Below are 51,982 nucleotides of genomic sequence, written 5' to 3'. Positions count from 1 at the left end.
GCTCATCATCAAGGTTATTTGAGATTTTTTGCTTATATGAGTTTTTCAGTACTTCCATTTGGAGATTAGTTACTAGTTCGAACTTGATACAAATTCATATTTTTTGAGAATTGATTGGGTTGTCTTCCTATCTATTAACAGAATTTTGGTTTACACGATTTATTTGTAACGACCTGTTTAGTCGTTTTGAGCAGCAAATTTTATTTCTGGAAAAACAGGCTGAGGCGACGGACTCCACGACGGACCGTCATGGGCACGACGGACCGTCGCAGGGTCTCATTTCAAAACACTTAGAAAATCTGAAATTGGGTACTGAAAATCGACTCTCTGAACTTCGTGACGGAATGGCAGGACGGACCGTCACAGGCGTGACGGACCGTCATAGATTGTTTAGTGGAAATTGACTCTCTGACCCTCGCGACGACCTGCAGGACGGACCGTCGCAGGCACGACGGCCCGTCACAGGTTGCGCAAATCCCAGGCAGAATCGGAATTCCTTACATATTTTAAGGGACGTTTTTGACTATTCTTGCCTTAATTATAAAGTTCGTGGATTTATATTAATAAGTCTAACTACTTGGGGGTTAAAAGAAGTAACCTTAAGTTAATTAGTGGGGTATTATTGCCATCTTTTATTCTTAATTACATACTAATTAGGATAAAAGAAAGAGGGTTTGAATAAGAAAAATAGAAAGAACAAAGAGAGACAGAAAAAGAAAGAGAACGAGTAGAGAGAGAGAGAAACGAAGAGGATAGCAAGGATTTTGAGAAGATAGCTTGTTGATCGCAATTCTTCGGTGGAGGTAGGTTATGGTTTTCATGCTTTCATAGTAAACTCTTAATAGAGAATGATATGTATTGGTAGTATTGTAAACCCTACTATATGCTTAATTGTATGTTTGCATGAATATGATTATGTGATTGTGATAAGATAAGCATGATGAAAATATTGAATCCCAAATCTTGAAAAGAAACTTTAATATACATTATTAATGATGATGCCTTGGTATAGAAGAAGGCTTGATGAATTAAAGTAATGGGATTGATGATGCCTTGGTATAGAAGAAGGCTTGATGAATTAAAGTAATGGGATTGAGGATGCCTTAGTATAGAGAAGGCTTGATGATTTACAGAATGATATTAGTGGATCGGAGTGTCACGTTCCGACACATAGATTTAGTGGATCGGAGTGTCACGTTCCGACACATAGATTTAGTGGATCAGAGTGTCACGTTCCGACACATAGTATTAGTGGATCGGAGTGTCACGTTTCGACACATAGAATTAGGGGATCGGAGTGTCACGTATCGACACATGTAGGGGATCGGAGTGTCACGTTCCGACACATGTAGGGGATCGGAGTGTCACGTACCGACACATGTAGGGGATCGGAGTGTCACGTACCGCCACATGTAGGGGATCGGAGTGTCATGTTCCGACACATGTAGGGGATCAGAGTGTCACGTTCCGACACATAGTAGTAGGGGATCGGAGTGTCACGTACCGACACAAGAGGAGGAAAGATAATGAATCTTGAAAGATGATAATATACTCAACTTAATATACTTAATTCCCAAATGAGTATGGTGTTGAGGCTTGAGCCCTCATGGATGAACTTGATGGTACTTATTGATGATTATAGTACTTGTTGTTGCTACGTGTTGAGTTTTATAGTTGATTTACGATAATATTTGATATATACTGTTCCCTACTTTGAGTTGACCGATGATATCTACTCAGTACCCGTGGTTTGTACTAACCCCTACTTTTATGTTTTTCTTCTTGTTATTTGTGGAGTGCAGCAAACGTGCCGTCATCTTCGACTCAACAGTAACTCAAGCCAGTCTTCGTCACACCGAATCTTCAGGGTGAGCTAACGCTTCTAGCTTGGACTGGATCTTCTCCTTCATGTCTTGATGCCTTGAATCTCCGGCATGGACTAGCTTCTTATGTATTTTTAGCTTTTAGAAACTCTTAGAATTAGTAGTTTAAAGTAGATGTTCTTGTGATGATGACTTCCAGGTTTTGGGAATAATAGATGTTGAATATTGATAGTTATTGAATTGGTTTTTATTAATGAGTTTAAGTCTTCCGCATTACTTTCTGTTGCTATTACATTGAAATGTTAAGGTTTAGATTGGTTGGTTCGCTCACATAGGAGGGTAAGTGTGGGTGCCAGTTGCGGCCCGGATTTGGGTCGTGACATTATTGCGATAAATGCTTGTCAAAAAGCATTTCTAACTAATCGTGTAGGGTACTTTGGTTTGTGATTAGGAATTTTAGTTTTTTATTGGATAACATGGAGTTTCGAATTTAGAGATTTATTCAAACTATTCAATACTTGATTTATAATAATGAGGTCAATTTTTAATTTGTTACGTTATGTGTTGTTCTCTTATTTGTCGGTGCAGTTGTTATACTTGCCCGATTCCCCCTTCATATATGGGTTACCTGATGCAATAGAGGGGCATCCTCCTATTTCGTCTCTTATACATGCTACTACTATGGTAGCGGCAAGAATTTTTCTTATAGCCCGACTTCTTCCTCTTTTCATAGTTATACCTTACATAATGTATTTGATCTCAATTTTAGAATTAATAACAGTATTATCGTGAGCTATTTAAGTTCTTGCTCAAAAAGACATTAAGAGAGGTTTAGCCTTATTCCACAATGTCTCAATTGAATTATATGATGTTAGCTTTAGGTATGGGGTCTTATCAAAGCGCTTTATTTCATTTGATTACTCATGCTTATTCCAAAAAATAATTATTTTTAGGATCCAAAAAATCCATTATTCATCCAATGAAAATTATTGTTGGATATTCTCCAGCTCAAAGCCAGAATATGGGCCTTATGGGAGGTTTAAGAAAACATGTACCAATTATCAAAATCACATTTTTATTAGGTACACTTTCTCTTTGTGGTACCCCACACCTTGCTTGTTTTTGATCCAAAGATGAAATTATTAATGACACTTGGTTGTATTCGTCAATTTTCACAGTAATAGCATGGGTCACAGCTGAATTAACCGCGTTTTATATGTTCCAAATCTATTTACATACTTTTGAAGGGCATTTAAACGCTCATTTTCAAAATTATGGTGGGAAACACAAAAGCCTTTCTATTCCATGTCTCTATACGGTAAAAACGGAGTGAAGAAAAACTCTTGTTTATTAACAATGAATAATAATGAAAGTACTTATTTTTTGTCAAAAACTAAATATCAAATTGATAAAAATAGAAGAAAGATGACATGATCTTTGATGACTATTTCTCATTTTGTGCATAAAGCGATTTCTTTCTATCCGTATGAACTGGACAATACTATGCTATTCTCAATATTTGTATTAGGGATCTTTACTTTGGTTGTTGGAGCTATAGGAATTCCTTTCAACCAGGAAAGAGTTAATTTGGATACCTTATATATCGAAATGGTTAGCTCCATCTATAAATTTTTTACATTCAAAGTCGAATAATTCATTGGATTGGAATGAATTTTTAAAGGATGCAATTATTTCAGTCAGTATAGTTTATTTATGAACATTCTATCCCTATAATATTAATATTTACCAAAAATCCCTTATTTTTAAGAATTCCGGATACTTTATAAAACAGAAATGATACTTAAATATAAATGAATATAAATGACTGAATTTATTTTTTATGTAACTGTTATAGCTCAAATCAAGGGTAACGTATTTCCCTTAAATTGATTTATTTTAATATTGTAACTAATTGACCGTGTTAATTGCTTCAGAAATTACTACATTAAATAATCATTTAATGTAATGATTTTCCTTCCCTTTATTTATGTTAATTTTGAAACCAAATCACCGTGAAAACTGCTTCCAAATTACTACATTCAATTTTATTCAATTTAAATTTTTTAAAATAGTCATTCAAAATCAGGAAAAAAAATACTATTCTGCTTTAAAAAAACTCTGAAAAGACAATTCTAATTTTTCAAATATGAATATTTCGATCTTGTTGCGACATTCTGGAATATGGGAAAGTGATGTTATGTACGAGCGATACAAAAGTGATGGAATAGTGGTTGGTGAAAATATTTCGTTCATGAATCTTATTTCAACAATTGCGGCTGAGTTGGATATTGACGATTCGAAAAAAAAATATAGATATTAAATATGTTGTTGAAGGAAATTCGTCTCCATTGTGTATTTGAAATGATATGGGTTTAAAATTGTATGTAGAAATTAAGAAACATGAGGCTGGGTTCGGAACTTATCCTTTATGCATTGATACTTCAGATAAAGGTGTTGAAGTATTGAGCGCATATAATAATATTAATGTTTTAAATTGTACTAAAAATTGCATAATGCTGATACTAAATATAAATAAACAGGTTAACATGACACTTACAAATACTATTTGAAACTATATATAAACGAAATATTAAATTTAAATATATTTCTTTGATACATTAAATTTCATGTCCAACACATAAAAAGATACTCAAATTCACAATTTAAATTAGATACTTAAATTTTTATATACTTATCAATAATTCATATAAATACGATACTTAAATAACAGATGTATGACAGTATGATACACATATACTATTATTTGATACCTTAATATATACGAAATATAAGTAAAAATAAAACAAAGAATCCTTCCATCATGAGCACCAAAAAATGATACTTAATAAAATTAATTGAACATACTAACAAATTTATTCAAAAATCATGATAAGATTAAAAAGATACTTAATACAATTCATCTTATACTAAAATATAAATAAACAGGTTAACATGATACTTATAAAATACTGATTGAAACTATATATATAAACGAAATATTAAATTTAAAATATATTTCTTTGATACATTAACTTTCATGTCCAAAACGTGAAAATATACTCAAATTCACAATTTAAATTAGATACTTTAATTTTTATACACATATACTATTATTTGATACCTTAATATATATGAAATATAAGTTAAAAGAAAACAAAGAATCAATCTATCACGTGATACTTACAAAATACTATTTGAATCTATATATAAACGAAAAAATTAAATTTAAATATATTTCTTTGATACATTAAATTTCATGTCCAACAAATAAAAATATACTCAAATTCACAATTTAAATTTGATACTTAAATTTTAGTTACAATGTATCATCTCACCAAAGCTCCGGCGACAAATACTTATCAAACGACGACAAATACTTATCAGAGGGCATCGTTAACAAATGAGTTGTTGTGGTATTTGTAATGTTGGTCGAACAATAGGAGGTGCCGCCTTTCTACCCCTCTTTTTTAGGGTTTTCGGATCTTTAGATGTAGATACATCTTTGTTTTTTGAAGAATTTTTCTTGGTAGAGCTTGATTTTTCATGACTATAAAGAACCCAGATCTACATAGAATTTGATTATGAAAATCAACAATAAAAATTTTTGAACTATAATCACAGAAAATATAACAAAAGGGAAAAAATTGAAGAATAACAATGTGGATGATGATATACCATCACTAAAAATACAAAAAAAAGAGAAAAAATTGAAAAATCGTAATAAGGATGATGATATACCTGATTTAGGACTCAAATTCACAAGAGTATTGATAATAATCCTTAGAATATTTCGAATTTCAAATTTGATTCACAAATTTTAATTGAAATTAGTGGGAAAAAATTAGGAGAAGTTTTTTTTTTTTTTTGGGGGGGGGGGGGAGGGGGGGTAGGCGGAAATCTTGGGAGTAGGTAATTTTGGAAAGGTGATTTTTTGGGGGAAAAGAGTCATGCATTGAGAAGGTAATTTCTGATTTACCTTGGTAAGGTAAATATTGCCTTTTTAATATTTTAATGTATAAAATTTAATTAGTATCATTTGGGATAAAAAAAAAGGATTTTTGTAATTTAATACATCAGTAGGGAATTAATGAAATTAAATAAATTAAAGTAGTGTATTTTAGTAATTTTTTCCATATCAAATTGATAAAAATAGAAGAAAGATGACATGATCTTTGATGACTATTTCTCATTTTGAGCATAAATCGATTTCTTTCTATCCGTATGAACCGGACAATACTATGTTATTCTCAATATTTGTATTAGGGATCTTTACTTTGGTTGTTGGAGTTATATGAATTCCTTTCAACCAGGAAAGAGTTAATTTGGATATCTTATATATCGAAATGGTTAGCTCCATCTATAAATTTTTTGCATCTAAAGTCGAATAATTCATTGGATTGGAATGAATTTTTAAAGGATGCAATTATTTCAGTCAGTATAGTTTATTTATGAATATTTATAGCATCATTTTTATATAAACCCATTTATTCTTCTTTAAAAATTTTGGAGTTCATTAACTCTTCTGTTAAAAATGGTCCTAGGAGAATTATGTGGAACAAAAATTTTAAATGTCATATGTGATTGGTCATATAATCGTGCTTACATAGATGCTTTTTATACAAGATTTTTTGCTGGTGGAATAAAAGGATTAGTTGAAGTTAATCATTTTTTTGATGGACGTGTAATTGATGGGATGACTAATGGGGTTGGGATTATTAGTTTCATTGTAGATAAGGTATCAAATATATAGGGGCCAGACACATCTCTTCTTATATGTTCTTGTATTTAGCTTATATTTTCGTCATTTTATTAGTTTATTACTTTTTTTTCAATTTTTTTAATCAAATTCTTGATTATCATTTTTTTTATCAAGCAGCTGCAATTTAAAATTTTCTAGATTCTCATATTATTATTCAAATAAGAATCGTGATAATCATAAATTGAATTATTACTAGTATTAATATTGTTATAGACTGTGTCTATAAGGTGAGTGTAATTTATCCTTTATTTTGTCCTTTTCATTCACTCGAATTTCTTATGTTTCATCGATTTTGTTCGGATCCCGCCTTTCTGTCGAAAAAAGGGAAGGAGAAGGATAAAAATCTTTTTTAGCGAATCCCTCGTGTTCCTATTTAGTCCCCTTCATTGCGGAAGCAACTTCTGTTTCTACATCTCTTTCTTCCTCACTTTCCATCCTTTCTTCTGTTTTTGAGGCTTCTTTCAATTTCTTAGTAAGAATGGGTGAAGGTATTTTGCCAAAATAGTAGACGTGTAATAAATAAGAGAATACTAGAGATTCAAGCCATAGAATTTCTCAATTCTAATATAAGGTACTAATTAGATCGAATTACTTATTCGATCTAATAGAATGATTTTTCCATATCCAGACTATTACTAATGCAGGCCATTTCATGAATAAAATGTGACCAGTTAACCAACCAACAAAACCACTTGTAACAAATAAGATCTTGTTATATATTGCATCGAAAGAGATAATTGTTGAGTAATTTGACTAACATTGAACCTCGTAAAATGAAATCTATATATAAATGTAAATGAGGATCATAGAGGAGGTGATATGGCACCTCTCTATGACCTCCATTCATTTTTTCTTGTTTTTTTTCTTTTACTTGATATTTTTTTCTTTATTTTTTTAATTACTCTTTTTTATATATATTTATACCTCTTTAATTATATAAATTCTATTCTTAAATTAGTATTAATAATATTCATAACCCTCAAATCTTTCATATTCATAACCTCTTAAACCTTTCATATTCATAACTTCTAATTATTTAATGTGAAAGGTTATATTAACACTATAAAATTACACTAAAATTGTGTCTTATTTTATAGTCATCTTGTAACGACCTATTTAGTCGTTTTGAGCAGCAGATTTTATTTCTGGAAAAACAGGCTGAGATGACGGAACCCACGACGGACCGTCATGGGCACGACGGACCATCGAGGGGTCTCGTTTCAAAACACTTAGAAATTCTGAAAAATGGGTACTGAAATCGACTCTCTGAACTTCGTAACAGAATGGCAGTACAGACCGTCACAGGCGTGATGGACCATCACAGACTATTCAGAGAATTGAGTCTCTGAACTCTGTGACGGAGCAGCAGGACGGCCCGTCGCAGGCACGACGGCCCGTCACAGGCTGGGTCGGATTTCTGTTAAGTAATTTAAGGGGCGTTTTGGACTATTCCTGCTGTAATTATAAAGTTAGTGGGTTAATGTTAATAAGTCTAACTACTTGGGGGTTAAAACAGGTAACCTTGAGTTAATTAGTGGGTTATTATTGCCATTTTTTATGCTTAATTATATGCTAATTAGGGTAAAAGAAAGAGGATTTGAATAAGAAAATAGAAAGAACAAAGAGAGAGAGAGGATCGAACGAGAAGAGGAAAATGAAAAGGCTTGGGAAATTGCTTGCTTGATCACGAATCTTCGGTGGAGGTAGGTTATGGTTTTTATACTATTCGTAGTTAACTCTTAATAGCGAATGATATGTGTTGGGTGTATTGTAAGTCTTCTATATGCTTAATTGTATGCTTGCATGAATGTGATTATATAATTGTGAAGAAATAAGCATGATGAAGCTATTAAATCCTAAATCTTGAAAACCCCTTGTTAATGATGATGCCTTGGTATAAAAGAAGGCTTAATGAATTAAAGTAATGAGATTGATGATGTCTTGATATAAAAGAAGGCTTGATGAACTAAAGTAATGAGATTGATGATGCCTTGGTATAGAAGAAGGCTTGAGGAATTAATGGAATGAAATTAGGGGATCAGGTGTCACGAACCGACACGTAGAATTAGGGGATCGGGTGTCACGAACCGACACGTAGACTTAGGGGATCGGGTGTCACGAACCGACACGTAGAATTAGGGGATCAGGTTCACAAACCGACACGTAGAATTAGGGGATCGGGTGTCACAAACCGACACGTAGAATTAGGGAATCGGGTGTCACGAACTGACACGTAGAACTAGGGTATCGGAGTGTCACATTCCGACACATAATAGTAAGGGAGCGGAGTGTCACGTACCGACACAAGAATAAAGGTGATGAATCTTGAAAGATGTTAATATGCTCAATCTAATGAACCTAATTTCCAAATGAGTATGATATGGAGGCTTGAGTCCTCATGAATGTACTTGACGTTAATTATCAAAGATTCTTGTACATGGTGTTGCTACAGATTGAGTATTGTAGTGGATTTATGATATTATCTGATATATACTGTTTTATATTTTGAGTTGGCCGATGATATCTACTCAGTACCCGTGTTTTGTACTGACCCCTACTTGTATGTTTCTTTCCTTGTTATTTGTGGAGTGCAGCAAACGTGCCGTCGTCTTCAACTCAACCGCAACTCTAGCCAGTCTTCATTACTTCGGATTTCAGGGTGAGCTAATGCTTCTAGCTTGGACTGGATCTTCCTCTTCATGTCTTAATGCCTTGAAGTTCTGGCATGGACTAGCTTTTTATGTATTTTAGCTTCTTAGATACTGTTAGATTAGTAATTTGAGGATAGATGTTCTTGTGATGATGACTTCCAGATTTTGGGGATAATAATAAATGTTTGAGTTTTAGAAGTTATTTGATTTATTTTGTTAATGAGTTTTTAAGTCTTCCGCAATGTATTTAGTTCATTATGTTTGAAATGATGGGGTTTAGATTGGTTGGTTCGCTCACATAGGAGGATAAGTGTGGGTGCCAGTTGCGGCCCGATTTGGGTCGTGACAAACTTGGTATCAGAGCATTAGGTTCGTTGGTCTCATCGCACAAGAACGAGTCTAGTAAAGTCTTAAGGAACGGTAGGGGGACGCCTTTACTTTTCTTTGAGAGGCTATAAAACTTTAGGAAAATTCCATTCTTTCTTTCTTTCTTTCGTGCTATTACTTGGGTCCAATTGGTATCTAGGTGATACAAATTAGTATCTGACCATCTTCACTCTATTTCGCAGATGGTTAGAACTAGAGCAACAACCGCGCCAACATCAACATCGGCAAGGCAAGAAGCGTCTGACCCAGCCACTGGGGCTGTAGCTCGAGGAAGAGTAGCGGCAAGAGGCTGTGGTAGAGGTCGTGGGAGGACGTCCTCTAGAGGAAGGGGACGAGCACCTATCCCATCTGATACTAGGGCGGTGACTCCTCCACCAACTGAAGAAGTAGTAAGAGAAGGGGAGGATGGGGAAAATGAACAAGTACAGAATGAGGAATTACCACCCCAACCTACCCCAGAGATGATCAATCAGGTTCTTGCTTATCTTAGCGGGTTATCTGATCAAGGCCAAGCGCCTCCAGTGTTTTCTGCACTAGCACCTCAGGCTCCGGAGGTACAACATGCGGCTACTGTGGCTCCCCGCATGGATGCCTCATTGGAAATAGGCATATTTCCTCATCTGACTACAGGGCCTGTAATGACAAATGATCAGCATGAACTTTTCAGTAAGTTCTTGAAATTGAAACCTCCAGTCTTCAAGGGTGCTGAATTGGAGGATGCTTATGATTTTCTGGTTGACTGTCACGAGCTACTACACAAGATGGGTATAGTAGAACGGTTTGGTGTGGAGTTTGTGACTTATCAGTTTCAAGGGAACGCCAAAATATGGTGGCGGTCACATGTTGAGTGTCAACCAACAGAGGCGCCACCTATGACTTGGGCATCATTCTCTAGCTTATTTATGGAGAAGTATATTCCCCGGACTTTGAGGGATAGGAAAAGAGATGAGTTCTTAAGCCTAGAGAAAGGTAGGATGTCGGTTACTGCATATGAGGCTAAGTTTCGTGCATTATCCAGGTATGCCACCCAACTTTGTTTCAGTCCACAAGAGCGGATTCGCCACTTTGTGAAGGGGTTGAGATCAGAATTGCGGATTTCAGCCTTACAGGTAGCGGCTACTGCAAAATCCTTTCAAGAAGTGGTAGACTTCGTGATAGAGGTGGAAGGAGTGAAGCCCGATGACTTCACCATGGCATCGACATCAAAAAGGTTTCGAAAGGGAGGTGAGTTTAATGGTTCTTACTCTAGAGGACAGGGTTCAGGAGGTTACTCAGTCCGACCAATTCAGTACAGACTGTAGTTGGAGGTCCACCTCAGACCGGTCAGCACTTCTCTAAGAGACCTATGCTTGACTCCAGAGAGTGTTATGGATGTGGGGAGACTGGACATATTAGGAGGAATTGTCCAAACCAGAGTTATAGACCTCCAATAGTTAGAGGTAGAGGTGGTCATGGCAGAGGCCGTTATTTTGGGGGACGTGGTGGCCGAGGTAATGGTGGTCACCAAAACGGCCGGAGTGACGGGCAAACTAGAGCCACTACAGCACCACATGGTAGGGGCAATGGGCAGACAGGTGATAGGGCCCATTGTTACGCTTTCCCTGGGCGGTCAGAAGCTGAGACATCAGATGTTGTTATCACAGGTAATCTTTTGATTTGTGATTGTATGGCTTCTGTATTATTTGACCCTGGCTCTACATTTTCATATGTATATTCCGCATTTGCTAATGTTCTTAATTTACATTGTGAATTGCTTGACATGCCTATTCGTGTTTCTACTCCGGTGGGTGAGTCTGTGATAGTTGAAAAGGTGTATAGGTCTTGTCTTGTAACTTTTATGGGGAGCAATACTCATGTAGACTTGGTTATCTTAGAAATGGTCGACTTCGATGTAATTCTGGGTATGACTTGGCTTTCTCCAAATTTTGCAATCTTGGATTGTAATGCTAAAACTGTGATGTTAGCCAAGCCTGGGACAGATCCGTTAGTGTGGGAGGGTGACTACACTTATAATCCGGTTCGTATCATCTCCTTTCTTCGTGCTAAGAAAATGGTTAGTAAGGGTTGTTTAGCGTTCTTGGCACATCTCAGGGATGATACTACCCAAGTACCTCCAATTGAGTCGGTCTCGATAGTTCGTGAGTTTTTAGATGTGTTTCCCGCAGACCTTCCTGGCATGCCACCGGATAGAGATATTGACTTCTGCATCGATCTTGAACTGGGTACTCGCCCCATTTCTATACCTCCTTATAGAATGGCTCCCGCGGAGTTAAGAGAGTTAAAGGCACAACTTCAAGAGTTGCTAAGCAAAGACTTTATTAGACCAAGTGCATCTCCTTGGGGTGCTCTGGTATTATTTGTGAAGAAAAAGGATGTGCATAGACTAGAGGCAGTTGCACAAGGTAACTATTAAGAACAAGTATCCTATTCCTCGCATTGATGACTTGTTCGATCAGTTACAAGGTGCTTGTGTTAAGATTGACTTGAGATCCGGTTATCATCAATTGAAGATACGGGCAACGGATGTGCCAAAGACTGCTTTTCAAACTAGGTATGGGCATTACGAATTTGTAATAATGTCTTTTGGTCTTACGAATGCCCCTGCTGCTTTTATGAGCTTGATGAACGGGATTTTTAAGTCATACCTGGATCTCTTAGTGATCGTATTCATTGATGATATATTGGTATACTCAAAGAGCAAGAAGGAACATGAAGAGCATTTGAGAATGGTATTGGAAATGTTGAGGGAGAAAAAGCTTTATGCCAAATTCTCCAAGTGTGAGTTTTGGCTAGATGTAGTGTCCTTCTTGGGGCATGTGGTTTCGAAGGATGGGGTGATGGTAGATCCTTCTAAGATTGAGACAGTGAAGAATTGGGTAAGACCTACTAATGTGTCAGAAATAAGGAGCTTTGTTGGTTTAGCTAGATATTACCGCCGATTTGTCAAGGGATTCTCTTCCATTGCTTCCCAATTGACGAACTTGACAAAAAAAATGTTCCATTTGTATGGTCGGACGAGTGTGAAGAAAGCTTTCAGAAGCTCAAGACTTTGTTGACTACCGCACCAATCCTTACCTTGCTAGTGGAAGGTAAGAATTTCATTGTCTATTGTGATGCATCCTATTCGGGTTTGGATGCAGTGCTAATGCAAGAGAAGAATGTAATTGCTTATGCTTCGAGGCAATTAAAGGTGCATGAACGTAACTATCCGACCCATGATTTGGAACTGGCTGCGGTAGTGTTTGCATTAAAGCAATGGAGACATTATTTATATGGGGTTAAGTGTGAAGTATACACGGAGCATCGTAGCCTACAGTATGTCTTTACTCAAAAAGATTTGAATTTGAGACAAAGGAGATGGATGGAACTACTGAAGGACTACGATATCACTATCTTGTATCATCCGGGAAAGGCTAATGTTGTGGCAGACGCCTTAAGTAGAAAGGCAGGGAGCATGGGAAGTCTGTCTCACTTGCAAGTTTCTAGACGTCCATTGGCTAGAGAGGTTCAGACTCTGGCTAACGACTTGATGAGGATAGAAGTAAATGAGAAGGGAGGATTGTTGGCCAGTGTGGAGGCGAGATCTTCTTTTCTTGACAAGATCAAGGGGAAACAGTTTGATGATGAGAAGCTAAGCCGAATTCGGGATAAAGTATTGCGAGGAGAGGCTAAGGAAGCACAAATGGATGAGGAAGGTGTTATGAGAATTAAGGGAAGGGTATGTGTGCCCCGTGTTGATGATTTGATCCACACTATTCTTACAGAGGCTCATAGCTCCGGATATTCTATACATCCTGGTGCAACCAAGATGTATCGTGACCTAAAGCAACACTTTTGGTGGAGTAGAATGAAGCGTGACATTGTGGAGTCTATTGCCAAATGTCCGAATTGTCAGCAAGTAAAGTATGAACACCAGATGCCTGGAGGAACACTTCAAAGAATGCCCATTCCTGAATGGAAGTGGGAGATAATTGCAATGGATTTCGTGGTTGGTCTTCCAAAGACAATGGGTAAGTATGACTCTATTTGGGTGATTGTTGATAGGTTAACTAAGTCTGCTCATTTCATTCCGGTCAAGGTGACTTACAACGCAGAGAAGTTAGCCAAAATCTATATCTCAAAAATTGTTCGATTGCATGGAGTTCCACTTTCCATCATATTAGATAGAGGTATGCAGTTTACTTCTAAGTTTTGGAAAACATTGCATGCGGAATTGGGTACTAGGTTGGACCTTAGTACTGCGTTCCATCCTTAGACCGATGGTCAGTCTGAGCGAACAATTCAAGTGTTGGAAGATATGCTTCGTGCATGTGTGATAGAATTTGGAGGACATTGGGATAGCTTCTTACCCTTAGCAGAGTTCTCCTACAACAATAGCTATCACTCAAGCATTGATATGGCCCCATTTGAGGCACTATACGGGGAAGATGTAGGTCTCCCATTGGGTGGTTTGATGCATTTGAGGTTAGACCTTGGGGTACTGACCTTCAGAGAGAATCGTTAGATAAAGTGAAATCTATTCAAGAAAAGCTATTAGCGGCTCAAAGTAGACAGAAAGAGTATGCAGATCGAAAGGTTAGAGACTTGGAGTTCATGGAGGGTGAACAAGTCTTGTTGAAGGTTTCACCCATGAAAGGGGTGATGCGTTTTGGAAAAAGGGGTAAATTGAGCCCAAGGTATATTGGTCCCTTCGAGGTTCTGAAGCGCATAGGGGAGGTGGCTTATGAGTTAGCCTTGCCTCCAGGACTGTCCGGAGTGCATCCGATATTCCATGTGTCTATGTTGAAAAGATACCATGGGGATAGAAACTATATTATTCGTTGGGATTCAGTCTTTCTTGATGAAAATTTGACTTATGAGGAGAAGCCTGTTGCCATTCAAGATAGAGAAATTCGCAAGCTGAGGTCAAGAGAGATTGCATCCATCAAAGTTCAATGGAAGAATCGACCCGTCGAAGAAGCCACTTGGGAGAAAGAGGCTGATATGCGAGAAAGATACCCACACCTGTTTACAGATTCAGGTACTCCTGTTCGCCCTTGTTTTCCTTATTGTGATCGTTCGGGGACGAACGATGGGTAAATTGGTATCTATTGTAATGACCTGTTTAGTCGTTTTGAGCAGCAGATTTTATTTCTGGAAAAAACAGGCTGAGATGACGGAACCCACGACGGACCGTCATGGGCACGACGGACCGTCGAGGGGTCTCGTTTCAAAACACTTAGCAATTCTGAAAAATGGGTACTGAAATCGACTCTCTAAACTTCGTAACAGAATGGCAGGACGGACCGTCACAGGCGTGACGGACCGTCACAGACTCTTCAGAGAATTGAGTCTCTGAACTCTGTGACGGAGCAGCAGGACGGCCCGTCGCAGGCACGACGGCCCGTCACAGGCTGCGTAATTCCAGGCTGGGTCGGATTTCCGTTAAGTAATTTAAGGGGCGTTTTGGACTATTCCTGCTGTAATTATAAAGTTAGTGGGTTAATGTTAATAAGTCTAACTACTTGGGGGTTAAAAGAGGTAACCTTGAGTTAATTAGTGGGTTATTATTGTCATCTTTTATACTTAATTATATGCTAATTTGGGTAAAAGAAAGAGGATTTGAATAAGAAAATAGAAAGAACAAAGAGAGAGAGAGGATCGAACGAGAAGAGTAAAACGAAAAGGCTTGGGAAATTGCTTGCTTGATCACGAATCTTCGGTGGAGGTAGGTTATGGTTTTTATACTATTCGTAGTTAACTCTTAATAGCGAATGATATGTGTTGGGTGTATTGTAAGTCTTCTATATGCTTAATTGTATGCTTACATGAATGTGATTATATAATTGTGATGAAATAAGCATGATGAAGCTATTGAATCCTAAATCTTGAAAACCCCTTGTTAATGATGATGTCTTGATATAAAAGAAGGCTTAATGAACTAAAGTAATGAGATTGATGATGCCTTGGTATAAAAGAAGGCTTGATGAACTAAAGTAATGAGATTGATGATGCCTTGGTATAGAAGAAGGCTTGAGGAATTAATGGAATGAAATTAGGGGATCGGGTGTCACGAACCGACACGTAGAATTAGGGGATCGGGTGTCACGAACCGACACGTAGAATTAGGGGATCGAGTGTCACGAACCAACACATAGAATTAGGGGATTGGGTGTTACGAACCGACACGTAGAATTAGGGGATCGGATGTCACGAACCGACACGTAGAATTAGGGGATCGGGTGTTACGAACCGACACGTAGAATTAGGGGATCGGGTGTCACGAACCGACACGTAGAATAAGGGGATCGGGTGTCACAAACCGACACGTAGAATTAGGGGATCGGGTGTCACGAACCAACACGTAGAACTAGGGGATCGGAGTGTCACGTTCCGACACATAGTAGTAAGGGAGCGGAGTGTCACGTACCGACACAAGAATAAAGGTGATGAATCTTGAAAGATGTTAATATGCTCAATCTAATTAACCTAATTCCCAAATGAGTATGATATGGAGGCTTGAGTCCTCATGAATGTACTTGACGTTAATTATCAAAGATTCTTGTACATGGTGTTGCTACAGATTGAGTATTGTAGTGGATTTATGATATTATCTAATATATACTGTTTTCTATTTTGAGTTGGCCGATGATATCTACTCAGTACCCGTGTTTTGTACTGACCCCTACTTTTATATTTCTTTCCTTGTTATCTGTGGAGTGCAGCAAACGTGCCGTCGTCTTCAACTCAACCGCAACTCTAGCCAGTCTTCATTACTCCGGATTTCAGGGTGAGCTAATGCTTCTAGCTTGGACTGGATCTTCCTCTTCATGTCTTGATGCCTTGAAGTTCCGGCATGGACTAGCTTTTTATGTATTTTAGCTTCTTAGATACTCTTAGATTAGTAATTTGAGGATAGATGTTCTTGTGATGATGACTTCAAGATTTTGGGGATGATAATAAATGTTTGAGTTTTAGAAGTTATTTGATTTATTTTGTTAATAAGTTTTTAAGTCTTCCGCAATGTATTTAGTTCATTATGTTTGAAATGATGGGGTTTAGATTGGTTGGTTCGCTCATATAGGAGGATAAGTGTGGGTGCCAGTCGCGGCCCGATTTGGGTCGTGACACATCTTTGGGTAGAGAATTAGTGGAAGGAATGTTACAATATTTGTAAGCTTTGAGGTGCATTATTTTTTTAAATATTATTTCATATATTACTTTTAATTAGTAAGTAAGGCTAATATGTCATCATATTTTTATTTCTTCTAGATAAATTATTTTGTTTTGTTATCTTTGAGATTTATTTTATGACTAATAATGTGTTTGTTATTATTTTTCTTGACTCTTGTATATAGGATGAAATAATAACATCAAGCAATGAAGATTAATGGATTTTGAGTTATATATATTGATTATTTGTCCAAAATGATTATGTAGCAGAATTTATGATTAAATGTAATTTTTTCTTATCCTTTATGAGATGTAATATTTTAATTTGTTAACTTTGAGATTCATTTTAGGACTAATAATTTATTTGTTATTATTTTTCTTGACTCTTATATATAGGATGAAATTAAAACATTAAGAGATGGAGATTAATGGATTTTGAGCTATATAGTGATTATTCTTTATTTTTTTAGGTCCTTAAGAAGTAATGTTTCTATTATATTATTTCTTTTTGAATTATTTATGTTTTGTCAAAAATGATTATATGTGTTTAAATGTAATTTTCTCCTTATTCTTTATCTCTTTTTTTTAATTATTTTGGTACATAATTTTTTAACTTATTTAATCAGATTTGCCGATTAAAGAAGATATATCTATAATGAAAATGGTTAGACATTCTTGCATAATTTGAGTTTACAAGAAAAAATAATTTGATATGTCTAATATAAATACAAGTCTTTCTTTGTTGAATCATATATTAATATTATTTGTTTATGTTCATGAAGATAGAAATCTGAGTTTTTTTAAAAAAAACATCTAATTTATTCTCCTTAGACTTCTATATGATTTGTTTAGGTAAATTCATCTCTCACTTTTTTTATTGATGATATTAGTTTATTGTGTTTGTGACTTATAATATTTTAAAACATAGAAGTAGAAAACGATATGCTACTTAAAAAAATATGTGAACATATACTTTCATAATCCGGTGAAACAATTTTATTAACAAAAATGATAAATCATAAAAATGTAAAGTTAATTTATTATTTTTAAAATACACATGGTTTTATCAAAAATAAATTATTTATTAATATGTAAAATTACAATTCTTAAATTTTTCATTTTTGTTGGTTTTCTTAGAATATTTCAAGTTGTTTATTAATAAGTCTTTATATTTTCATGTTTGTTATTTTTCGGGAGTTCTAAAGTTACTTCAAAATTAAGATTAATTTATAATTTTAAAAATTTAGTTGCCTTCCTACCTATCTATTTACTTATAATAAAATATTTGTCTCAATAACTCTAATTTGTTTATTTTTCATTTTCTATAATTAATGTTCTTTATTAGTGTAATAATGTACAAATATTACTCTTATTATGTTACAAAAGTTCAAAGTCATATTACCTCTTAATTACTATGACTTTTTATTCTTAGGAATTTATTATGTTAAATGTAATATTTATTTAAAATGTGAAAAATATTTTTTAATATTTTGTGTTTAAGCCAAATAAAATTAAAAGAAATAGGAATTGTGTATGTGTCATTTTTTTTATTATGTTATTTTTAAATATTATATTTTTTTCCAATATAAGTTGTCCCAAAAATAATTACATATCTAAACCTAAGTATAATGATGATGATGATGATGATAATAATAATAACAACATTAATAATAATAATAATAATAATAATAATAATAATAATAATAAGTATGTAATTTAACTAATTAAGATTTTTAAACTTTTCTTTTATTTAAAATTTAATTATTAAAAAGTCATTAATACAAATATTAAATTAATCTAATATTGTACAATAAAAATAATTAAAACATGTGATGATTGGGTCATGACGAGGACAAGTAATAGTAATTGTGGATAATGATTTATAATAGTGTTGGTTAACTATGTAGTCATGAATACTGACTATTAATAGTAATCTGAGTTATACATTGCCGAAAAATTATACTAAGAATATAATTTATAAAATTACAAATAAGCATAAAAGAACGATTAGATGTAAAGTTTACATAAATATATATAAATTATACTAACAAAATCTCAAATAAAAAAGAAAAAAATGATCACAAGTTTACATTTAAGTAGTTCTAATATCACCCAATTCTTATTACCTTCCCTTTTTCTCTATAAAATTTATTTTAATATTTAACTTTTCGAAGTTCACATATATTGATTTCTTAATAAATTTCATATTTAATATAAATATTTTTCATAGTTTCTCTTCTATAAAATTATATGATTAAAAAAAATTCTTTTTATTAAAGTAATAATTGATATTAATATGTAATTTTATTTTAATCTTTTTCATAACCGCGCGAAGCGCGGCTAAGTACACTAGTGATTGAATAATTAAAAAATGAGATTATCCAAGAATATACATTGAATGCTGAGATTACGCATTGAATTTCTGGTAGTAGATCCATAATTAAAAAAGTGTTTGTGATTGTTCTAGAAGAAATGAAACAAAAGATATGGTGGAGCTAGGACAATTATTGTATGAGGTCCATCCAATGCAAGCTCCAGAGGCGCATAACAGATCGATATGAACATTATGAGTTGTCCCATAATAAAATCAGTTGTTGTCGATACCTTCTTTGCAAAAAGCTCATAGCATTGGTTTTGTGATTTGAGAAATAGTCTGTTTTGGGAAGAAGATAAAAGATGAAAGGGAGGTTCTGTGATTTGAGAAAGAATGTGTTTTGGAAAGAAGATGAATATAAAAGGAGTTGGGTAGGGGTGGAGTAGAATAGGTTGACATTTTCTTTTCTTTTTTTAAAAAAAAAAAACATTAGATATAAACTGTGTTTGAAATAACGTTAAACAAAATTAATTTTTTTCATAATTTTTGGAGCCCAATGCCATATGTTATTTTTTAATTAACCGTTTTGCAATGTTACACAACTGTATATTTATGTTGATTATAAAAAAAATGCCTAATATAACAATATTTGAATAGATAACTAGTCTTAGTTGAGGTGTTGGTGAATTATGTGGACAACTTTAAGGGACTGTCGAGTGCCGATGGCTTAAGCCTAAATAAAAATAAAGCAAAAATTGCATTTATCATAAAACAAACGAATAATAGACTAAAAATACAATTGCCACTTCAATACCACTCGGAATCACATTTTAAAAAGAAGCAAATGTAATAGGGAGCGAAGCTAGTAAAAATCTTGTTACAAATCTCTCAGACACACAGTTCTACTTGATATTTTGTGGAAAAATCTTGATCAAATCTACAACAAGCATAGCAGGAATGTTGAATGGGGGCATAAAGAATTGGTACAGCAACAGTTTTTGCAGACCTTAGCCAGTTGATCCTATGCACAATCCTACGAACATATCAATTCAAAAGCGCGTTTGATGGGAGAATTCAACGAAATATCTCGGGAGTCTGATGTCATGAAGTGAAAAGGTGCCAATGATGCTCTGAGGGTAGAGCTTCTTTAATTTTTTCAAGTCTTTTTAGAATATCCAAAAATGAGGGCCTCTTGTTCATATCTGGTGCCCAACATTCCTCTACCAACCTGCAAAAAAATTGATTGTCTTTAGCAAAGCATGAACAAAACGCTGCCCACCATCTTTTTGCATTGGCAAATAGACAAGAAATAAACTTTGCAGTGCATATATAAAACCTAAAGTCGCAAGAGGAAGAAAAAAAAGCACATATCATGTTTCAATTTTTTCTGCAACTAGGATGCCTGCAGGCTACCGCTCACTGAAAGAGGACCTTCACAGCAAGTAATCTCACTTTTGGAAATCCCAGATACCCCTACCTGAATCTTTTCCAAGCTATAATACCTAAAAATGCTTTTATAGCTCATCTTCTAACTGTGCCACATTTGTCCATGTTGAAAACCCACACCATCAATAGCTAAAGATATTGTATGATGCTTGAAAAAAAGGGAGCATCAAGATCCAGTTTGGACTTACTCTTTCAATTCTGGGGTAAAACCTTTTGCCCTGAACATAGGCCTGTGTCCTTCTGCCACATACTTGGCTGCTTCATATGGTTCATAGTGGGATAATGGTGGATCACCCTCTAGCATCTGCACCAATAGAAAATTCATTGACGCATTATTTGTTTCATATCATGTTATTCCCAATCCTAACAGGCAGAGCCTAGAAGCCAGAATTACCTCATATAAGATCATGGCGAAAGAGAAAACATCAACCTTCTTGTCATACTTCCGGTGCTTGAATACTTCAGGTGCCATATAGCGGTCTATTTTTTATTACAGAAAAAGATATCACAAACTATTAATTACATTTGAAAGAATAAGTTAATTAATTGAGGGAGGATTATGGCATTGTCACTTACAGCTCCCTGTCTCCCCAGTCATCTTATAAACATCATGGGAGTTCTGAACCCTGATTAGTTTGCTTAATCCGAAATCTCCAACTTTCAAATGGTCTGCATTGGAATTGACAAGAAGAACATTCCTAGAAACATTGACACATTCAGCACTAAAGTTAATTTGGAGCCCGTTTGGATTGGCTTAAAAAGTCGGTCAAACCTACTTTTAAGTCGAACTGTTTGACAAATATAAAAAATTACTTAAATAAGTCAAAAATGTCTTAAAATAACTTACGAAGTGTTTGGCAAGGGAAAAATTGACTTAAAATAAGTCAGAAACCAAAAAGTAGGTCTCCCCCTACTTTTTCTTTTTTACTTAAAAGCTACTTTTTTAAATCAATCCAAACGGGCTCCTAATCATAACAATAGCAGAGCCATGAAGAGAGAAAAACAGACCTGGGCTTTAGATCTCTGTGGATTATAACATTTGGCTCATTGTGAAGATAAGTCATGCCTCTGCCCACAACAACATCAAACATTGCATAAGTAACTATGCAATGCAATTTAAAACTAAAATAAAACTAGGCACTGGGATGTTGAGTAAATTGCCAGATAACTACAGTATCTCATAAAATGGTATGCTGAGGAAAAAATGACAGAAACTATGCCACGTATAAGAAAGATCTACAGAGAGTTATAGTAACTTGTTCGCGTTATGCAGACTATCTTCTGGATGCACATATTTTATATTTTTTCTAGAGCTAATTCAACAGACCAGCTACTGTGAATAAGATGAGTTTTGGACAGAAAGTAAACAGCAACAGACTCGAGCACATTTAGTCCATCAATGATGCTTACCAACATCAGTCGGTGTAAATATGCAACTCAAAACACAGCTTACAAGAGTTTCAAGAATCAGCGGAAATCAAGAGAATTTTGAGTTTTTTCAAGCAAATGAAGTTTGAAAAGCTAACAATTATTCATACTACCTTGCTATATCCATAGCAAAATTGACTGCTGTAGATGGAGTAAGAGCACCTTTTTCCTTGAGGTGCTGATGCAGATCGCCCTACAACAAATATATGCACCAAATCAGCACAGGTACATCACAAGATAAAGAGAAACAATTCATTTTTCAATCAACATATAGAGAGTAAACAAAACCACATACCCCTCGCAAGTATTCAGTTATTAACATTAAGGGTTTTTTCTCAGTAACAGCTCCAAGAAATTGCACTATATTTGGATGACGGAGCTTCACCAGCAAATTTACCTCATGCCTGAAATCCTGACTGCATGAGAAGAATTAAATCAGGCAGAATCAGTATCATATTAAAATATAAAAAATTAATTACTGCAGCAAGGTTTAACTAATAGCCTACTTTTATAATTCTATAAATGTGCATCAAGCTTAAAGAGACAATTGTGAATTGAGAATGCTGACAGCCTTGGGTGATATGTGAAGCTTCTTAATCCACTTAATTTCCAGGACCTCTTACAATATTAGCAGAAAAGATTCTTAACAAATCGAATATGATTTATTGATAATTAGAGGATGTGACATGCTTGCAAAAGCAGCTTCTTGTTATAGTTTTGGTCAATGATGTGGAAGACTTTAAAAGTCAAAATATAACAGAGGAGACTAAAGATAGGCTCCTGTCCTCCATCTCTCCCTTCACACCCACCCACCCAAAAAAAAAACTGTGAAACTTGACAACAGCAGCAGACAGCACAAGATGTCAGAATTATATATACAGGATATTGTACTGCTAACCCCACAACAGAACTTACATCACCAATCGATCATCTGACAGGTTTGGGAGGATGCGTTTAACAGCTACGGGTGTTCCACGCCAGCAAGCTTTTAAGATCTCACCAAAAGACCCCTATCAATATCAGCTTCCATATTAGATACAAAAATCGCAAACCTTACTGGCAATTTTTTTATCAATAATGCAAAGTAGATTAAGCAATTAATCGAGCACAACAGTATCAAAACTAAATAGTTAAAAAGATTAATGGATTGAAGCAAAATGGACAGCCAGTTACCAGAGACTGTCCGTCCCTCTTCTATCTTGTAAGTACGTTTAGGATTATAGTAACCGCATAAAAAGGAAATAGAATTATCTCATACAGTCTTTAAACTATAGAAAAAATATAAAAATACCAAACGGAAGCGCCAATCAAAGAACGACAGCTCCAAGCACAAAAATTGTGCAGCTTTCCTGATTATGAGACACTTTCTATTTTGGAATGAAATAAAATGTTAAACACAGTGCTAAACAGATTAACTCCTCTACAACTATCCACAAATTTTAAAATTTAAGAAACTAGATTAGTTGAGATTTTTCATTTATCAATAACCATAGAACAAGTGTTAGCTTAACCATCATAAATTCGCTTCAATAGCTTATACTTGGGAGAAACCTCTTCACAGAAGACTATCAGTCACGCACTAATACAACACAGATTGAAAGATTTTAATGAAAAAACACAAAAAAATGTTACAACTACAAGAGTACCTATCTTTGTATACTACAGTTGCCAATTCATTTGAAAAGATACTAGAAAGGATAGCTTAAACAGACTTTAATTAACCTCCAACAAGCTAAATAGCAGCATTTCTAGTATAGCAAAACATACCTTTCCAATGATTGCAGAATTTGAGAAGTCCAGCTCAGTAGGATCAATCTCCCAATCACATTTCTTTGGTAGAGGTGGGGCAACAGGCCTTGGTTCAAAATGGCTTCCATTTTGTCCCTATATCATATTAAAACATTAAAGGCTCTTAAAGACTAATCCTAAGAAATCAAAGACACCATTCACATATTCAGGAAAATCAAGTAATTCTCAATAATTATGTAAAGAAAAATCTTGAAGTGGCACAACATGACATAAGGTAAAACAGTTGTTCAGTGACTTAGGAAGAGTGAATTGAACATCCTGCGTCCAAAGCTGTTAGCTTGTTTTCTTGTTATAGTACCAACAATCATTAGTTCTTGGCTCACTATTAAGGTGATAGCTCCAATCAGTTATTTGCTAAAAGTAAAAGATTTTTTCCCAACTCAGGTAAATGATCTCCTAATCATGTCATCAATCTAGAAGCCTGATAAATATGCTAGCTAGTTAATAAGGAGCCCAGAATTCCATTTATTTACGATGTGGGACATTTCATTCACTGATTAGTTAAAAAACAGCTTTGCTAGCTCATCAAGACCTGGATGGCTGTACAGAAACAGAGCTAGAAGCCTGATAAATCTGCTAGCTAATATATCTTTCTAACTATGAACAAGTTGATGCATTAAATGTTGATAAGTACAAGCTTTTGCAAATGGCAAACGACTGTTTTGATATATTGGATATATAAAAAGAAAAAGGAATATAACTCACATAAGATAGCCCACCATACGTCTTTAACAATTCAATCATGCCAGATTTCTTAGCGCCTTCTGCATCGGCTAGAGGCTGTCACAAACAATTGAAAACTAACATCAAAGCAGCAGACCAGTGAATTCACTCAAGAACCAATGATTGCATAGAAAGTCATATCACAACAAGCACATTGAAAAGATTAAAAACATGGACGAAAATATGCAAACTCGTATTTTCAATAATCTAAAATCCAGTTAATTCTTGTATCAAACAGTTAATCAACCTATGCCACATGAATTTCACACTGGTAACATCCCGCACACTTTTTGACTCGTGATGGATCACACGACATCATTTAATAGCTGAAGACTAAAAATCCAATTTCTGATGCCTAAAGTTTTCATTTCATAACAAGACAAGAGGTAACTTCAGTAAGGTTTAAGAGATCAAAAGCTATCACAATTTTGCTCCAAAATCAGGATAAGGTAAGCAAATTACCATGCTACTACCAGTTATCAGTTCCATACACAGACACACCTAACAAGCTTACGCACGTAACCTGTACTGTATGAAGATTTACTGGAAATAAGCAAATGTAAATTTTTTACCGTGTTTCTCCAACGATCCTGAGCGTTGACATCGGCACCATAGTCAATCAAGCACTTTGCAACATCGATCCAGCCATGTAACGCTGCAACGTGGAGTGGAGTTCGATTATCGTAATCTCTAGCTTGAACAAGCGTCCGATCTTCTTCTAGAAGCTTCCGTACGGCAGTCGCATCGTTATGATGAGCGTGCCAGAGTATTTGCGAAGTCTTGCTCACTCTTGACTTTTCCTTCTTCTTTTCCGTCGATACCACCGGTATTTCGACGGCGCCGGCGGCAGCCGATGAGCCGGAGCTCCCTTCACTTGCACTCATTTGGATCGTCGATCACTAGACTCGTGTGTTCCGTTTCTTTTGAATGTGTGTACACAGTTTAGTTTTGAGTCTTTCCTCTTCCTCTATATTTATATGAAAAAAAGAATTTATTTATTTTGTTAAAATGTGATTTAATGGATATTCTTCTATTACTTTGTCAATAGAATTAGATACTTTTCAAACATCTTTGCTAATGACTTCTTGATCAATTATTATATAGGAAAATCATTTTTCAAAAAAGATAAGATTCAAATTTGAAAAACTGTCATGCTTGTGTTAATTGATCAATTAACAATTATTAATTAAAATGAGATACTCTAGATTTAAATTCCTTATCTGCTTTCTCAATTTAAATTCGCACATAAAATTTGACGTGAAATAGAAATTAGTCTAACTTTTTATTTATCGAACCAAAAATATATATTTTTCAAATTCAATTTAACTAATACATTTTTTTTCCAAATAATTAAAGAGAAATGAAACCAATGTCAGAGATTATATTTTGTTTTGAGTTGTATGAAAAAAGTCAATTATTTCTATCTTGGTATATTGGTGGATTAAATTAATTATTTTCAACGGTATATAGCATCTTACCGACAATCCTTTTGACGGCTACATATATATGTTTCACTATTTAATCTGCAGCTCAGAAGAAGGTCCCTAATCATTTTATTTTATTTTTTGGCGATGTGTTCCCATTTTTTTTATTATAGATTATAGAGAGACACGTTCAATTTGCTTGAAATGAGGATCCCTCCAGATATTCAGAAATATGCAAATATGTGATCCTACAATTTTCATATAGTCAACCATAATCCATAATAGTAGGGCTTGATATAAGCTTCATTATTCAATTTTTGACCAACCTACCACATCCATGTTCTTTTGCCCGGATCATATGTAGATGCATGCAATTTTTCCAGATATATAGTGGATTCATTTCAATCTATTACTTTTCATATTGACTGTAAATTATGCCTAAAAATTACTAACAAACAAATAGTGGATATGAACTTAATATTATTTTATAATATGAAATAAAAAATATCAACTCTCAATCTGAAACAATACGACTGTAATCTATTTCTTTTTTTTAAAAAAAAAAACAACCTTTTACTAAATTGTAGCTAAGATCTATGTCAGCATGTTAAGAAATGAAAATAGCAAAAAATAAAGATGTTGAGACGAATGTGTAAGAAGAAATTCTAGACAAAGTGGAAGTGAACAAGATGAAGAAAGTGACGGTGAGATGGTTCGTGCTTGCGAAGAGGAGAATAATGAGGAGATGTGATAGGTTGACCAAAGTGGCCCCGAGGAGAAGTAAAAGTAGGTTGAGAAAAAGTAACAAAGCGAGGTAATTAGACAAGACAGGACAAACTTACACCTTACCGAAAAAATACGACTCTAGATAAAACAATGTGATATGGAGGGTGAGGATCATAGACTCATCAAAGTAGTAGGTAGACAGCTGTATAATTTTCCTTATAAATATTCTTCAATTGTATTAATACTTGGTTACTTCCTTTGTTTCAATTTTCATATTATTTGTTCTGCTACAGTTCTTGTTTCCAGTATTTTCATCACTTCTTTTATTAATATACCCTTCGCTTAGTTGCTTTGATATGATTTACTTGAGCCGATGATCTATTGAAGATAGGGGTAAGATATGCGTACATACCGCTCTCCCTAGACCCACTTCTGGTTTTACACGGGGTATGTTGATTATGTTTAGGGTAGGGATACAGTTGAGTTGAGAACCTTTTATACACATTAATCATTAAAATTATGTGGCACTATTATATACATGTAAGATCTATCGCAGACTAAAATAGCTGCACAGAGAAGAACTATATTACTGATTTACTGTGTCCAATATGTTTTTGCATACTAGACAAAGGAGATCGATCACCTGTACTCAGCTCAAACATAGCAACGTTACATAACGTTCTCTTGGTCTTCAAGTGAGCGCTTGCGTGCCCTTAAGTTTAGCTTGAGGCTTTCGGGCAACGGAGGTGTTCTGCCCCGGCGAAATAGAACTGCCAGTGCCCTCATCTTCCGGCATAGATCAAATACCTACAGAAAATTCAAGTTGCAATTAGGACGACGACTAGAAAATTAACTCACGCCTGAAAGTAGCTCTGTAGTTTTTCTTTTCTCTTACTGATGAAGCTTCTATTTCGGCAACACCTTCACAACCTTGACCACCTCCTTGAAGCAAGTCACAGTATTTTGCAGCCTCATTTTCATCCTCAAATACCTTCATACAGTTTAACATATTAGGTTGCAGAAGAATTTCGCTTAATCTCGTTTTCAGTTGAACAAGAAATTCCGAATTAATAACTTCATTTGATCTTAGCCAAAAGACTCAGAACAGTAAACCACCTACTTTATCTATGAATGAAAATCACAGTATGAACGATTAACACGCTCACTCTTCTGGCCAATTATTTCCTTTCACACAGTCTACCTGTAATATGTATCTATAAAGTAGTGTTACTAAAAAGGGCAATAATGTTCTTTCCAACATTAAAAAAAGAAGAACTAGAATAGGAAAGCTAACAAAATCTATCTGCCAAAAAACTGATTTAGCAGGAATGTCAAGTTAATGGAGAATAAAAACTGGAGCTGGCAAGATGATGGAAAACCAAAATTCTAGCATTTCTGGATGAAGATGCTAAGAACACTTTCTGATCAGGGCGGAGCCACTTAGGAGCAAGGGCTTCATCTGAACCCTCTTATGTGGAAAATTATATTGTATATACAAGATTAGAATTGCTTTTTATGTATATACAAATAGATATTGAATCCCCTTGGCTTCTTCGTGTGTTTACTTCTTCATATTTTGAACCCCATTAGTGAATCCTGGCTCCGCCACTGTTTCTGATATAAAACGAAGGTGTGATTTGCTTTTTGGAAAGGTGAATTTGGTATTCCAGGCATTCTATAAACGACGGACGAGCAGTCCTCCATTGGGATGGAATAAGTCTTGGGGAAAGTGAAAAGAAATAACATGTCTACATAGCAAAATGCATATTCCAATGGCAGGAGTGCCCACTTTCCGTATTCAATAACCACTCACCAGACCAAAAACTTTGACAAAGTAAACACCATTCCATCTCTTCCAAAGGTTTCAAATAAAGCCAGCAATTTAACTTCAGTAAAATTTTGTACAAGCAGTGTAAAATATAGAAGCACAATTATTTTTTGATTCCTTTTCTTTAGGTTGAAGGGAGTGCTGATCTTTGCATTCTATTCATCAGAGTTGCAAGCATATAAAGCTTTAGCTCTGAGATGGCTGTAACATTATCTATATACTCTTCCTTTCATAAGATCACAAAAATACACACATCAATAAATTGAAGAACAGAAACTGATTTCTCTAAATAGAATGATCAGTTGTTGAATACTTGAATTCACCTGTAAAACTATGGCGTCCACAACTTATTTGAATCATTTCATGTGGCATACTAGAGTCTACAACTTCCATACATGTGAAATATCAAGAACTCATGTAATGAGACAAATATTCTTATGGAACACAACTTTTCAGTCCTATTCTTTCCTTCCCCAGTTTCTTTCTCTAGCAATTTTGATCTTCCATGTGAATCTTGAATTGCATATGGACAATTTAGAAAGAGAACTGTCTCAATCATCAGTCAGTGGTCAGCATATGTAGGAGGATGTCTAAGCACCTAACAATCAACTAATTTGAAGCTCTAGTCTACAATGCTATTTCTTGAACACACTGGTGCAGATCAAGAAATTTTTTCAAAAAACTTTTTAAGATAAAGCTCATATTTGGTCATAGTCTCAGATATATCATACTCTAAGGATGTAATATATCTACACATAGTAACACTTCAAGCGTACAAAAATTCTTCTTTGGTTTAAGTATGTATCAGTACTAACTTGAGGCTTTTTCTTAAGGGTTACAGATGCTTCAGGATCTTCCGTGCCCCAGATCTTACAGAAATATGTAAGAAAACTCAAGTGTGTCATAAAATAGAAAACTGAAAGAGGAAATCAACACAAATACTTACAAGTACTCCCTCTGTGATATCCTCAACAAGCATCTGAAATCTCGTGTCAGCTTCTGGCTGCTTTGCACGATTTTTCCATTTTCCTCCTTTGGAGAACAACATCCCAAGCTCTCTTTCAACCTCACTGCAAGCGGAAAAGAATCTCAGCCAATACAATTAGAATACTCACTTAAGTTAAAAGAAATAAACACACCTTCGGTTTCTCCGAGTCTTCATTGTACACAACTGGTTCTCTCTCTGGGTCAGCACATATACAGATTTAGGTGTTTCTCTCCAAGGATTAGCCTCCAGCACTGCAGCAAAAGATCAACAAGTAATGACTTTTTGACACTTCGAAAGAGAAATGTTGAAAATGCAGAGTTGCAGGCACTACAGCTAGCTTCTTCCGCTCATGTTCTTTGGTTATGATATGGACCCTGGCTACTAATATAACCTTCTGTTTTATTCTATAATTTGTCTGCTCCAATACCTACATGATATGTTTTGCATGCAGCATGAAAGATTTCTAGCATTAATACGGCATCCTGAAATCACTAAACATTTTGGCACATATTCGTACTAGCAGACCTACAAGTACATTGTTAGGGAAAAGATCGAACTTTTCTGATGTACTTGAGCAAACTACTTCATCAAAAGTCCATCATAATGAAAAATTACAAACAGAAAAGATCATTTCTATGCAAAGAAGTTTACTGAATATAGTTTTTCAATGAAAAAAATTGTTTAACTAATATAATAATCTTATTAAGTATAATACTCCAAATTCCTATAATTATCAGATACTAAATTCTTTAAAAATTTATATGCTGAGCTTTTTGCAAACTTATTATAAAATCTATAACTTTATTGAACATCAGAAAATTGATAGCTATTGTGATAGAGTAATATTTTTGGCAGCTGCATAGTTAAGTAAAACAAAATGAAAAAAAAAAAGTAAGAGAAACTGGATTATAGTAGAGAAATGAAATTCACCATCATAGCTGCTGCTATCGAAACTCTGTTGAAGATGTCTACGCATGTCATAGGCACGAGAAGACACTTGTTCTACGAATTCGTTTGGAGTCTTTGGAATAGTTCCATCCATACGAAGCGCTCTTTCCACTTCATCATCTCTCCTCAAACTTTCCTCTTCTTCTTCTTCTTTCTCCTCATCTCCTCCGTTAGTACTCAATTTGCAACAAACAGAGATAGACCTCGTTCTACCACTACTTCCATTGAAAATTGAAATCCGGAATCGAGGAAAGCCTTTGAGCTTGGGTTGAGATGAGAAAGTGGCGATTCGCCGCCGGTGATTGTGGTGACGGATAAGCTTCCCGGAAGGAAGAACGATTGACGGAGAAACTGATGATAGAGAATCCATTTGAGAGAAATAGAGAATTGTCTAGTGTGTAAGAAGAAAAAATGGAAATAGGGAAGGTAGTTTTTTTTGGAATAGAAGAAAAATAGGAGTTTGTTTGTTATGTGTAGGCAGGCAGCTGGAGAGTTTTTATGAATCTTCTTTGGAGTTTTCTGTTTTTTCAGATTTTTGTGATTCTACATTTTGGAAATTTTGTGAAAATAAATAAAATTAAAACTGATTAAAAGAAAATAACTACAATATACCCGTAATAATTTCACAAATGAGATCTTGAAAAAAAGGGTGGTATGTATGCAGCAACACTTCCTAACTTTCGCTAGTCAATTGGCTACAAGTAAAGAAAAAAAAAAGTAGGAAAAACAAATTGAAACAAATAACTAATAATTTAAATCTGGAAAGTAAACGTATACTAAAATTCAATCATTGTAAACAAAATGAAAAAAGGGATATCTTGCGGAATTAAAAACAAACCAAATGTATAAGTTTTGACCTATTCTCATCTCCTATTTCCCTCACGCAACACACTTTGGCCTTTTGGTGCCACCTTTTTGGACCTGTGTTGTTTTCAAAACTCAAGCCAACGGGCTTGCATCATCTAGGTTACCTGCATAATACGCTTGAGAAACGATGCTTTTCAGGATCATGCATGATTACAACATAGGCTGCTTCAGCGGTGCAACCTTTCATCAGCCCAGCCGATTATATGGTTACATTATGACACTGACAATCAACTAAGAGAGGCAGCAGGCAACTCAACAAAATATTAGGTAGAAAGGGGATGAGAGAGAATAGGAGCATTATTGTGACGATCAAGTGCTTATTTTTTTCCTTAAAAGTATCACATGGTTTCATTTAGGATATACACTAGAATGCAGCTGAAAGTGATAGCTTACAAGCCAAATACATGATTAACAAACCAGATTTACATCCAAACTCCCAATGAATTACATGGGTACTCAATGGTGGAAAAGCTTGAAATACAGAATAATAATTATTGCCAAGATAAGGGCTCCAATCACAGAGCCCATAATCCACTTGTTTCGGCTAATTCTTCTAGACATCGAAGTCAAGATCTTCTTGCTCTTGTCAATGGCATCATCCACACCGTGAAGCTGTAAAAAGATAAAAGACAAATAATAAACATAGCCGCTCAGGGAGCCAAACTTACCGGAACAGTTGAAATTACTCAAATAGAGGTCAGGGAGGAAATACAATGGATACTAGAAACCAGAAAGAGAATCTCAAATGGACTCGTACCTTATTATGTGAATGTAGCAGTGTTTCACGCTGTTGGTGCAAATCCCCTAGAATTGACACACCAAGGTCTTCAGTCTCTAGGGCAATCCTTCTGCTCTCCCTGATCCTGTCACTTGACTGATCAAGTCTCTCTGTTGACATTGCTAAGCGTTCCCTTTGACTTGCAGAAGCCTATAAAATCATATTATGGCTCTTTACAGGTAAAGCCAGGAAATGTAAAGATGAATTCCACTACACACATATTTGGATTACAATAGTATTTTATGCCTACGGTCAATTTTTTGAAAAGCCAACCAAACATTAGCCGACTTGTCCTTTAGCTGTGCTGAACATCATTGCTTTCAACTATCTCGCGTAAGAAAGAGAGAGAAGGAACTGAAGTGGTCAGCAGGTAATATATAATGAACCTTTTCTGTGCTTGGCACCGTGGGGTTTCATCAATTTATGTTAGGGCTTGACCAACAAAGGCCACTAACAGTATGAAGAAAAACCAATGGACAGATCACAGATGGCAATGTAAGTGAACCTAATCAGTTCCTCTTACATAAGTAGCAGATTTATAAGTCATGAAAATTCTGATCTTCAATTGATTTGACAAACTTTGATATCATCAACCAAGCATGAACATTATATGCAAGACCACAATTAGCTTCTCCCACAGAAATTTGCGTACAATGGATGGTAACATATCATTCAATTGAAATTTTTATAACCTTGAGACCACACAACTTTACTATGGAAAATGCTAATACAACCCCAAAGTCAAATTATATGAAAACATGTATGACATAGTGGAATCCTCAAACAAAAATATAGGGAGAAGAAGAAAAAACAGAGCAGAAGAAAAATTTTAGTATACATACTGCATGTGGATCCATCATTCCAGACTCTAAATCATGGGCAGCTTGATTAGCACTAGTCAAGGTCAGTTTATTCACTTCTTTCTTCAACTTATTCAGGTCTGATTTGTATTCCCTCAGTTTAGCAAGTAATGTTGCTTTTAAACTCGGTTGCAAACTTCTTGCCTCGAGATCCATTTTCCGTATCTAAGCATAGACCAGCACTTATCATCAGTTCTGAAAAAAGAAATCTTTTCGAGGAATAAATTTAGAAGTCAATGGCTTACCAACACATCTGCATCATCCAATCCCACTTTGAGTTCGGAAATCTGTTGCTTTTTCGGCTCTGCTCATTACAGTAGCGAAGTTATAGTCATAATCCATTAGAAGCGTAACAGAAGATATTAACAACTTATCAAAGCCTTAACACAGAAAAGGAAAATCAGGCATAACATAAACAAATTAGCAAAAATACACACTAACATAAAAATCAGAATTGAAAAGTCTTTCATTCTTATTTTTATTTGTTCCTTCAATTCTCTCCTTTCCTAAATGTTTTAATTCTTATTTAGTATGATCTGACTTCATAACTTGCCATGCTTACACCTCTTCCCTATTGGAATACCAACCCAATCTTGAAGTTGAAGTGACTTCAGGGAATTTAGGAAGAAAACCTTTTTTACAGCAAAAAACTAATACGTAGCAACACCAGAAAAAAGAATGCTTTCATGGACAGGTACACTAAAAAGGGTGAATTGTTTGCTTTCTTGCTTGATGTGTATAGAGACAACTCAATAAACAAAAACTACATCCGCATCCCACACTAGTTGAGGGCAGCTATATGTATCATCATTATATATTCCACTCTGTTCAAATCCATTTTATTTCAGTACTGGAAAATAATTTGTCTATTAAGGCATATAAGGGTTCTGCAACCTAAAGACTCTTAAAATCTCACACTTGTATGTACACTACCATAAAAGGCTCTAACCAGACTTAGTAGAGAACATTAGAAGCAATAAGTTCACATCGATAAAAACTCGGAATTTACGTAAATCCAATTAATCAATCAAAGAACTACTTCTACTTCTTAATCCCAGACTAGTTGGAGTCGGATATATGAATCATCTATAACTATTCCACTCTATATGGGCTTATTTCAATACCAATACGGGAAAATAATTTGTCTTTTAAAGCAAATTAGGAGTTCTTCCAAACTGCTAACGCTTCTCTAAATCTCACACTTATCCCTGCATCGACATGCAATTCTTTCACCAGTCTTCAAAGAGAGATGCAAGAGTACCAGAACTGAAAGCCCTAATCCTAACTAATTGGGCATGTATATTAGCTTAGTTTGCATATTCCCCAAAATCCATATATTATTTTTATAATAGTGGTGTCTGGGACATAGGTACCTGTTACTTCCCACTGGCACAAGTACCTAGGAACTCTCAACCTGGTCATTGAGCAATAGGACACACTCTTGGGTGTGTATCCTATAATTCGCATTTCCGCATTGATCCACAAAAGCTATATAATTGTTTTTCAAAAAAAAAATCAAGTGAATCAGTTACCTCCGTCAGCCAAAAGAGCAGCAGAATTGCATTTCCGAGACAAATTGACAGAAAGTTCACAGTACTGCCTCTCATATCCCTCAAATACTTCACTCATCTTCCCTCAAAATATCCGCCCAAACAAAATTCAACCTGTAAATATAAATCAAATCAAACGATTGAATCAAGTTCATTGAGAAACTAAAACGAAATTGAAAAAAAAATCGATCCACCAAACACAATCAAGTAGATACACGTATAAGTAGGATAAATATACCAGTAATGAAATCGTACGGCGTACGTATGATCGGAGACGGCGATATACGTTGAGTCACTGACGAGCTAAAACTGAGTGGACTCGGATCAGAGCTTTGTTAAGGAGAAACGGAAATTGTTCGCAGGGAGAGAAATTGAGTAGTCACAGTTCACTTTTCATAAAAAATAGGGACTTAGAAAAAAATACAAGTATTTCTTTTTTCTTAGAAAGCCCTTTAGCTTTTGAATACTCACACATTTCTCCAAACTAATAGTAGATTTGATCCATAAGGGAAAGAAAGATATTTTTGTGCTATTTTTAATACGTTAGGGACTTCTCTACGCAATAAATAAAAAATTGAAGTGAGGGATGAAGAGAAAAGATAGTATTTTTCAATTTGATTAGAAGGATAGTAAGTATAGAGTATATTTATGTGGAAGAGGCGGAGGCTAATATCGTCTACTCATCTTCTCCTTACTGAGTTATACTGAGGGATGAAAAGAAAAGATAGTATTTTTTTATTTAGTAATATCGTCTACTCGTCTTCTTCTTATTGAGTTACAATGAGGGACGAAGAGAAAAGATAGTATTTTTTTATTTAGTTTAGAAAGATAGTAAGTATTTGAGTATGTGGAAGAGGCAGGGCCTAATATCGTCTACTCATCCTTATTGAGTGATATTATTTGGTATTCTCCTTATTGAGTTATATTATTTGATATTCGCATATTATTTTATCGTCGTTATATCCATTAATCCTACTTTGATTAATTTTTTTATAGTTAAAAACCTATTGAAAATTGGTTTTAAGAAACTTGTACTGTTATTGCAAATGTTGTTATGGAAACTCTAGTTTGCTAACTCAATATTGTAAGCAAAATTTTCAAATTGTGCAGAGAAAACACTCACCATAACCTGAATTACACAAAATGTATGCACTAATGTTTCCAAGAGTGATCGGCAGACCAAGGCAATCTTGTGCAATAAGTCTTTTAACACACTACTGCAGGGTAAAAACTAGGTTAGAACTCTACATTCTTACAATATGCACAATCTAATACAATATCAGAGAAATATCATGTTCGAATTCCTCAGAGAGAAAGTGAGCAGGTGGTTTTATATCATGGGAAAAATATGCAAATTCTTACCTAAATTTGGACAAGAAATTTAACTCTCATCTAACAGATTCAGTAATTTCTCAACTCGGATCAGCAACATCATATGCAGCTCCTCTTACGTCTGTCTGGTCAGACTCTACATGCCCCAACTCATTCTCAGGGAAAACCTCAGCTTGCAGAGAAGGAACAATGTTATTGACATGCAACCATGTCAGTTCCCACAAGCTATCTCCACCGAGAGCACCCCTCTGAACGAGTACCCCCTTAGATTTCATTACAACCAAGGTGTTCTTAAGAAGTTCAGGGACTAGCTCCTGAAGTTTTTCACTCTTCTTACCTCTGACCTTCACCTTCATGTATTTCTCCATCCGGTTGAGGACTCCAAGCCAGAGTTTACAGAAGGTGGTCAATTGAGATAGCTCATGAAGCAATTGTAAAAACACCTTGGTTAACAGCTTCAAGGCAAGAATAAGTGTCTCTTCCATGTTTCTATAATCTTTCTGTGATGTGAGCTCAATCAAGTCGTCCAGCATTGTGAAAATGACAATATCAAAGCACTGCAACCAGAGACCATGTGAAAGGTACATTTCATCTACTCCTGTCAAGCACGTCTGTAGGGATGAAAGAGCATGATTCCTAACTTCTCTCTGATCCAGACAAACTTTCCTCAGACCCTGTACAAGCCTCAGCCACATTTCCCCTATATCCTGAGACAGCTTCAAAGCTTCTGCCTCTGCCATCGCTTCCCTGGTATCTTTAGACCAGATTGCTAAACAAGCGGCAGAACCTGTCATAAGATCCACCGCACGAATAGGTCTATCGGCTGGTCCAACACGAGACTCTGCAAAATTTCTTGCTACATCAATGCAAAGAACAAAATTAGCCGGAGACAAATGGGATCCATCAGACATGATGAAACCTAGGACATCAAATCCTGCTTCCGAAGCTTCTGGATGTCTAGCTGTTATAGAAAGTAACTGAGTAATAGTTCGCCATCCCATTTGAGATCGGATATGTGAAGCATTTGCTCTAACCAGCCGGCTGACTTCCTGTGTAATTTGTTCGCAATATGCATCAGTTACCCGGGCATCAAGCTTGGTTACAAGTTGTAATGATCTGAGAAGATCATCAGCTAAGTTCTCTTTATAAGGAAGCAGCCTCTGACAGATGCGTAGTAGTCCAAAAACAGCTTTCTCAATTAGAGCACAGGGCATAATTGTTGAGTGTACAATATGAGCAATATGCTCGTAAACTCCCTGCCAAAGAAGTGCTATTCTATCTCTATTGTTCAAAGTGATTGCAATCAGCAATTCCAAGCAGAACACTGCAGTATCTTCATCCTCAGGGGAACTACTACCTTTCTGAGGTCTCCCAGCTGCCCATATGAGGGCCCTTGCCAACTGCAACAAAGAATCAGCTAGGAGAAACTTACTTTCTGTGAAGATGGTATCAATTTGACACTTCTGAATTGTCTGCAGTGTGCGCTGATGAGCCGCAAGTTGTTGCTCAGTAGGTTGAGACCTAGGCTCTTCTGTATCTATAGATAGGAGTTGACTAAATCGTCCCATAAGTCCTGAAGATCTTCTGGGAGTACCTAAGGATTGCATATGAGCAGCAGTCAATGAATTAGGGAGGGGTTTCCCATGTCCTGGATCAGAAGATGCCTCTGAGTCATCAGCTGCATCACTGGCTACACGAGCAGGAAGAAGACCAAGCTTGTGCAGTCTTAAGATGCAATCCAAGATATTTCTCCAGCCAGTACGGATAAAATCACCACATTTGTTTGCTATAGTGAAAACTGTAACAGTTGCCTTTCTTGCTTTCGCATCATCGCCAAAGGCTAAAACAGGTTCCTCCACCAATGAGGGATTCAACAGGGTTGTGAACTTACATAGAGATACCACTAGATCATCCAAGACATCTTCAAGATGATGGCACGCCGAAATCTTTGCAACAGCCAAGAAACCATCAATACAAGTCTGGTAGACATCCTCATGTTCAGCATGATCAAACACCACAGAGATAGCAGCAATAGTAGGGCCCGACATTATTGCAAACATATCATGATCAAGGTAGGCTTTAGAATCACACATGATGTATGGAGAAGTTTTTTTAGATTTGTGCATCAAATCAATCCAACGGCTTGGGTTCATTTCAGCAAAACCAGCACCTTGTTCTGGTGTTGTCCGGATCTCATTGTTGCAGATTGAGTGGTACAATTCAGATAGAAAATCACGAGGAAGATCATTACCTCCGTTAATGTGCCGATTGTTACGGATGAAATCCTCCTCTGTCATCTTCTTCTTTACCTGAACATTATGCTGGTCAGTGTTGAGCATTATTATTGAATATGATAACAACAGAGCAGCATCTTTATTAGCTAGAATCTGTGGAGATTGCTCATAGTATCTCTCTGAAAATGCCTCAAGCACCCTTGCTATCTTTTGAGATTCCCCAGGCAGTCGAAAAGTTTCCAAAAACAGCCTCAATGCAGTATCTAGGTTCATGTCTTGGAAATCAAATGTTCCAGCAAACTCATGAAGCACCTGAACACAAAATTCATCATGATTTCCAAGAAAATCCCCAACGAGATTCTTATCTAACCCAGCTGTGAACCTGAAAAAGCAAGCCACACTCTGGGGATCAAGTTTTTCCGGCAATAGATGTGTTCCTTGAAGAAACTCTAGACCTTTCTTTGGGTCCCTATTAAAGTGATCAGCTCCAATCATTAATCTTCTCTTGATGTATTTCCGTCGACGTACAAATGGTACCCAATGATCAGGGTCGCTATAGTTCTCACACTTGACCATCCAAAATGGGCTATATTCCTCTAAATTTATTGGAGTGTATTCTGAACTATAGGATCCATTGCCTATCCTCTCAGCCATTCCCTGGATAACAGCAATCAGACCATCCAAAGCAAGAATGTGCATGGAAGACAATGGAGAGTTCACCGGGAATGCACTCTTAGATAATAAATTTGCAAGTTCTTCAAAAATGTTACTGCAGGTGATATCGCAATCTAAATTTGCATACATTTCTACCATGAAGGACTTTTGCCTGCAAAAGTCAACAAGAGCCTCCATTGCTACTTCCTGCTGCTGGTATGAAGCCCCGTAACGGCTTTGTGCAAGTCTCAGGACCACACAGGAAAAGAAAGCCTCAAGCTGTAGTTTCAGTTCAGTACCCAAGTGCTGATACAGATTTAGAACGATACTGCAGACCATTGAAAGAATCAATGGACTCATTGACAAACCAAACTGCATTAGATTACGGAATAATTCATCCTGGACCAAACTCAACAATCTGGGGTGGCTACAAATAGCAGGGCCTCCCAGTTCAATGGCTGAGTTGATCAAACCAAGGGCAAATAGAGGAACATCTTCATCGAATGCCATAGTATTTGCTCTAGGACCCATCCCTACATGTTCTACAACATTCAACAAAGAGCACAAGAAGTGAAATATCTCTACCATGCATGGGACTCCATATGGTTCAGTCATTAAATGTAGGTCATAAGGAACACTATCCTTCCCATTGTCACCCATGACCATGCCTTCTTCTGTAACACTGCTAAGAAGACCTGTTGAAGCAGACGTGAAACCTCCAGAAGGTGGTAGACTATCATATTCAGAAGGACCACTCCCATTCTCCGACTTGCTACTCAAACTGTACTCGTTAACGATACCAGCAACCTATGTAAGAAGAAATTACATATAATGCTTCCAACATATATGGTAGAAGAATAAGAGAACAAAAAGCAAAAGATGAATACACAAGAAATACTAGATCAATCTAGATTCTAGACTGCTGACCAAAAAGCAGATCAGATGTAATGTACCATATCCAGGCTCTATTTAATCCAGTTGGACATCTCTGCGCTGGAAAAAAAATGCATGTGTGGACAAAATGCAAAGGCGAAGTTTAATTTAAGGATGAACTTAGCCAACATAAAAGACATGCTCCCATTTTCTTTGCTTATCGGATGATGCCCACAAGGCAAGATTGGTCCATGAGAAGATACCTTTTTTTTCTAATGATGGTGGTGTTTGGACTAAACTTGCGCCTTGCGCTCACCTTGAGTTATCCAATAGATAACTAACTAAATATCACAATTCACAAGCACAGGTCCTGGACAAACCTATCCACTAGGGCTAGAGCAGATCACTCACAATTGAGTATTTTAGCTGGAACACAGACCTGGGATCTCCGGACTTCTACTCCTATGCTTCAACCACTCAATCACCCCTTCATGAGAAAAATTCTACCACTATTAGATATAGCATGTTTTTCACATTTTTTATTAATTTTTTGGGTCCAACGACTGGAGATTATGGAAAGTTTGTTAGATTGCCAAGTCAATAGCTGGGAACTATAATGTTAGCGACTGCAGCAAAGGATAACTTTCAGAGATTAAAAATAAAGGTGCACCTGTACCTCGTTTTTGGAGGAACCATGCTGTCTAACTATGGAATGTTGTATGTTGTCAACTTTCGGAAGGTGTGCAAAAATACATCTCACAAGCTCATGCATGGTGTGACGTGCTATCCGCTGTAAGACCTCACTTTTAGTTCCAGCTTGATGAACTACTCTGAAGCATGTGTTGACAATGGTGCAAACATGCTGGTTACTCAACACAACTGATGTTTTACTTCTCATGCATGCCAAAAGAACTTGAAGTATCTTCATCAATACAACTTCTTCTGATGCAGGATCTGTCACCTCAAATCTGCAACTAGTCACAGCATCCACAACAGAGTGCATTGCATCTTCAATATTGACAGCATCAAGATCAAGAATATCAAGGGTCAAAATCTTGAAAACAGAAGACAATGCAACACCAGTGATTGGTGCCCCAGTTTCATCAGACCGAATTACATCCAGAAATGGCTGGAGACATAAGGCCGGACTGATGGTTTGCCCAGAATGCTGCCACGAAAACATCTGCTTACGCAATGTCTTAAGAGACTGGATTAGAGAGTGTTCTAGCTGATCATCTCCTGAAACATAACGACCACCCCACCTAACATTTCTTCTCATGACTGCTAAAACAGCACTTACTTCAGAGTTAATCATACAAGCTATAGCAGTTTTGTTGGAAGAGGTTGTCTCACAATCTTCTGGTTCCTCTTCAATTGCCTTAATACTAGATTGTGGCCTTAAACGCCCCATTTCGAAAAAAATGTGCAATTGGATTGAATTCTGGATTTGTAGGCAAGGACGCGCTTCACAGGGTTTTTCTAAAAGGTCATCTTTGTGGTCTGTAAAGAACAACAGTAAAATAGAATGCAGTTATATTATATATCTATTAACTTCCCAGAAAGAGTAATGAGGTACCAAATACATCCTGGTTATTTACAATATAAATGCCATGTAATTGTTCACAGAGCTCTCAAAGGTAAACGGAATAGACTAAAAAATAAGTCTGCCTTTGTACTATTCTTTAATAGCAAGAAATAAAATAATATAGTGGATTAGCGGTACAGATAACTGATCCCTTCGATCCAAAAATTATTAGGTCAAAAGATTGAAACTTAGCAACATCATACACTGCAGCGTAATCTATGGATACCATTGCAACTACATCTTAGTCCCACATTTGCTTTATCGCCACCAAACCCCATATCCCCTCACTCTGCTCACATGTCATCCCTGTGCCAAATACTATGCAGCAAATGAGCACCGACACTATCACAAATTTATATCTTGCTACTGTCAATTATGATACCTAACAACAGGAAGCTCGGAGTAGTAAAAATAAAAAGGAATCTCCCTCTGGCAGATAGAGAGAATGAAGATAAACGGTCTGATGTTGCTACCAGATTCCCACAATATGCTAATAAAATGTGATTAATAAGTAAGTGTGTCATCTAGACCCTGAGACACAATACCTAATTTGGTTATTGCCCATTTCTCCTTTCCAAAGACTGTCCTTTAAAAAAAGGATGATTAAGTTGGTGTACATGCAGCTCTCTTATCCCAGCAAGTAAACATCACATTATTGTAAGTGCATTCTACCTATGTCGCTGGCTGCTGTCACAACTCACAAGTAGGAAATTCTTAATCTTTTATAGCAATGGCTGTCAGAGTCCCAAACGACTACAGACCACTCACTTACTTTTCAGGGACTGGTTTGTGAATTCTGAATTTGGGTATGAATCTGGCATTGGAATGTGATCCAATTATCAGTAGGTAATTAGTGTATATTTTGAGCAATGTAATCAAAATAAAACACCCTTCATTCTTGTTTGACGCAGGTATGACTAGGCAAATGGAAACTTCATGTACATAGCTACTCATTAGGTAGTGTATATCTTCACCACCCTACTTACTCCCTCCATCTCTATTTACTAGGCACAATTTGTTACACTAAATTACCGTTATTAATTATGCTTTGAAAATCTAAGTTTGCATAGTTACTTAATGATAAGGGTAATATTGAAAGAAAGTAACAAATCTCTCTTGATTAGCTAAAATGGACAAGTCAATAGTAGATCTATTTTTAGTATAAGGGACATGTACAAAGTAATGGAGGGAGTAAAAATGATTAGACTGCTTGCCAAAAGTAGAAAAGCAACACAAATCAGCATTTCAATTACTTACACACATCTCCTTGGCCAGAAAAACTCACAGAGAGAAAAGAAAAATGAAAAAGCATACTACAGTTCCTCAAATTCCATCAACTAACTAAAACAAGTTTTTCTCCCTAAGTCAGTTGGCATTCTTTTAGGATAGACAACAAAGAAGAAGAAATCCACATAGTGAAACAACAACAATTCATTCAGCAATGTGGTCATTATAACCAAGTCAATTATCACAAGTGCAAGAGGCATACCACACGCACAAAGTGCTCTCTTGATAGTGGCGGGACAGGGAGATATGTCGATGTAAACAATACGCAGCCTTACAACCTACAGATCACCAATGGAGCAAGTCTATCGTTGACCCATGTCTCGTCCTCCAATCAACATACTACTACCAAAAAAAAACTCAATTTTCAAGTCCTAAGATGGTATATCGTTTTTTTCATTAATTTTTTTTTAGATAATCATGGTGTCTAGACCAAAATTACACACATCTCAACTAATTCCACGAAATATCTACCAACTCCACCAGAAATCACTGGTGCTCTCTTCTGGAATTTGAACCCTGAGACCTCTAGATGGTATACCATATATTTTAAACTTTTAGATCAGCAACTAAAATGTTGAAGATCCAAACAAGTAATTCCACACCAAAAACAAAAACCTCCAAATTAATGACTACAAACAACTCAACAACATGTCAGCAACTCTTACATTACAATTATATTTATTTTAATGAAAATTATTACAAAATAAACAAAAAAAAATTATATTTACACTGCTGTACCCAGAATTGATCAAAAAAATATCATTTTTTCCATAAAATATAAATAATTCAAACATATCGATGTAAAAATGCGTGAAATTGATGAAGAGAGATAAAAAAAAAAAGAGATAGAGAAAAAGGGTTTACCTGTGTGTGGATCTATAGCTGAAGATGACTAGAGAGACCTCCGAAAGAGTGAGCAAGAAAATCGAGAATAAAACCAGAAGACTACTAGTAGTGAGAGAAAATCGAGAATAATTTTTTATTATAAAAATAATAATTTTGATATATGGGAATTAAGGTCAAAGTAATTCATTGCATAAGTTAATTTAAATTTATTACGTAAGACTCAGGATATTCGCATTAAAGTTAAATTAATTCAAATTTATATATAAAATTTATACACGAAAGCTCGAAATTGAAAATTATATAATTAAGAGAAAAACATCAAATTTATATAAGACTCAAGATATTCACATTAAAGTCAAATTTATCCAAATTTACGTATAAGACTCGTACACGAAAACTTAAAATTGAAAATTATATAACGAAGAGAAAAATAGTTTCATCTAACGTATCATATGGAATATTAAATTATATACTGTGTTGATAAAAGTATTTTTCAATTGATCAATGAGCACAATTATTATTACAGTTTTTAGAAAGCACCTCTAACCAAAAAAAAAAATTGGAAACTTGATCAAACTCAAACATGTAACTATATTAAGGAATTATTTACTAAATATAAGAAAGTAAACATTATTTAATGTCAGGTAACAAGAAGTAAAGTTCATAACAGTAATCAAGTAAACAATAAGCATAAACACCAAAAAAAGATTTTAAAAAAAATAACCAAGGTTCAAATTAAAAGACAGATACACAAACACAAAGATACAGTCACTATAAGAAATAAAGCTGATAATTAAATAGTTCAAACATCTCACAGCATCGATGAAAAATAGAGTCATAAAACATCTAAGAAGTTTAGTTGAACTTGCTCATTGGTAACTCCAGCCATGTAAGGTTTATACTAAGTTCAAATGTATTTAGAAATGAAGCATAAAACACAACAAAACGCGCTGAAGCCTAAAGCAGTATCTGCTTGCAGCTCAGGAAATACAAGTCATAGATGGAGGATCTGAAACTCAAGCCACTATCTTTGAGGATCTTACAAACAGACTGTCAACAACCTTCCCCATATTTGAAATGGTTTCCAATGTAGCCGGGTAAATGGCGTCTTGCTTAGGGTCCTCAAAAATTACAAGGCATCCAGCACCCTGGTCCAGAGTTCCAGCAAACTTCTTGTCTAATATCATTTGAGATAACTTCTTCTCAACATGGTCAGCTGGCAACTCAATCAACTCAGCAATATGAGCAATCTCGACTGTTGAGAAAGGCTCGATCAACCTGCAAAGATTCTGCTCCATTAAAGTGTCGTAGAGCGAAGAAAGGTGCCTATGGACGATAGGATCTTCATCTAGCTGAGCCTTAAAGTTGCGAAGAGCAGTCTCAAAGAGCTTCAAAGATCGCTTGGAGTGGGCATCAGCAACAGCTTTCATTGCATCAACTTCTGGCCCCTGGTAATTCAATCCAACCTTGGTTGATATTATTCCTGCAACATCATCAGCCTGGCTGACCATGATTTTGCATAGCAACATATACTTAAGGCTGTATAGTGCCTGGGGATTTTCAAGGGCATTAAATGCTTCAAATGCCTCATAGAAATAGCTGTAAGCAGTTTTATAATCCTTCTCTTCTGCATGGAGTATCCCACTCTGCAAATCAATGGCACCTTGCTGAGCTGGAGGGACATAAATAGCATTGGCGGCTGTTCGAGCAGCAGTAAGTGCAGCCTTGGCTTTGGGAAGATTTCTCAATGAGAAATGGAGCTGGCTCTCCAGCAAGTCAATCTCCACAAGAAGAAGCTTGTCATCCAATCTTCTCACCTCCTTGATCAACCCTGAAAGGAGTGTCAATGCTTCAGAATACTCTTTGTTTTCCATCAAAAGAGCTGCAAGTTTTGCCTCAACCCGCTGACGAAGGAAAGTTCGTTTCTCCGAACGGGCCCACTGCACTATATCTTTGCAAAGTGTAATCTGAAGGTCAGATGTACCCGGTATCTTAGCCACCGCATCAACAATTCCTTTATTAACAATTTTGGCTGTTTTTGCCTTGGGTATTAAAGAGAAGAAGGGACGCAACTGGACAAGAAGCTTTTGGAGATCCTCAGCCCTCTTCTCTTGACTTAGGAGGTCAGAGAGATTGAAGATTGCCTGCTCTTTGATCCTTAGGGCCTCGGAAGATGATGAAGGGTTCTCAAGGATGCGGTAGAGAATGGAGATAGCCTCAGATGGGGTTGTAGCCTCAGAAGCCTGAGCTAGTGAATCTGTGGTTGCAGGTAGATATGAAGACGCCATTGTTAAAGCTAGCAGATCTTAAATCCTGCAATTTTTAGACAACGAGGGAATTATATATGTGCAAGCACAAAGGAAGCATTTAGGACACTTCCGTCTTGCTGTCTTTACCATGAATTCTATTTTGCAGTTAGTCGCTAAAGATGCGAAAGTAGTTAAAATAAAGAAACTGCATTAAGCTATGCCACAGCTACTTTGACATAGAAAGCAAAAATTCTCCAATATGTAAGCAAGTGCAAAAGTACTCTTCAGCTATAATGCTTTAATAGGGCAAAAAAGCTCATAAAAAATACATGACCTAAGGTAAGTATAGATTTGCTAACAGTACAAGCAACTCATTTCTTCGTCCTGATACAAAAGAATAAAGAAGGAAGACGTAAACTTGGAATGAAGTGCGCAACTGCATGTCAATCCAAATGTACCCTTGTCCTCAATTTCCTCCCAAGTATTTATACCTCTCCTATTCAATTGTCCTAGCAACTTGCAGAATGAAGGTTAGCTAGCCTGATGGAGAGAATGAAATTTTAGAGAGAAAATCCATTGAGCTGGGATGGAAGCATAACAGATATTTTTTGTGAACAATAGTCCCGACAAGCACTGGACACAAATGTAAAACCAGCATGAACCTTTTAAAGCTACAACAACAACACATTTCGAAAGCAATATAACAACTTTATCCTCTGTATTCTTGCACACTGCCATGATTTTAATAAGCACCAACATGTCTTCATTCTAAACATAAAAGGACACAAGTATGAAGTATGTCTATTAATACATTTTGAAAGGAAAATTGATCTAAGACTTCGTTCTGACTTGAACAAAATCAGAGTAAAATTAAACACGGAAAACAATCACAATTCCATCAGCCTCCAGAAAAGCTTCACAGCTTCTGGAGTGTAAATGGCCATTGCCTACCTAAATTAATGAAAACTCGAGATTTCATAAGACCGTTGAATAGGCAGTCAATTTATTTAAGCATTCAAGAAATTCTTGAAATAGAACCCCAGTAACTAGACCTTACACCCCATTTGCACAAAAGCAGAATCTGGCGATAATAAAACCATCTTTTACGATCTAGCCTATTTCATCCTTATTCTGTAAGAGAAAAGCAAAAACTCCTCAATCCTAAACTAGTTAGAACTGGGCTTATGAATCTTCAATATCCATTCTATTTGGATCAGTGTCATTCCACTCGACAAATATCTCTCTAACACTAGAGGTTTCTATATTCGCCAAGAAAATACAGATCCTTTAAGAAACTAACAAGACTCAGACTTAATGTAAGTATACCAACATGACCAAACCTTAATTCCAAACAACAATTGCAACACATTTAGAGAGCTGCAGAAATTGAAGCTCCAATATGCAGCACAAACCAACACATTTCACAAAGAACTGTAAAACCCAACTGCTGAAAAGTAACAATTTGATAACAAAAACATTGAATGATGATGAAAATTCCATCTTTTACACCCATTCCACTTTTTCCCTTCGTTATATAAGAGTATAACAACAATAACTCCTCAATCCTAAACTAATTGAATTGCCCTTACAAATTTTTAACCCGAGTTTTAGCTCCATCACACGTAACAGACCTAATGTAAGCCACAAGTATACCTCTAGACTCCAAGCATCAAGTAAAAATTAAGGCCCAAGCGCTTAAAAGTCGCAAATGATGATATAGACAATTGACTTAGGCAGACATCATATTTACAAGCTCATAAGATTCTTCAAATTGAACCCCATTAACTAAACTTTACACCACAATTCCTGGGAAGTGATAAAGTTTCCATCTTTTACACCCCTTTCACTTTTTTTCCCTTATTATTACAGTGAACAACAACAATAACACCTCAATCCTGAACGAATCCAATTTCCCTATGAATTTCCCAATATACCCACTTTATTTACAGTCGCTAAGATTACTCTAATACAGATCTCTTAAACAAACTACGAAGACTCCGGCACCTCACCTTATGATTAAACTTAATATCCAATATGACAACACAATGAACATGAAGAATTCAAAAAAAAAAAAACATTGTAAAACCTACATCGAAGTTGGTGCTTTGAACTCGCAATCAAAAAAGGGGTTAGGGTTTTTCAAATGTGAAATGAACGGAAGAAGAAAACATAAGAGATGAGATAAGAAACTTACCGAAATACTTCGCCGGAGAAAGAGATCGCCGATAGAGAGTTCAAATTGGGGGAGTAGAGCGACTGCACAACAAAGATGGGAATCTCAGCTGCCGTGTACAAGAATTAAACCTTGAAGAGGGTTGTGTTAATAAAAAAGGGACTCTTTTTTTATTATTATTTGCTAAATATAATTTTAATATTTTTTATTATAAGGTTTTTTTTTCTTAATGTTCTAGTAGTAATTTGTTGCTTTTTTAAACTTTCATTTATCATATTATTTTATCTTTGTTATAGTCATGAATGATTATTTGTTATATTTTTTAAAAATATTTTATCATGATTTTTTTGCTTTTATTTTACATATTTTTGACAAATCGTCACTTCTTCGTAGATTCACTTTTTAGGGATTGTTTGGTGTGAAAGATAATATCAAATAGTTTTGGGATTAAATTATAGTACCACTTAATTTGTTGTTTGGTTGGCAAGTTTGGAATAACTTATCTCGAAATTAATAATTAGTATCGAAATAAATTATCTCTTCCCTTGGGTGGTATAGTAATCCCGGAATAAAATAAGTAAATGACAGAAATTTCTCTTTCAACCCTCTTGTTACATTACTTTTTACATTCATATAGGGCATTTTTGTAAACGAATAAATTGTTCTTAAAATTCATTATTTTGAATACAACAAACTAAACACTTAACAAAACATAATTTTATCGTAACTTACCCCAACATAACTAATCACATCATAATTAATCTGATCATAACTTGAATTCAAACCAAACGATCCCTAGTATTTTAAATTGCCGATTACTATCCACTTTAAACCATGTTTTATGAGATTATACTAAATATATTATTATCGCATAATGTTTATATCTATGTAATAATAAATAGCGGGTGCAATGAATTTTACCTTTGTCGATAGATATTGACCACTTTACAATCTTAAAAATTTAGGATTTAAATTTTATATATGTATTTGGCTTTTAAGGATTTTAACATTGAATATGTTGTACTTTTAAAATTATGACTTCAAATATATATTATATGTTACTCTTTTTTCTTTTTCACTATTATATGTTACTCCATATTAATAACAGATAGTATAAAATAAATAGTATAAAATAATATTAGTATTTACTGTGTACTAATTCTAGTCTTATTAGGATTAGTACTCCTTAATCCTAGTCCTATTAGGATTAGTACTCCTTCCTATATCTCCTATATATATCTCCTATATATATCTCCCATGTATTTCCTTATTAGGTTAACACTTTAATACAATCAATATTCCTTCATGGTATCAAGAGACAGAAAACCTAGATCTTCTTTTCTCTAGGTTTCTTTTTCTCTCTTTAGGGCACCGATCGTTCCCTCTCTTCTCTTGGGCGGTGGCAGCCATGACAACTAAGGTGGATCCTCTCGATTCACTTCCTTCTGGCGTTAAACTCCTTCTCAGGCATCTTCATGCCCTGATTCTCGAAAAATTATCAGACAAAAATTACCCTACATGGAAAATCACCGTTCTTACAGCCCTTGAGGCCAATTATCTTCTCAAATACGTCGATGGAAGCACAGAACCGCCGCCGGCAGTCATCACCGCCACGGACAAATCAGAAAAAACCAATCCGGCCCATGCCGCCTGGAAAGCCGTGGATGGCCAGATCCGATCATGTTTAATTGCGGTCATCTCTCCCACGGTTCAGAAACACGTCTGATCCTACACAACTGCTTCAGCCCTATGGACGGCCCTCGCAACACGCTATGCATCAATTTCCCACTTTCATATTTTTCAATTGCGTGATCGTCTCCACACAATTACCAAAGGCACGAAAACTATGGCGGAGTATTTAGACGAGGTCTCCACCATCATCACAGCCCTCGACATCGTGAACGAAATCATTCCCGAAAAAGATCTCGTCATGTGCGTCGTTCGGGGGCTCCCATCAGCTTACTCCTCCATTAAACAGGCGGTTCGCATCAGTCCAACGCCCGTTGACCTGGCTACTCTCTTCTCGTGGCTAAAAAGTGAAGAAATCAACGTAGATCTGGAGAGCAAACTTCTTCTCCGAGAAGCCGCTGTTATGGAACCGGCCACCGCCCTCACCGCAAGCCAGAACTATCGCGGGGGGCGTGGTAGCGGCCGGCCGGAGAGCCGCGGCGGCTACGGCAGAAACAGCGGAGGCCGCGGGCGCAGTGGTCGGCATGGCAGTCGTCCGCCGTACGACGGTCAGCAGCACGGCAGCAACAACAGCCTGCACTCCTTCGGCAGTGGCGGGCAGTCATCTTCCAGCGGCGGGCAGGGCACTTACGAGCGGGATCGTCCAACTTGTCAAATCTTTCAGAAAACAGGACACATCGCTGTTCGTTGCTGGTTTCGGTATGAGGAGAGCCGAATAGTGATAACCGTGCCAAGTATGCATCTCAAGCCGACCCTTCCTCTGAATGGCTATTGGATACTGGAGCCAACATGCACGTTACTTCTGATCTATCCAAGCTTAACGCTCCAAATCCATATCATAGCTTCTATGGTATTACTGTTGGCAATGGTGAGTCCCTTAATATTTCTCACACTGGCACGGGTACCATTAAAAACCCCACCGCTATCTTTTACCTAGGTAATCTTACCCACGTCCCTTCTATTAAAACCAATCTCCTTTCAGTTCACCAATTCACAAAAGACAATAATTGCTCACTCTTGTTCACTTCTAATGATTTTCAAATCCTAGACAATACTACCAAGAGGGTGATTTTTCAGGGCCCCTGTGAGCATGGTCTGTACGTTCTTCGTGGCACAAGTTCGTCTGCCCACCCAGTTTCAGAAAGCGTTCCTGTGGCTCCGGTGGCTCTTTCGGCTGATGGCCACAGTCTGTTGTGGAACAGTCGTCTGGGTCACCCGTCTACTCAAATAATAAATTCTTTAATGTCTCAATTAGGTTTTTCTTCCATTCATGTAAACAATTGTGACTCCTGTTCAATTGCTAAATCTCATAAATTACCTTTTACTTTATCTGAGAAGCGTACAACTGCACCTTTTCAACTTATTCATTCTGACCTATGGGGTCCTACTGTTGTTCCTTCATTTGCTGGTTTTCGCTATTATATTTGTTTTATGGATGATTTTACAAAATACACTTGGTTGTACCCACTAAAACACAAATCACAGGCATACACCACCTTTGTCACTTTTGAAAAAATGGTCAAAACACAATTCAATTCTCATGTTAAACTTTTTCGAAGTGACAATGGAAAGGAATATGTAAATAACATCTTTGGCCAGTTTCTGCAATCCCTGAGAATTATACATCAAACCTCCTGTCCATACACTCCCGAACAGAATGGGGTGGCTGGGCGTAAGCATCGCCATCTCATTGAAACGGTGGTTACTCTTCTACATCAATCTCATCTCCCTGTCTCCTTTTAGGTAGAAGCTCTAGCCACCGCAAACTACCTCATTAACAGAATGCCCAGTCACACCCTCTCCAACAAATCACCCTATCAACTCCTTTACCAAGAACTTCTCAATTATACCAACCTCCGCGTCTTTGGGTGTCTTGCCTACCCTTGGCTACGCCCTCATATTACTCACAAATTACAACCCCGATCCCGTCCTTGTATTTTTTTGGGCTATCATCCTACCTCCAAGGGTTATCGCTGTCTTGACCCACAAACTCATAAAGTCTACATATCTCGTCATGTCAAATTTGTCAAAAATGAGTTTCTCTACGAGTCTATTTCCTCATCCACAAATACATCATTCATTGGCGTCCTTCCCCTTTTTCCAACATACTCATAGGGTCCCTCACCATCTTCCCCCACACCTCCACCCACTACCCAACCACCCCTCATCACCCCTTCGACCGTCACCCACAATACACCCGCAACCACCACCCACACTCACAACCAACCCGAACCACCCCATACCCACAACATCTCCAGCCCGATCCGTTTTGGGTCCTTCCCGGCCACCCCCGAATCACCACTGCTCATGCCACCCCCCAATACTCATCTCATGTTAACCCGTGGCAAAGCCGGTATCTTTAAACCTAAAACCTTTCAGGATATCATACTACCAAATACACTACCAAATACACCCCTTCCTGATAGTGAACCAACAACCTACTCGGTTGCCTCAAAAATGCTTATTGACGTCATGCTATGGATGACGAGTTTAAGGCTTTGACTGATCAGAAATCTTGGGTTCTTGTACCTAAGCCCCATGGGCGGCACCCAGTGGGCTGTAAATGGGTGTACAAAATTAAACACAATGCAGATGACAG

At 36.3% G+C, this 51,982-nt stretch overlaps 5 protein-coding genes across 11 annotated transcripts; all 5 read right to left on the bottom strand.

Annotated features, from left to right (window-relative positions):
* Positions 1-19,830: 19,830 nt before the first annotated feature.
* On the bottom strand, positions 19,831-26,984 carry LOC101259335 (serine/threonine-protein kinase VIK). The gene is made up of 11 exons (XM_004239057.5): positions 25,065-26,984; positions 24,475-24,549; positions 23,728-23,844; positions 22,876-22,970; positions 22,256-22,376; positions 22,074-22,153; positions 21,541-21,600; positions 21,109-21,230; positions 20,927-21,012; positions 20,721-20,836; positions 19,831-20,314 (listed from the first exon to the last, which is right to left on the bottom strand). The coding sequence occupies exons 1-11, from the start codon at positions 25,374-25,376 to the stop codon at positions 20,188-20,190; spliced, it is 1,311 nt and encodes a 436-aa protein (XP_004239105.1). The 5' UTR covers positions 25,377-26,984; the 3' UTR covers positions 19,831-20,187.
* Positions 26,985-27,121: 137 nt separating this feature from the next.
* On the bottom strand, positions 27,122-31,498 carry LOC104644345 (uncharacterized). The gene is made up of 5 exons (XM_010322615.4): positions 30,389-31,498; positions 29,610-29,709; positions 29,417-29,540; positions 27,538-27,633; positions 27,122-27,449 (listed from the first exon to the last, which is right to left on the bottom strand). Exons 1-5 carry the CDS (start codon positions 30,774-30,776, stop codon positions 27,312-27,314), a joined length of 846 nt encoding a protein of 281 aa, XP_010320917.2. The 5' UTR covers positions 30,777-31,498; the 3' UTR covers positions 27,122-27,311.
* A 72-nt stretch (positions 31,499-31,570) lies between these two features.
* Positions 31,571-35,211, bottom strand: LOC104647326 (vesicle transport v-SNARE 12). Its single transcript, XM_010322613.4, has 6 exons — positions 34,700-35,211; positions 34,444-34,575; positions 33,157-33,215; positions 32,894-33,076; positions 32,031-32,201; positions 31,571-31,885 (listed from the first exon to the last, which is right to left on the bottom strand). Exons 2-6 carry the CDS (start codon positions 34,538-34,540, stop codon positions 31,730-31,732), a joined length of 666 nt encoding a protein of 221 aa, XP_010320915.1. The 5' UTR covers positions 34,541-34,575; positions 34,700-35,211; the 3' UTR covers positions 31,571-31,729.
* Positions 35,212-35,586: 375 nt separating this feature from the next.
* LOC101259044 (ARF guanine-nucleotide exchange factor GNOM) lies at positions 35,587-43,447 on the bottom strand. 7 transcript variants are annotated; one of them, XR_011221117.1, is made up of 5 exons: positions 43,291-43,412; positions 42,629-42,765; positions 40,231-41,054; positions 35,824-39,488; positions 35,587-35,678 (listed from the first exon to the last, which is right to left on the bottom strand). XR_011221117.1 is itself a non-coding variant. In XM_010322612.4 (4 exons), the coding sequence occupies exons 3-4, from the start codon at positions 40,963-40,965 to the stop codon at positions 35,874-35,876; spliced, it is 4,350 nt and encodes a 1,449-aa protein (XP_010320914.2). In that variant the 5' UTR covers positions 40,966-41,054; positions 42,629-42,765; positions 43,291-43,412; the 3' UTR covers positions 35,680-35,873. The 7 variants fall into 7 exon arrangements, 3 of the variants coding, with proteins under 3 accessions (XP_010320914.2, XP_069153961.1, XP_010320912.2); XR_011221118.1 differs by having other exon boundaries at positions 42,629-42,768; positions 43,291-43,395; XR_741381.4 differs by lacking the exon at positions 42,629-42,765 and having other exon boundaries at positions 43,291-43,432.
* A 533-nt stretch (positions 43,448-43,980) lies between these two features.
* Positions 43,981-47,879, bottom strand: LOC101258750 (26S proteasome non-ATPase regulatory subunit 11 homolog). Its single transcript, XM_004239055.5, has 2 exons — positions 47,716-47,879; positions 43,981-45,585 (listed from the first exon to the last, which is right to left on the bottom strand). Exon 2 carries the CDS (start codon positions 45,558-45,560, stop codon positions 44,289-44,291), a length of 1,272 nt encoding a protein of 423 aa, XP_004239103.2. The 5' UTR covers positions 45,561-45,585; positions 47,716-47,879; the 3' UTR covers positions 43,981-44,288.
* Positions 47,880-51,982: the final 4,103 nt, after the last annotated feature.

This window comes from Solanum lycopersicum, chromosome 5 (genome assembly GCF_036512215.1).
Source record: "Solanum lycopersicum chromosome 5, SLM_r2.1".
NCBI lineage: Eukaryota > Viridiplantae > Streptophyta > Magnoliopsida > Solanales > Solanaceae > Solanum > Solanum lycopersicum.
This window is presented reverse-complemented; position numbering and strand designations above follow the sequence as displayed.

Bases quoted from the DNA above. Each gene is read 5' to 3' on its own strand.
- LOC101258750 (XM_004239055.5), bottom strand. From the start codon at position 45,560: ATGGCGTCTTCATATCTACCTGCAACCACAGATTCACTAGCTCAGGCT.
- LOC101259335 (XM_004239057.5), bottom strand. From the start codon at position 25,376: ATGAGTGCAAGTGAAGGGAGCTCCGGCTCATCGGCTGCCGCCGGCGCC. The intron at 22,154-22,255 runs GTATGTGGTTTT...TATTTGTTGTAG, and splicing joins TAACTGAATACTTGCGAGGG to GGCGATCTGCATCAGCACCT. The intron at 21,231-21,540 runs GTCTGTTTTTCT...CAATGTTTCTAG, and splicing joins CACAGAGATCTAAAGCCCAG to GAATGTTCTTCTTGTCAATT.
- LOC101259044 (XM_010322610.4), bottom strand. From the start codon at position 40,965: ATGGGGCGTTTAAGGCCACAATCTAGTATTAAGGCAATTGAAGAGGAA. The intron at 39,489-40,230 runs GTACAGGTGCAC...CTTCTTACATAG, and splicing joins ATGGTTCCTCCAAAAACGAG to GTTGCTGGTATCGTTAACGA.
- LOC104644345 (XM_010322615.4), bottom strand. From the start codon at position 30,776: ATGGATTCTCTATCATCAGTTTCTCCGTCAATCGTTCTTCCTTCCGGG. The intron at 29,710-30,388 runs GTGAATTTCATT...CTTTTGCTGCAG, and splicing joins CGATAGCAGCAGCTATGATG to TGCTGGAGGCTAATCCTTGG. The intron at 29,541-29,609 runs GTGTGTTTATTT...TTCCGCTTGCAG, and splicing joins AAGACTCGGAGAAACCGAAG to TGAGGTTGAAAGAGAGCTTG.
- LOC104647326 (XM_010322613.4), bottom strand. From the start codon at position 34,540: ATGAGTGAAGTATTTGAGGGATATGAGAGGCAGTACTGTGAACTTTCT. The intron at 32,202-32,893 runs GTATGTATACTA...ATGATTTTATAG, and splicing joins GAATGATGGATCCACATGCA to GCTTCTGCAAGTCAAAGGGA. The intron at 31,886-32,030 runs GTACGAGTCCAT...ATCTTTTTACAG, and splicing joins TGCTACATTCACATAATAAG to CTTCACGGTGTGGATGATGC.